Source organism: Tachypleus tridentatus, chromosome 3, assembly GCF_004210375.1.
Source record: "Tachypleus tridentatus isolate NWPU-2018 chromosome 3, ASM421037v1, whole genome shotgun sequence".
NCBI classification, from domain to species: domain Eukaryota; kingdom Metazoa; phylum Arthropoda; class Merostomata; order Xiphosura; family Limulidae; genus Tachypleus; species Tachypleus tridentatus.
In genome coordinates, this window is record NC_134827.1 from 41,533,948 (window position 1) to 41,594,895 (window position 60,948).

The 60,948-nt window shown below is 36.8% G+C and overlaps 1 protein-coding gene and 1 long non-coding RNA gene across 6 annotated transcripts; one reads left to right on the forward strand and one right to left on the reverse strand.

Annotated features, from left to right (window-relative positions):
* Positions 1-12,083: 12,083 nt before the first annotated feature.
* LOC143246746 (prolyl 4-hydroxylase subunit alpha-1-like) lies at positions 12,084-36,653 on the reverse strand. 5 transcript variants are annotated; one of them, XR_013026126.1, is made up of 9 exons: positions 35,424-35,699; positions 34,822-34,889; positions 33,595-33,706; positions 30,135-30,212; positions 29,183-29,236; positions 28,260-28,328; positions 27,957-28,053; positions 13,398-14,362; positions 12,084-13,034 (listed from the first exon to the last, which is right to left on the reverse strand). XR_013026126.1 is itself a non-coding variant. In XM_076493838.1 (9 exons), the coding sequence occupies exons 4-8, from the start codon at positions 33,646-33,648 to the stop codon at positions 27,958-27,960; spliced, it is 351 nt and encodes a 116-aa protein (XP_076349953.1). In that variant the 5' UTR covers positions 33,649-33,706; positions 34,822-34,889; positions 35,424-35,556; positions 36,431-36,653; the 3' UTR covers positions 16,506-17,155; position 27,957. The 5 variants fall into 5 exon arrangements, 3 of the variants coding, with proteins under 3 accessions (XP_076349954.1, XP_076349953.1, XP_076349952.1); XR_013026125.1 differs by having other exon boundaries at positions 13,394-14,362; XM_076493838.1 differs by lacking the exons at positions 12,084-13,034; positions 13,398-14,362 and adding exons at positions 16,506-17,155; positions 36,431-36,653 and having other exon boundaries at positions 35,424-35,556.
* Positions 36,654-44,145: 7,492 nt separating this feature from the next.
* LOC143246054 (uncharacterized) lies at positions 44,146-59,669 on the forward strand. The gene is made up of 3 exons (XR_013025745.1): positions 44,146-44,473; positions 57,847-58,008; positions 59,394-59,669. It is a non-coding gene; the product is annotated as an uncharacterized LOC143246054 (long non-coding RNA).
* Positions 59,670-60,948: the final 1,279 nt, after the last annotated feature.

A 60,948-nucleotide genomic window follows, 5' to 3' on the forward strand; every position in this document is an offset into this window, starting at 1 on the left:
TAATGGACATCATCCCCTCTGGGGAAGTGCTGTTATAGATAAGAGGGGTGGCTCTGGATATCTGGAGCATTGCCGATACTCTAGGTGAAAGATTTTGCTGGGTATCTAACTGTTTGTCCCTTTGACCACAATCATCCCTTTAACTGGTGGTACTTAAACTGGCCCTTCGTCAGTCTGGCAGTAGATCAATTGGACCAGATGATATACACTATGACATGCTGAACCATCTATCTCCTGCTTCTCTTGCTATTCTTCTGGTTGTTTTTAACTAAATCTGCAAGGAGATTGCTTTTCCTGATGCCTGGCTGCAGGCTATTGTCCTACCTTTCTCCAAGCCTGGGAAAGATCCCAAGATTCCTTGAAACTACTGTCCAGTTGCTTTCACGAGCTGTCTCTGTGAGACCTCAGTGAGGATGGTTAATGCTCGTCTTGTTTGGTTTCTCAAATCAAAAACCACCCAGTGCAGTTTCCGACGACAGCACTTCACCATGGACCACCTGATTCGACTTTAAACGTCAATCAGAGAAGTCTTTCTCAATCGATATCTTGTATCAATATTCTTTGACATTGAGAAGGCTTATGACGCAAGGTGGAGGTATGGCATTTTGCGAGACCTCTATATATATTGGTTATGTGGCCAGTTGCACATTTTTATTAAATTTTTTTAATGGACAGGAGATTACAATTTCGTGTTTATTCGACACTTTCCCATTCTTTTCTACAGGAACTTAGAGACCCTTAGGGCCGTGTTTTGAGTGTCACACTTTTCAGTATAAAATTAATGCCATCACTGAACAACTCCCTCTCATTGTTGCAAACAGGCTCTATGTCGACGACTTTCACATCTCATGTCAGTCGTCAAACATGAGATATATTTAGCGACAGCTACAGACTGCCCTCAGTCGTTAACTGAAATGGCTTTAATTTCTTTCTCTCTCTAAAACCGTTTGCATGTACTTTTGCCGCCAACAGGGTATTCATCCTAATCCTGAACTCTGTATCAGTGAAGTTGAGCTGCCTGAGGTCCCTGAGACCAAGTTCTTGGGGCTTATTTTTTACCGAAAGCTAACTTTTATACCACATGTTAAGCAGCTACGGGTCAAATGTACAATAGCACTGAACATTCTACGTGTCCTCTCTACCACCACTTAGGGAGCGGATCGATGTATCACTGGTCTCTGGCTCTGCCAGACCCTCGGCCTTAAAGATGCTGGATCTCATTCATCATCAAGGACTTCGGTTCTGCACTGGGGTGTTTTGCACCTCCTCATTTCAGAGCTTATACATAAAGTCTCATGCACCTTCTTTGCACCTCTGCCGTTTGCAACTGTCTTTACTGTATGCTTCGAAATTTTGTTCCTTATCAAAGCATCCCACCTGGGATTGTGTTTTCTTCCTCGGTGGGCCATACTTTTTTCAGAACAAACGATCTGCCATTGCTCCTTTTGGCCTTTGCATCCGGGCGCAGTTCGATGAATTTGGTCTGTCCTTGGATGACATTGCTGCATCCGTTGGTTAGCCCAACCTATCATGGCTTCTTAGAGTCACCAAATGTGACGTGTCTTTAAATCATCTGAAAAAAGCAGTCACTCCCGATTGGAAATACTGTCTGTTATTTGCTGAACATCGTTCAAACCATTCTTCTATTCCTATTTGTGCAGATGATTTACTTTTTGAACTCCGAACTAGGACTGAAAAGGCTAACTTCGGGTGACTGACTGTGGATCTTGTACTTACCTTTTAGTTTTCGTGGCGGGTTATGATAATTACCATTATGCTACAGAAAGTCCTTTATGACTTCCGTTGCTGTAGTTTCTCTCTTAATGTTGTAGACTAGATGTAAACATTGGTTTTATGCTGTTTATGTTTTTAAGCTCTGTTTTGTTTTACTTTCATTTCCTTTTATGAATTTTACTATTTTCTTTACTTTTACCTTTTTAAGGGTTGATTGGCGCACATAGCCAAGCTGCCTTGTACCATTAAACACTAAATCAACCAACCAATCAATGTTTTATTAGAAAAGGTTTTTTTTTTTTTTTTTTTGAATTTCGTACAAAGCTACTCGAGGGCTATCTGCGCTAGCCGTCCCTAAATTAGCAGTATAAGACTAGAGGGAAGGCAGCTAGTCATAATCACCTACCGCCAACTCTTGGTCTATTCTTAGAATGACCTAATTTTTTTTAAATTGTATGCTAATTTGTAGCTGAGAGACAATTAAAGGGGTTTTGGGCATCTACAGTTTCTTTTTCTTTGGCATTTTGTATTTTACAAATGCTGTCATTTTTGCATTTGTTTAAGTTTTGAAGAGAAAGAAATGTCTTGTTTTAGATTATCAAATATTTTTGGAAGACTAACCTCAAAATCAAGTAAAATTACTCATTATATTTCAGAGCTGGGCCCGGCAACTCACAAGTAGCCTTATGTGATTCAGTAAAGTAATTTGATCTTCACATTTTCTAAGTGAATTACAAATTTTATGTTGAGAAAATCAGTTAAATATGATTCAAAAGGACAATAAAACTATAAGTATAATCAGATATATACTGTTGCACATTTCGAGCTATTTAGAATAAAGAAATGTTTCATGTTACAATCTGAAGTTATTCTAGAAAGAAAAATGTAATTTAAGTATATTTTGATTTTTTTATTTTGGTGGTCACAAGGTCAGTCAAATGGGACTACCTCATATGGAAGAGAAAATAACAGACAAAATAATTATTGAAAATACTTTATTAAAAATTCAATATTTTTTCCAAAATGGCCCCTGATGTCTACTGAAAGTTTTTGATATTTATTAGATAAAATTGAATGGAAACTATAAAGTTCAATGCGGGGTCACGAACATAGTAAACCCTTTCACTATGGGCTTGGTATAACATACACGAGTTCGTCTACATATTTCTAAGCATTAAGAGTTTGTGCTGTATCCTTTTATATAGCATATGTATTTTCACATAGTTTGGTATACTTTTAGTAAAAAAGTGCATATTCTTTAATAAAATATTTTTACTAGAAATGTGTTTGCGAAAATAGAGTCTGTTTCGTTACTATTCTGAATGTAAAGGGATTTCATGTTAGGATTAAGAGAACTACTCTTCATCCTCAAAATATCAGATATTATTTGCATAATCTCTAAAACATTCTAAATACATTTCAAACATTTATTGATGACGAGAGACCCAATTGAAATAAAAATGTATCTCGGAAAGGCTGGTATGGGTATTAACACTTTTATTGAAAATGAAAGAACAACGTTTCGACCTTCCAAGATGATCTTCAGGTCAAATGAAAATTCAAACGAAAGCTTGACGTAAGAAAACGTAACGGAAGAAAACAATGGATAAGGAGCAATTTATAAAACTTTTCGTCAAGCGTGGTTGGTTATTTCGTTTTAAAAAACGCTCTGTGGTTCATAATATTCGAATTGCAGGCAAAAGATCAAGTGAAGACGTAGATGGTGCTGAAATATTTCCCATTTAATTGATAAAAATTATTGAAAAAGTTCGGTGCAAAGATAAGCAGTTTTTCATGTTGATGAAGCTGGGTTATGTTGGCAATAATTGCCTTCTAGAACTTTTCTGTCAGAAAATTAAAAAAAAAACTCAGTCAATTTACAAAACGTCAAAAGATTGTTTGAAACTTTTGTTAATCGGAAGTGCATCTGGCGAGTTTAAATTAAAACTCATGTTTGTGTATCGTGCAGACGTTTCCCGGGCACTTAGCGGTTGTGCAAAGAAGACCCTTCCACTTGTTTGGCGATCAAATAAAAAAGTATGAATTACGAAAACATTATTTGATGACTGGTGAAAAGGCTAATTTTGTCCAACAGCTGAACATAAGTGCAAAGAAAACAAACAACTTGGACTTTAAAGCTTTGTTTTTATTAGGTAATGCACCAAGCCGTCTAACGGGACATTGTGACCTTTACGAAAATCTCAAAATTCACTTTTTCCACTCAATAGAACATGTCCACTGCAACCAACGGATCAAGATGTCATTGCGATGTTTAAAGCTTATTATTTTAAGCAAACTTTTCTCAAGCAAGAAAGGCTACAACTAGAGAAGCTGCACTATTTATGACTGAATTGTGGAAAAATTACAACATCAGAAGTGCTATCGAAAGCATCATCGAAGCGTGGTTCCAAGTTAGCAAGAGTAACACGAGAGCGACGTGGAAGAACGTTTTGTCTGATGGCGCAAGTCATTCCTTCGGCTTTGAGTCCGAAATTAGAGATGTTTCCGAAGACGTCATCAAAATTGGACACACTATTTAATTCGAGTCTTTGGTCGTGGCTAATGTCCGAGAGTGCATTTACGCACATTCTCAAACTCTCGACAATGATACGCTCTTTAATTTAGACCAAGATCGGGCATATCATGAAGAAGAAGAAAGTCCAGAGTGTAACGAAGGTACTAGTGAAGAGCAGGAAGAATAATTTATCTTACTGGAACTTGAAACAATGTTTCGGGCAGTGGAAACTGCTACATACTTAATTATGAATCATGATTCAGACCTGGAGTGCGGTTATAAAATGTCATTCGATGTTACCGAGAATTGAAATAAAGAAAAAAGAAAATGGTGCAACCAAGAAGAGATAGAGTTTCTTTAATCAGTAACATTTTTATTTTTTTCAAAATAAAATATTCTTTTATTTTTTCAAAATTACAAATAATTCAAAAGTTTACAAATTAATATCGCTTTTATTTTACCTCATAACTATTTCTATTTTTCTAACTAATCAGGCTTAATTATTTCTACTATGAAAAAATCCCTTATGATACTCACGTATCGTTATTTTTCTAACTAAAACTATTCCCCGTTCAATGCTGATTCAATCAATGCGGTTGTGTTTCCCACGCATTAACCGCCCTGTACGAGGTATTCCTGTGTATTCCATTCTGTAGTTTTCTACCTATCAAGAATAAGACTAATCACATAACGTGTTAGTTTACCGTTAGAAGCGTATAAATGCAGAGACGAATTGACATCAATAACCTCGTTTCATTCTTCGACAAGTAGCTGAAGTGTTTAGACGTGAGAAGTCATCGCTGCCATGTTGTCTTCATCGATCAGTTCAATCCTAGCGTCTCAGTTGACCCTAGAAAAACCAAAATTCTTCAGCGAGGAGACATGTTACTGCAGCTTTCAACACTCCAGGACCATGCATATGTATGTAAACCATGGAAAGTAGATATTAACGTTCAATGCTCTCCTGCCTGAAGTTCACGTTGCTTGTATTCGATATTTATTAAGAACGTTCATTTGTCTTAACTCCTGCTGGAATTCGACATTCTCTGGAAACAACAACTTTCACGCAACTCCATGCTGCTCACAGAATTCATTCCAAGACCACGGCATTGCCAACTAACTTCGTTAAAGTTGTGACCGAAGACAAACAGGTAGCTGATTTTATACTTAAACACGGATGTATCCTACAGTATTTTCATTTTAGTGCCAAACGCCCCCAACATCGATCAACTAATTTTCAAAATGTCAAGTCTGTCAATCATAGTACTTCTATTATAACATACATAAGGTATAATAATACTTTCTGATGTCTTCATCCAGACACTTTAAAAAAAAAATTTGTCTGCATCATCTTGCAGACATCTTACCATATGGCAGAAAAAAAAAGCATAGTGCTATCTTACTTCATAGCATAGGAAATCGAATAGGTAGCAGCCCCCTCCTCAAATATCTGTGTTTTCAAGAAGTTTTTGAGAAAAAACATATTCAAGAAACATATTAGAGTATTCTCAGTTTTTTGATTATTTGGAAAACAAGATCTGCATTCACAGTGCTTTCTATATGTAGATATCAACTGAATTAAGTAATAGTGAAATAAAATATTGAACTAATACATATTACTTCTCATAATTTTATTTAGAAACAGCACACCATTCTTCAGTACAAACTTCTATGAACATATTAAGTACATGAAAGAAATAAAAGTTACATTCAGGGATGCATGTACCTGTATCATAAAAAATAGAAAATAACATATGCTGGTACACATAGTTATATAATAAAAAAGTAATAGAAAATAACGTCCACTGGTACAGGTAGCTACACAATAAACAATAAATAGAAAATAATACCTACTGGTAGATGTAGCTGTACAACAAATAGAAAATAGCATCCACTGGTAGATGTAGCTGTACAACAAATAGAAAATAACATCTACTGGTAGATGTAGCTGTACAACAAATAGAAAATAGTATCCACTGGTAGATGTAGCTGTACAATAAATAGAAAATAGTATCCACTGGTAGATGTAGCTGTACAACAAATAGAAAATAGCATCCACTGGTAGATGTAGCTGTACAACAAATAGAAAATAACATCCACTGGTAGATGTAGCTGTACAACAAATAGAAAATAAACATCCACTGGTAGATGTAGCTGAAAAAATAGAAAATAGTATCCACTGGTAGATGTAGCTGTATAATAAAAAAACGAAATTGGAAATAATATTTACTGGTACATGTACAAATACAGTAAACATGAAATAATAAAATACATTTCACTGATACATGTGGTTATAAAACAAATAAGGAAAAAAAATAAAATAACATACACTGGTACATAAAAAAGAAATAAAAAAACAACATACACTGGTATATGTAGCTCAATAAGAAATAAAAAACAACATACACTGGTATATGTAGCTCAATAAGAAATAAAAAAACAACATACACTGGTATATGTATGCTCAATAAGAAATAAAAAAAAACAACATACACTGGTATATGTAGCTCAATAAAAATAAAAAACAACATACACTGGTATATGTATGTAGCTCAATAAGAAATAAAAAAAACATACACTGGTATATGTAGCAACATAAAATGAAATACACTAAAAAAATAAGAAATAAAAAAACAACATACACTGGTATATGTAGCTCAATAAGAAATAAAAAACAACATACACTGGTATATGTAGCTCAATAAGAAATAAAAAAAAACATACACTGGTATATGTAGCTCAATAAGAAAAAAAACAACATACACTGGTATATGTAGCTCAAAGAAATAAAAAAACATACACTGGTATATGTAGCTCAATAAAATAATAAAAAACAACATACACTGGTATATGTAGCTCAATAAGAAAAAATACAGAATGTAGCTCAAAAAAATAAAAAAACAACATACACACTGGTATATGTAGCTCAAAGAAATAAAAAAACAACAAATGTAGCAACACACTGGTATATGTAGCTCAATAAGAAATAAAAAACAACATACACTGGTATATGTAGCTCAATAAGAAATAAAAAAACAACATACACTGGTAAATAAAAATAAAAAACAACATACACTGGTATATGTAGCTCAATAAGAAAAAAAAAAAAACAACATACACTGGTATATGTAGCTCAATAAGAAATAAAAACAACATACAGTGGTATATGTAGCTCAATAAGAAATAAAAAATACACAACATACACAACATACACTGGTATATGTGGTAATGTAGCATACAATAAGAAATAAAAAAACAACATACAGTGGTATATGTAGCTCAAAAGAAATAAAAAACAACATACAGTGGTACATGTAGCTCAATAAGAAATAAAAAACAACATACAGTGGTATATGTAGCTCAATAAGAAATAAAAAACAACATACACTGGGTATATGTAGCTCAATAAGAAATAAAAAAACATACATACACTGGTATATGTAGCTCAATAAGAAATAAAAAAAATAACATACACTGGTATATGTAGCTCAATAAGAAATAAAAAACAACATACACTGGTATATGTAGCTCAATAAGAAAACAAAAAATATGTAGCAACAACATACAGTGGTATATGTAGCTCAAAAGAAATAAAAAAACAACATACAGTGGTACATGTAGCTCAATAAGAAATAAAAAACAACATACAGTGGTACATGTAGCTCAAAAGAAATAAAAAACAACATACAGTGGTATATGTAGCTCAATAAGAAATAAAAAACAACATACACTGGTATATGTAGCTCAATAAGAAATAAAAAACAACATACACTGGTATATGTAGCTCAATAAGAAATAAAAAACAACATACACTGGTATATGTAGCTCAATAAGAAATAAAAAACAACATACAGTGGTACATGTAGCTCTGTAAGAAATAAAAAACAACATACAGTGGTACATGTAACTCTAAGAAATAAAAAACAACATACACTTGTACATGTATAGAGAGAAAAGGGGAGAAAAGTTTTAAAATGTAAGTATACTTTCCATCCTTTCATTTATTTTTCTCATGCACATAAAATAGAATTAATTATTGATAAAAATATATATGTAAAACTGCTGGTTTGAACATGCTTTTTTCCTCAACCCAAACCAGCCGTTTTACATATATATTTTTATCTACAAGTGGGTTTTCTCGTCACCATTGATTAATTGTTGATAAATTGAAAAATAATTTGATAATTATTTGTTCGCTTGTTGAAATAATGTAGATTCTACCACACTTACTTGTAAATAGCATGGTTAACAGTTTATTCCTGTTTTCTTTTGAAATACATTTTTACAGAATAAAAGTGAAGTAATCTTACTGTATTATGTTACATGGTTTTGTGTAACCATACAATTCTCATAACAAAAATAAATACTATGAACATCATGCTCTTTCACCTGGAGTGAAGTCCATATATTTTCTGTTTTAAAACTTAGGTCAGAAACTGAATATGAGTGTAATCTCGTTCATTCTTTAATATAATATTTTTGCTTTAAAATAAAATATCTTTTTATTTGTAAGGTTTTAAAACAACAATTTTAAAATGGTCATGTTTTTTTTTCCAGCACATTTGCTGTGAACAATATTATACTTCAAAAAACAAAAAGAGGCCCTGCATGACCAGGTGGTTAAGGCACTAAACTCATAATCCGAAGGTCATGAGTTTGAATCCATGTTACACCAAACATGCTTACCCTTTCAGCCATGGGGGCATTATAATGTGATGGTCAATCCCATTATTCATTGGTGAAAGAGTAGCCCAAGAGTTGGCAGTGGGTGGTAAAGACTAGCTGCCTTCCCTCTAAATTATTGACAACTAGCAGATAGTCCTCATGTAGCTTTGTGCGAAATTCAAAAACAAACCAAAAACTAATTAGATTAATTAGAAATGAAAAGTTTAACCTTCTCAAAGCTGCTGAGAAATAGTTAACAATTTGTAACTTCTGAATTTGAACGATAAAGGTTCTTAGTAGCATTTCAAAAGTTATCAAAGAATGTTTTATGGGCATTATTTCAATTGTGAATGAGAATTCTTTAATATCTTCAATTAATCTCTTGATTGAAGTCAACTGAACAATGAGAGATGTTGTTCAGCAATCTTATTTCTTTTTTTCAGTAAAATCTGGGTCACATCTTAATATAACAGAGATTCTGATGAAATATGATTTTTAGAAAATCGTATGTATGCTCAAAATATAAATACATTGCTGACCAAAATCTTAAGGCCAATGAATATAAAGAGAAAGTATGGAATTTCCATTGTCAGACTCAACCAATTATTTGAGTAGAGATTCAAAAGATGAAAATAAGAAAAGGGAAAATAAAAAAAACCAAACTATTTTAGCATTTTATTGGGAAAATGTGAATACTGTGAAATTAGTCTAAATACTAGCTGGTCAAAAGTTTGAAACAATACCAAAAAGAAGTCCTAAACAGGGTAGGAAACGCCCAACAAGAGGTCTCAGAAGTGAGTTGCATGGCCGTCATTGCGAATAACTTCAAACATTCACTTTGGCATGGTCAGTATAAGTGTTTGCAGAAGGCTGGCTGGAATGTTATTCGAAGTGGTAAAGATGGCTTCATGAAGATCATGCACTGCTTGGAATTGACGTCCATTTCCATAGACTTCCCTTGCCATCCACCCCCAAATGTTATTAATGGATGGTCCAAAAACATCACGTTATTTGCCATGAAAAAGCCCTTTGTCATGCAGGCGTTGTGGATTGCAGTGTTGTCCTCCTGAAAGATCCAGTCATTTCCACACAAGCGAGGGAATCAGTCAATAAGGATGTTCTCTCCAACATACCAATGTAGACACCCCTATATAACCTGAAGTTCCATTGTTCCATGGAAGGAGAAGGCATCCCAGATCATGATGAAACCTCCTCCACTGTGTCGTGTAGGCCTGGCATGGCCTAGCGCGTTAAGGCGTGTGCTTCGTAATCTGAAGGTCGCGGGTTCGCGCCAAACATGCTCGCCCTCCCAGCCGTGGGGGCGTTATTATGTTACGGTCAATCCCACTTTTCGTTGGTAAAAGAGTAGCCCAAGAGTTGGCGGTGGGTGGTGATGACTAGCTGCCTTCCCTCTAGTCTTACACTGCTAAATTAGGGACGGCTAGCACAGATAGCCCTCGAGTAGCTTTGTGCGAAATTCCAAAACAAACAAACAAACGTGTCGTGTAGAAAATGTCTCCGGTGGGATATCCTAATCGTGCCAGTAACGTTAGAAGCCATCTGGACCATCCAGGTTAAGTTTTCTCAACCCGTCGAACCCTCCTGCTCAATGCCGGCGAAAGTTTCTTGAGCCGACCACTTGAAATTCTCGTTCCGTATCCCTCAGGGTCTTTTAAAAAATTTGCAACAGCAGTTTTACTACGCCCAATCTCACCAACGATGGCACGTTGAAAGAGACCTTGCTTTTGCAGCTCGACAACTCTGCCACGTTCAAACTCTTTCAACTTTTTAGCCTTTGTCATATTTTTACCCAATGAAACACAGGAGATGTCAGTGGAAGATGTTGATAACGCTAATGCTTGAACACAAATTACTAAATTTCGTTACATGTTTACTGATTAACACTTCGTTTCATTATAGTCTTAAACTTTTGGCCAGCTAATATTTAGGCTAATTTCAAAAGTTTTTATGTTTATTTTCATCTTTCGAAGCTCTACTCAAATAAGTGGTTGAGTCTAACAACGCAAAATGCATATTTTTCTTTTTGTTCATTGGCCTTAAGATTTTGGCCAGCAGTGTATGTTTTAAATATATTCTGTTGTGTGTAATATAAACCTTAATAATGTATTTACTTTTTAAAATAATGTTTATTTTTTATTGGCCGACAGGGGACACTGCATTTATTACAGTGTTTTTTTATGCCTAAAATGAAAACGTTCCAGCAATTTGCATATTTGCGAAACTGCAACAGAGTAATATACTTGCTAAGTACATAAATAAAATAATAATTTAAAATAGTATTGTTTGAACAGAAAGATTATTTCTTGAACATTATGAATATATTTGTTGGTAGGTACTTTAATTTGTGAACAAGACAATGTCTATTTGGCACTCTTAGTTTTGCTCATTTCAAAGTTTCATCCTTTCTTTTCGGACGATAGCAATTAATTTATTTAATTGGGTGTACACTTGTGTCTTCATAGTTAAAGTCAAAAAAGTCTGTAAGAAAAAATGGAAATCTGTTCTACTTCAGGATGTACAAAAACGCTACACGAAAATAGTCCATTTTACCCTCAAAGAGGATTATCAAGCCAACTAACTCTAGGTGATGGATGCTTACATCTACATATATCCATTTAACGGTTTATCTTTATTGTAAGATATCAAACCCTTTTTATGCTTTAGAAGACCAATGTAAGAATATATGTAGTGCCTTTTTCATTCAGCAACAATGTTATTCTTGATGAAGAGAAACTTGAAATAAAAATGTATCTCAGAATGGCTTCTATGGATGTTAACAGTTTTATTGATAAGGAGAGAACAACGTTTTGACCTTCCTTATTCAAGAATAACAAAATTTGAAGTATCCGTTGACAGACACGTCATAGGGACGAGAGTATAAACGGAAACTGGTACTGGATTGTAGAGGACGTTGTAGGTTATGTAGGTTCCTTTACATTGGCTTAGTTTTAGTTGTTGTGTAAGTAGGCTTCTTGGATTTTGCGTTTGTTTATATTTGTATCCCAACTTGATATCTGGATGTTTTCTATGGTTATTTTGTGTTTATTTGGTTTACAGTGTTCAAAAACGTGTGAAGGAGTTTTGTGTTCTTTGAATCTATTTTCCATTTTTCTGCTTGTTTCTCAAATATAGATGTCGTGGCAGTTATTGCATTGTATTTTATAAATTATGTTGTGTTTGTCAGTGTAGTTTTTACATACTATGGACTTTAGTTTTGTACCTGGTATTTCAATAAATTTAGTGTTTACCGGAATGTTGTGTTTTGTTATAATTTTTTTCTCCAAATGTTGGTTATTTTTCGCTGATGTCGGTAATATATGGTATACAGCATTGTATTAATTATGTATTTTAAAATATAAACAAGCTGTTCACAAATATTCTTGTGTCCCAAACTAAATAATTGAATACAAACCGCTACAGTTTATCTGTTGAACACACTCGTAGTGACAACTCCAAGAACAGTAATTAACGCTCAATTTAGGAAATGTCATTTATTTGAAGAAAGAAGTAATTATGTTTTATATGACGCTAGAAATCTGGTTTTGATACCTGTGGTGGGCAAAACAAAGGTATTGTTGTAGCTTTATGCTTAAGAACAACAAATAAACATAAAATTTACAGAAACTCCTGACTACACGTAAATTCGTTTACACAAATTACTGATCCGAGTCTTCTGAGGACTAAAAATAAAATGTACAATTCAGTGAAGACGAAGCTTTTTGAAAAGTTAAAAAAAACAAAAAAAAACAACAGACATCAAAATCCAGAAGTGATTTAAAGAAAGATCTGTTTTGTTTTACTGTATCCTCAAATTTGGACATTGTTTTTTAAATAATTGAAAATAATGAACAAAAATAACATGGACATATTTAAAATATAAATAATTTTATTCAATGAGATATTGTTTCAATCAGTAATTTTCCCAATAACAAAAAAAACATTAAACGTGATAACGATGAATTCTCTTTGAGGTGGTGACATATGAAGAAGGCTCAGATGGATAAGTAAGAAAACGCTGTTGCAAGTGTAACGTAGCAACAAATCTGTGATGTATGGAGAATGTTTTGTCATCAGTAGGTACAAGTAGTTTACACAGACTCTGAAATATACATATATATATATATATACAGTTTGTAACCTGTTTGTTGTACACGTACTTGATCACTACAGAACTTTATCGAAACATTTTACGTTTATTATGTTAAGTTTGTAACAAAGTTTTCTTACTTACCCATTCAAGCCGTCTTCAAACAATAGCTAGAGATGATTCTTAAACCCTTCAAACTAATTAGATAATTACTATTAAAGACAAGTGATATTGGTTAACAGTCAATTCCAGAAGTATGATAAAGATAGTTTACAATAATTTCCTGTTCGTAGACAACAATATGAGCACGTGATTAAATTATTGCTGATTTTATTTTATTTTATTTTTTTACCGTGGAACGTTATTATCACCTACGTGTTATCTTCCTGTGGCTTCATTCAGCTGCACGCTACATTTCACATGAAGGCGTTATATTTCACGTCCATCGTCACAGTATTATATCTTGGCTGTTGCTAATAAAGGCTAAGAATATATTCTGAAAACCGTATTCTTTAGAAACTTAAATCTGCACAATCAAAACTATTTGGCATAAATAAAGCATTGGGTGCACAATACTTAAATTTGTTTTATTTAGTGTTACATCTTAACTTTCACATCTCACGTTCAACGTGACTGAAAGGATTATCAGACGAAACGTGTTATCCTCAAACCAGACTGTTTCTCAAAGTGTTGGATGAGATTTTAAGTTATTTTTTTTCATTCTGTGAATATTTCAGTGTAAACTGTTCTAATGAAACGACATTCAAGTGATGTATGATTTCAGAGAGATCTGGGGCAGATGGCCTAGTTGCTTTGCGCCATAAAACACCAAATCAACCACAGAGATGTATTAAAGAAATAAAGCCAACGTTTATATAATAAATTTAAATTAGACTGTCCACATTCTCAAAATATTATAAAACTGTTTCAATTAAAAACTTTACTTTATAAAAATAAAATATTTCAGTATAATGAAGTATAAAGATATAGAAATATGTAGAGTGCATAAGGATCTTCTCAGTTTCACAGTACTTTATACAGTAAAATTTTTGGATAAAACAATTTTTATTGTATTTTAAAAGTGAAGATAGCCTAATTAAATGCTGTCTCATTCTTAACACATCATTAATCGTGTTATTTCTTCGATTAATGCCAGTAATAACCAAAGATATCTTTCTATGTCACGACCTTAATATTCTGATTATATCATTGTATTTTCACAGAGACGTTCATTTTGTGCCTCCGGCTAGTACAGCGGTAAGCCCACGGATTTATACCGCCAAAATCAGGGGTTCGATTCCCCGCGGCAGGACCAGTAGAGAGCCCGATTTGGATTTGTTCTAAGAAAAAAAAACACAAAACATTCATTTTGTATTGAATGATATTCATGTAAAGAGTAAGGTATACAAAGAAGATCTCACAGATAAATTATCTCAAACGTATATTTTCATGGCATAAGGCGTTGCATTAGCAACTTTTGACAGATCACCAACAGCTACTTAGCTCGAAAATATATTCATCAATAGTTATGGTAAAATGGTGCCAACTGTGTGCGGTTAATTTCAACATAAAAATGTATCCTGAAGACGGCTGGTATGGATGTGAAAATAAAGAACAACCTTTCGACTTTCTTAGGCTTTTTTGTGAACCTGAAATGTTGTTCTCTACTTTATTCCAATTAAAAGTTTTAATACCCATACCAGCCGTCTTTAGAATACATATTTACTTCAAGTTGATTTCTTGTCGTCACGAATAATTTCAACATAATTTTACGGTTTTACAAAATAGACATTCTCTCGGTTGGAGGAGGTAGGTTTAAAGATTTATAACGCTAAAATATAGTATTCGATTCCAAAACCTGGCACAGCAGGTAACTTAATGTGCATTTCTCTAAAACAATCTGTCAAACAGTCAAAATAAAAAAACTACTGCCAAAATTAGCTACATATTTTCAGTTGTTGAGGACCAAATGACCATTCTCTCTCTCTTGTTTTATTGCGATTTAGGTCTAAAGACCCCGAAGGATCAAGTTCGTTGACCTTATCCTCTACCATTCTGTTTTACAATTGAATATCAATCTTAACAGTAACAACATTGTCGGTAGTGACCTGATTGGCCACTTGTGATTCCCCACGCGCTTCCTCATTGGCCACTTCCATCTTTCGTTTCTTCATCAGCTGCGTTTATGAGCTTCATTATGTTTTCGTTTTCCTCAGACGGTCCAGGTTTGACTTCTGACCCCTGGTTAAGCCAGAGCACAAAGGATCATCCGTGTACAGTTTGCTCCAGCTCACTTCCTATGAACGCTAAATCTCAAATCATTGTGTTAATTTCTTTAAGTAACAGCAGGAAACCAGTCCATTCAGAGCTAAATGGTTTCCGTACGTCATGCATATATAACTACTACACCCAATCACCAAGTTATAAAGTCCTTTCCTTGACAGTTTTGTTGTGGCACCTAATGGCTGCTTTCGTACTTCCTGACATGCATGACCAAGCGTGTTAAGGCGTGCGACTCGTAATCTGAGGGTCGCGGGTTCGCGTCCCCGTCGCGCCAAACATGCTCGCCCTTTCAGCCGTGGGGCCGTTATAATGTTACGGTCAATCCCACTATTAGTTGGTAAAAGAGTAGCCCAAGAGCTGGCGGTGGGTGGTGATGACTAGCTGCCTTCTCTGTAGTCTTACACTGCTAAATTAGGGACGGCTAGCGCAGATAGCCCTCGAGTAGCTTTGTGCGAAATTTAAAAACAAACAAACAAAACCTGACATGCATATTCTTTATCTATAATTTCTTGTGTCAACCACACCTAATAGACTTGTAAACGGTTCTACTGAACAAAGAAGTGAGCTGTATATCACATTTACTACTAAAACTTAAGCATTTTAGGCTCATAAGTAGTGATAAAATTACATTAAAATAAACTGTAGAAGTCCGATTTGTGTAAACGTTTGAAAACCTATCGATTTCTTATGTTTCACTAACTTATAAGGTTTACACGTAACTTTTTGAGTAATTCCAGTATTTGCTACGTTACACAATACGCCAGTGTGATCGGTAAATAAACGTAGCAGAGACTGACATGGGTTGACAAACTTTTCAAGGACTGGTAGTCTGTATCGCCCATCCCGCTAGACTGTGTGAAACTGCACTGTCAGTTATAGTTTGTGTTAAGGTGGAATACACAGTGTTATAGTTTGTATTAAGGTGGAATGCACAGTGTTATAGTTTGTGTTAAGGCACCTGAAGAAGCACAACAAAATTCTTTTTAAGTTTTTTGTTTTTACGATTAATATTTTACAAAAATTGAAAGACATATTACATGGTTTATTTCAACATTACCCTAGTGAACTGTGAGCGCTGTATTATGTTCAGAAAAAATATTAATCAGGTAATTCATAAATGCATTCATTCGGATCACACTCAGATCAAGTCAAAATTTGCAATTTTATATCTTCTATGTATAGATAGAATGTAACTCATTTTAGAACTACAAATTTATTTCCTCATAGTGATTACAAACTTACAACTATTTTCAACATAAATGTGTATACTCACAAACTGTTAAAACACGTTTAATTTCTCTTATGTTTACATAAACCAAGTAGACTGTCGGTGTTAGTGTTCGTACAAAATCAGATATTCAACAAATTTTTATCTTATCAAAATCATATGAAACTTCGTATTCAAAATTCCCGACAAATCAACTGCAAGCGAACAATTGAATTTGTGTCACATATTTTAACTAATTTTTTCTTAATTTACATTTTATTCTGAACAGAGATTTAACTCATTTTCTAGTATTGGCTGTATTTTTATAGTAAAAACACCAAAAATCTTTCTTTTTGAGCTTTCAAGTATATTTTATCTGATAATTAAGTTGTTTATCAAAACGTATGGGAAAATTTAACAACTCAATAAAAAGTATATTTCAGATTAAACCTGTCGAATGTAACATATCAGGTTTTCTTTAATAAAATTGTTGTATAGTAAAACCCTGCTTTTAACTTCCATTGTTCGAAAACGTGGTAAATGTATCGTTGGCGAAATTATAAACCTGCGAAATATTCGTTTCTCTCTAAACTGCACAGTTTCCGGAACATCTGGCTGTTCACCCTGAACCACTTGTTGCTCACTAAAAAATATCAAATAAAACAACTGACTTTTACAGAACAAAGTCTATAAAATTAACGAAACATTAAAAACGGCCTTTAAAAACTAAAACCATTTCTGAGGTGAACAGTATCAACTTCGCTTATAACACTGTTTAAAGTTATGGATTTAACCTTTAGACAAAACATGTTTAAAATGGTGCCGTCGTTGAGAGTCCTAACAACGGGAAGACAGTAAAATGTGGCTTATTTTAACCTGAGTGTTATACAGACAACACATTGGTGCATCAGTCCCAGATAAAAGAAAACGATGAGTTAAAAAATTGTGACAAATGCGTCGTATAGTTAGAACAACTTCCTCTTTCCGATCCTTACAAGGCCCGGCATGGCCAGATAGTTAAAGCACTCGACTCGTAATCCGAGAGCCGTGGGTTCAAATCACCGTCGGACCAAACATTTTCGCCCTTTCAGCCGTGGAGGTATTATAATGTTAAGGCCAATCCCACTATTCATTGGTAATAGAGTCGCCCAAGAGTTGGCGGTGCCTTCTCTCTAGTCTTACACTGCTAAATTAGGAATGGCTTTGCGTGAAATTCAAAACTAAAATAAACCAATCCTTACGGAAGCAAGACGGTCAAAGTCCAATTGAGGGTTTTATTTGTAAAAGCTTGTCTTCACGTTGCTCACTCCAAGTCGACTGCCAACTGGCACGGAGCCGAGCCTTGAATACAGGACCATTGTCCATGTATAGAAAAGGTCCAGCAGCGAAAACCAAGTTGTAGTTTTTACTCAGGACGGATGGTATAGATATTAACAATTTTACTTAGGTCGAACCTTGTTCTCTGCTTTATTAGTAGAAGTATTAAAACCCATACCAGCCGTCCTAAGTTACATTTTTACGTCAAGTTGCTAGTCTCTTAATGACTGATTGACAAAGGTGGTAAAAAATCGTTAAAACGAGAAAGTATGTCATTCTTACTGTTCTCTCTATTTTTCTTCTTCTTTAATTACTTTCGTTTCTCGACTATCTCTTTCATGACCACTTTGACTTAAACAAGAACTACATCACAATTACAGCCACAAAGTTTGTATATAAAAGAAATATCACACCTTCAAACCTCGTTCTTGCAACTGAGTACGATAAACATGGCTTCCAGATATCTTATCACTGAAAATATTAATTATTTTGTAATATGCAACGAACATTCACCAAAATTTGGTCAAAAACGGAAAGAACTCATTTTCAATTAGATAGTTAACTCTAAGAGTTGGATTAATAAACACAAAATGTTCACTGTTCGAAAATTATAACTTAAGTGTAAAACGTGCTCTTTATCGTTTCCTCGATACTATAACGATGTAAACAGTCAGTACTTTCTGTGTTATTAACTCATAATTTTCAGGTTAAACAAAATAAAACATACACACATTTTTTTACACAATTTTGAGACTTTATACGTTTTGTCGCTTTCAATTCTACTACAGGAATTTTCACCAGGCAAAATGAGATTACTGTAAGCCTAATTGAACTACTATTACTGTAGAACTAATTTTAAAGGTCACAGATTGCTATCTAGTTGGTTGCTATTTCTTTATTTTTAATTAAAAATACTATTCTTATTTATTTATTTTGTAATAAATATATTGTTGCTACCTTTTTATTGTTGAATAAATATTATTATTTCTTCATTTTTCACTAAATATATTTTTCTATTTTTCATTGTTCACTAAACCTATATATATATAATAGTACTGTCTGTTGTATGTTCAAGTAACAACTTCACAAGGTGTTGATGGATCTTGAAATTTGGTATGGAGGTTCATTGGATCCATGCAGAGATACATGCAAACTTGTGCTTTCATACTTTGTTTTGTAGTTTTTAATAGCATTTTTTTATAATTACATAAAAGAGAAGCAACTTTTCATTACTCTTCAGGACGGATACAATATCTAGTATGTTAAGATTTCTTTATTGTTCAGTGAATAGATTATTGTTACTTCTTAATCGATATGACTTTTACTACTTACTGTACACTATTTATATTATTTTCACAAAAGTATTATCTAAAAAAAGTATGTATGAATTATATTTTGAAGAGTTCTTTATTTTTGTGAATAACGTAATGGCCAAGATGTCAAGTGAATCAATTCTAAATGGATGGCCAGCATGGCCAGATGGTTATGGAGCCATCCCACCTAACAAATTTGCCCCTTTCAGTAAAGGGAGCTTTATATTGTAACGATCCATCCAACTATTAATTGTTAAAAGAGTAACCCAAGAGTTTGGTGGTGGATGGTGATGATCAGCTGCCTTCCCACTAGTGTTTCACTGCTAAATGAAGGACGGATAGTTCAGATACCTCTCTTTTGAAGCTGTGCACGAAATTCAAAACAGACTCATCTGAGGGGACGTGTATCGTGACTGGTTCAAATTTCCTTCTATTCATGTTACATTTTTATAGTTGAGGATGTGCTTATTTTTCCCAGCATGCTTAGCTACTGTTGATATACCTGTATTTTAAGTTCTGATATTTTTTGTGTGTTTAGACATATGGATATGAAAAGGTTTCTTGGTGTCTCCAGTTTAATATTTTGAGTATTCAAACCTAAAATAATGTACATTTGGCTTGGGTTTGTCTTGACCTGAGAACAGTTTGAAACCTACAATAATGTACATTTGGCTTGGGTTTGTCTCGACTTGAAAACAGTTTGAAACCTAAAATAATGTACATTTGGCTTGGGTTTGTCTTGACCTGAGAACAGTTTGACAGGAAAATGAAGAATGGTAAAGAGGATTGATGTATATTTAATTAGGGTTTTGGTCTTCACTAATAAATTGTACGTATGTTAGATGATCATTGTTGTTTGTAATCTCGGAGAAATATTATTTATTGTGCATTTACTTTTGAAAGACAACAAAAAATATTTTTAACAATGTGTTCGTGGCTCTATTAGTTATTTTATGATGTTCTATTTCTAACTGAAGTGGATTCCTGTACGTGGTAAGGGGACCTCCCAGGGAAGGTTCTGTTCTATCTGGTTACCTTCTCTGGGATCTAAACATCCACCCACGTGTTTGCCGTGCGTGGCGACCCGTGAAGGGGAGGAGAGGATCCTGGTGGTTGAGGGGTCCAACCCTAACACACCACTTTGGCCTCGAATTCCTGTAGACGGGCGGCCTTTGGGTGGCCCCCCTTGGGTCAATCGGCTGGTCCACTTGGGCTAGAGTCAACCAAGTACCAGTGTTGGAAGTTCTCAACGGGTGTTGTGGACATTGTGCCTGATGCTGGTGTTTGGGTATAGTGCTCACGAAACCCTGGCGTTGCTGCATTGTCCTTGCGTGACTTTGTAGTGCGTCCCCTTGTAGGGCTCCATGGTGGGTGGGGTCAGTGGGTATCGAAATTTTTTCCTTTTCCTATGGATCCTCAAAAAATTTAAATAAAATTGTAAAAAAACAGTCAATGGGTAAGCGACCACGTCTTGAATACTCAGAACAGCAATCTTCAACATCAGTAACACACGTACCTCATTTTCTTATATTACATTCTCTTTCGGAAAAACCTTTAGGGCAAATGTCCCCTTTTTTTATTCAAAAGGGACTAGAGGGACTTGCTGGCTCTCCAAAATCAGTAAAGAAACTTCGATCTGGTGACATATTAGTTGAAACATCCACATCCCAACACAGAGAACTCGTGTTGAAATCAAAGGCAATTGGGGATATACCTATTGAGGTTACACCCCATGCTACCTTGAATTCTTCACGAGGAGTTATTGTTGAAAGGGATTTGAAGAACGTTCCCGAGTCAGAGATTCTCGCTGGTCTCTCCACTCAAGGAGTTTCTGCAGTGAGGCGCATCTCCACTCGCAAAGATGGAATTACACTGCCAACAAATACCCTCGTTTTAACATTTACTTCACCACGTGCACCTGCCACCATCAAGGCAGGTTATCTCATTTGCAGGGTTCGGCCATACATACCAAACCCTCTTCGATGTTTCCAATGTCAGAGATTCGGCCACTCAAAGACATCTTGTCGTGGTTTCCTGACATGTGCTCGTTGTGGAGGCAAGGACCACGATGCCTATGACTGTGACATGAACCCACATTGCGTAAACTGCAATGGTTCTCACCCCTCATACTTTCATTCTTGCCCAAAATGGTTGGAGGAAAAAGAGGTGCAGCGTCTGAAAACGACACATAACATTAGTTATCCTGAGGCTCGGAAATTGCTGTCCACAACTCCATCTCGGACATATGCTGCTGCACTTCATTCCACAACTACAGTGGGAGTGCAGACAGATCTCTCTGTGCCTCCAAAAGAATCGTTTTCAAAACAAATGAAAAGCCTTTTGACCTCCGTGGTTAAAAAGGTTGATGAATCAACTACCACACCTATCTCTGTCCCTCCCATACCTTCCAACACACCTCAAGATCCACGTCCTTCAGTTTCAAATACAGGCATTTCGTCTGATATATCTTTTTCTCCCACCACAAGAGACAAAACAATTATTCGTTCGCGTTCTCAGTCACTAGATTCCCCTTCCAATAACAAAAACCTGCCCACCCGACACAGAGCAGGATCCATGGAGGTTGATAGACCTCCTCCGACTAAAGACAGTAAAGAAAAAAGACGTGGTCGTAAACCGAAGGGTTCTCCAGCCACTTCACCTACCCGTTCTTAAAAATGGCCACCTTGATACAATGGAACTGTCGAGGTTTACGTTCTAATCTGGATGATATCAAAACGCTGATTGCTTCCTACCATCCTGTTTGTCTTTCTTTACAAGAAACATTTCTCAAAACTACTGATACTGTCTCCATTCGGCAGTTTTCTCTGTACAGAAATGACAGGTTGTGTGATGGTCGAGTACATGGAGGGGTGGCACTGTTGGTTGATCAACACGTGCCCACCCTGTCTTTGTCACTCAACACACCCTTGGAGGCTGTAGCCATCCGTGTTTCCTTGGGTCATACCATCACTGTTTGTTCTCTGTACCTGTCCCCTGGAAAGACATATGATCAATCAGATCTGGATGCTCTCGTTGAACAATTGCCATCTCCGTTTCTAATCCTAGGGGATTTTAATGGACATCATCCCCTCTGGGGAAGTGCTATTATTGATGGGAGGGGCCGATCTGTAGAGTGTATGCTCTCTGATCACAATCTTTCTCTTTTCAATACTGGTTCTTCCACTTACTTTCATGCACCTAGTCAGTCCTTTACCGCTATTGATCTCTCAGTTTGCTCCCCTTCATTATTCTCCCATTTTTCATGGAGGGTTGACAGTAATCCACTAGGCAGTGATCATTTTCCAATCCTTATAAGAGAGACTGGCCGTGGTCGATGCCACCCTACCCGCGTGCCCCGGTGGAAGCTGGATCAGGCAGACTGGTCCACTTTCACTGCTCTCTCAGAACTTGATCCTGCCATCGTAAATCAGCCATCAATAGACGACGGTGTAGCAGCGGTAACTGACTGTATTACACATGCAGCTGCTCAGTGTATTCCTAAAACCTCGATACGTTTTCCATGATATCCTCGTCCGTGGTGGAATCCTGCTTGCCACTTAGCACGGAAGGCTCAAAAGCGGGCCTGGGATACTTTTTGTAGATATCCCACACTTTCAAACCGGGTTGCTTTCCAACGGGCCCGTGCACATGCTAGGTGGGTAAGACGTCACAGCCAGAAGGAATCTTGGATTAAGTTCACAACCAGTATATCTTCTACCACCAGTTCCAAGATCATATGGGACAGGATTCGAAAGGTTAATGGACACTACAATTCTATCCCCCTCTCGATCTTACTCTCTGATGGTCAGGAGGTGACTGATGTTCGGAACATCGCTAACACTCTAGGTGAAAGCTTTTGCCGGGTATCTAGCACTTCTGCTTGTTCCTCCACCTTCCTGGCCATCAAGACTCGGGCGGAGCGATCACCTCTTTCCTTTCGAACTGACTGTTTCTTTGACTATAATCGTCCCTTTACCCTGGTGGAACTAAAAATGGCCCTTCATCGGTCTGCCAGTACGTCTGTTGGACCTGATGATATTCATTATGACATGCTGCACCATCTATCTCCTGCTTCTCTTGATGTCCTTCTGATTGTTTTCAACCGGATCTGGCAGGAGAATGTTTTTCCTGATGCTTGGCGCCAGGCTATTATTTTACCTTTCTCTAAGCCAGGGAAAGATCCCAAGATTCCTTCAAACTACCGTCCAATTGCTTTGACGAGCTGTCTCTGTAAGACATTAGAAAGGATGGTTAATGCTCGTCTTGTTTGGTTCCTTGAATCAAACAACCTCCTCTCGCCCACCCAGTGTGGGTTCCGTCGACAGCACTCCACCACAGACCACCTAATTCGTCTTGAAACATCTATCAGAGAAGCCTTTCTCAACCGCCAACATCTTGTATCAATATTCTTTGACATAGAGAAGGCTTACGACACAACATGGAAGTATGGCGTTTTGCGAGACCTCCATACATATGGGTTACGTGGCCATTTACCCATGTTTATTAAAAAATTTTTAATGGACAGGAGATTCCAAGTTCGTGTGGGTTCGACACTTTCCCGTTCCTTTGTACAGGAACTTGGAGTCCCTCAAGGCCGTGTATTGAGTGTTACACTCTTCAGTATAAAGATAAATGCCATCACTGAACAACTCCCTCTCACTGTTGCGAATGGGCTGTATGTCGATGACTTTCACATCTCATGTCAGTCGTCAAACATGAGATATATTGAGCGGCAACTACAAACCGCCCTCAATTGTGTACGGAAGTGGACTATGGCGAACGGCTTTAATTTCTCTCTCTCAAAACTGTATGCATGCACTTTTGCCGTCGACGGGGTATTCACCCTGATCCTGAACTTCATATCGGTGGAGTTTTGCTGCCAGTTGTCCCGGAGACTAAGTTCTTGGGGCTTATCTTTGATCGTAAACTGACCTTTATACCACACTTAAAGCAGCTTCGGGTCAAATGCACAAGAGCACTGAACATCCTCCGTGTTCTCTCTTCTACCAGTTGGGGGGCAGATCACTGTTCAATGTTAAAGGTATATCGTGCTCTTATTAGATCGAAACTCGATTATGGATCAATGGTCTATGGCTCTGCCAGACCCTCGGCCTTAAAGATGCTGGACCCCGTTCATCACCAAGGACTTCGACTCTGCACTGGGGCTTTCCGTACCTCTCCAGTTCAAAGTATATACATTGAATCTCATGAACCTTCTCTACACCTTCGCCGTTTGCAACTATCTTTACAATATACTTCGAAACTTCATTCCTTACCAAAGCATCCCACCTGGAAATGTGTTTTCCTTCCTCGGTGGGCAGTACTTTTTCAGAACAGACGATCTGTCATTGCTCCGTTTGGCCTTTGCATCCGGAAGCAATTGGATGAATTGGGTCTGTCCTTGGATAACATTGCATGTTCCACAGGTCGGCCCATCCCACCATGGCTTATTACAGCCCCCAAATGTGACCTTTCTTTCAGTCACCTAAAAAAGGCAGATACTCCAGATTGGAAGTACCGTCTTTTATTCAATGAATATCTTTCAAACAATCATTCAGTTCCTATTTATACAGATGGTTCCAAATCAGGTAATTCAGTGGGCTCTGCTATGGTTTGCTATGGGTCAGTAGTTGCACGCAGAATCCCTTCTACAGCTTCTGTGTTCACTGCTGAACTGTATGCCATATCTCTTGCCCTGGATCATATTGCAGCTGAGCAGTACTCCAACTGCACTATTTATACTGATTCGCTTAGTTCTATACTTGCCTTGGAATCGCTACACGTTAGCTCACATCCTATTCTCGCTGATATTCGTAACCGACTGGCCCGTTTCTCATTAGCAGCTACTTCAATCCAGTTTTTCTGGATACCAGGCCATGTTGGTATTCGCGGGAACGAGCTTGCAGACATGGCAGCTAAATATGTCTGCTTCAGCACCATCACTCCTATGCCTATTCCGTACATGGACTATGGTGTTGTCTTCAAGGCTCGGCTCCGTGCCAGCTGGCAGTCCACTTGGAATGAGCAACGTGACAACAAACTTTTTCAAATCAAACCCAAAATTGGACTTTGGCCATCTAGCTTCCGTAAAGTTTGGAAGGAGGAAGTTGTTCTCACTAGGCTACGCATTGGTCACAGTTTTTTAACTCATCATTTTCTTTTATCTGGAACTGATGCACCAATGTGTAATTTGTGTAACACTCAAATCACTATCAGCCACGTTTTACTTTCTTGCCATCGTTACAATTCTCAACGACGGCAATATTTTAAACATATTTTTTCCCAGGGTCAATCTGTAACATTGGACAGAGTTATTGGTGATGGTGACTCTGTCCACCTTGATAATGTTTTTAATATTTTAATGGCCATTAACCTTTTTAATTGTGGTTCCTTTTTTACAGTTTTAATCTCTGTCATTCAATTTGACATTGGACAATGGCCAGAACATTAAATAACTCGACACCAGGACTGGAAAGGCCAACTTCAGGTGACTAACGCTCCTGTTTGAACAATCCGTTTGAACTACTCGTTAGTCATCCTGGCGAGTTGTTATTATACTTTTACTGCATATCATTTCACACTTTTACTAATTACCGTTTTAGTACTGGCCATATTGACTCATAACCCGGAACCAGGACTGGAAAGACCAACTTCAGGTGACTGACGGTGGTTTTTATACTTACCTGTTAGTCTTCCTGGCGGGTTACGATCATTACCATTCTGCTACAGGTAGTTCTTTACAACTTTGTTGACTGGATGTCAACACTGGGTTTTACGCCATTTTCTGTCTTAATTGCCGTTTTGCTTTTATCTTCAATTACTTCTACAAATTTTACTCCATTTACTTGACTTTATCCTTTTACTGGACATTTGGCTACTCATTATTACGATTTTGCGGAGTGTCTTTTAAAACTTTTACTTTCTTTTACATTTTGATAATAGCTGCTATGACACATAACCCAGAACCAGGACTGGAAAGGCCAACTTCAGGTGATTGACGGTGGTTCTTGAACTTACCTGTTAATCTTCCTGGCGGGTTATGATCATTACCTTTTTGCTAGAGTAAATACCTTACAACTTCTTATACTCTACCTTTTATCTTAACATTGTAGACTAGGTGTCAACATTGGTTTTATACTTTTTTGTTTTACCTTCAGTTCCATTTATGTCTATTACTACATTTATTTATTTATTTTTACATTTTTACCGAATGTCTGGCGCAGATAGCCTCGCTGCTTTGTGCCATAAAATACTAAATCAATCAATCAATCAATTCTAACTGAATTGAATAATTTGACTAGTAATATTAGCTTGCATATCTTTCGTATACACAGGTGTAAATTCTGTTAGAGATTTTTTTCATTACTAGTGACAGCTAACCCTTGTGTAGCTTTGACACGATATATATAATAAATAAACACGTTTTTACCTAATAACAAGACCTAGTTTCAATTTTTTTCAATTATGTTTTAAAATTTCTGTTGTGTTCTACTATGATATTATTGCATTGCATTCTTCTATGAATTTGTTGTGTTCTATCATATTTCTAGTGTTCTACTCTATATTTTTTTCTATAATATTTTACTGAGTGCTAATATACATCTGTTATATTTTACAATGGTTCTGTTGCTGCAGCTAAAAATTGCACACTATTTCTCTGTGACAGTACTGCAGATAAAAATTGCACACTATTTCTCTGTGACAGTACTACAGATAAAAATTGCACACTATTTCTCTGTGACAGTACTACAAATAAAAATTGCACACTATTTCTCTGTGACAGTACTACAAATAAAAATTGCACACTATTTCTCTGTGACAGTACTGCATATAAAAATTGCACATTATTTCTCTGTGACAGTACTACAGATAAAAATTGCACACTATTTCTCTGTGACAGTACCACAGATAAAAATTACACATTATTTCTCTGTGACAGTACTACAGATAAAAATTGCACACTATTTCTCTATGACAGTACTACAGATAACAATTGCACACTATTTCTCTGTGACAGTACTGCATATAAAAATTGCACACTATTTCTCTGTGACAGTACTACAGATAAAATTTGCATACTATTTCTCTGTGATAGTATTACAGTTAGATCTACAGTTTCATGCATATTTTTCATATAATTTTCACATATTTTAATGCATGTCACTCCAGAGTTGTTAAAACCTGTTAGAACTGTTTTATGTATTTGACAACAAATAACTATTCTGTGTTATCATGTTACATGTTTCTACTATTACAGTTGGCAGTGTACAAAGATGTGTTACATATTTGACTAGTACAGTTGACAGTGTACAAAGATCTGTGTTACATATTTGACTAGTACAGATGACAGTGTACAATAATTTGTTTTACACGTTTGTACTATTACAGTTGACAGTGTGCAATGATCTTTGTTACACGTTTTAACTAGTACAATTGGCAGTGTACAATGATCTGTTACATGTTTGTACTTATACGATAGTGTACAATGATCTGTGTTTTGACTAGTACTGTTCACCCTCACTGTAGATGTACACGCTTATAGCTGGAATCAAGTTTTGATTAACGTATTTCCTAATGTACAAGAAATGAAGAAAATTAGAAACGTTTGTCTGAAATCAGAAATTCTAAAATTGTGCTGTCGTTTAGTCGGCCATGTTTTCCATGGTTATTAATTAGGTATACTTTATTCTCTCTTCATAGGTCTCAATAGTTAGACTTGCTAACCATCTGACATGTTTGAGTCATTTCTTTAGTTCAATGTGATCACTATTTTGTTACGAAAACTGACATAAAATTAGGTCAGTTAACACTTACCTCACTTAGATCCGTGCAGCACTGGACACGCCCCGTGACGGGTCATCTCGTCTCCTTCCCCATTTCTTTTTAAATTCCACCAGAACGCAACAGATCCCTGGAAAGAGTATAGGTAGTGTTTCTTAAAAGTTAGTATAGGTAGTGTTTTTTAAAAGTATTTTTGTCTATGAATTTCCCGAACTTTTCAGTTTGGTTACTTCATCATACATCCGATTGTATTTAAACTGTTCATAATATTAAGGTTTTTGTTATGATAATAATACAAGAATGGCATTAATAAACGTAAAATAAATGTAACTATACCTTCTTTGGCCACACCACAGTTCCGGCATAAGTAAAAGCAGTGGCTCCACCAGCCTCGACATCAAATAGCTGAAATTAAAATGTACATCTGTTACTAATAGCGTAATTTATCTGTCCCGGCATGGCCAGGTGGGTTAAGGCGAGTGACTCCTAATGTGAGGGTCTCGGGATCGCATCTCCCTCACTGTGGGAGCGTTATAAATTAACGATCAATCCCACTATTCGTTGATAAAAGAGTAGCCCAAGAGTTGGCGGTGGGTGGTGATGACTCTAGTTTTACACTGCAAAATTAGGAACGGCTAACGCAGATGGCCCTCGAGTAGCTTCGCGCGAAATTCAAAAACAAACTCATCGCACTGTTTTCGTAATGAAAACTAAAAAAATGTATTAGTCTTTCCAGCCCACAAATGGTGATTTTTACAGCAATATTGTTGTTGTTAGGCCTAAAAACTAACGAGATATTTATGAATAGTTCACTGATATGTTTAAAAACGAAATATTAGCTTTCTTAAGAAAAGAAAGTATTTTGTTTGTTAAAAATGGAATAGTTACTTAAAATAATATTTCATAGAACATTTATAAAAATATTTCGTTTGTAAGGTCTACAAAATGAAAAAAAACATAACTGAATAAAGAGTCATTTTAAAATATATTAGACATCGGCTACTTAACGGAAAGAATATGAAGAAATATTCTTCTGTTTTTCCCTCACAAAAATATTTCTATCATACCTGAAAGATGCTTTGACGTTAAGATAAAACAACAACAAAATGTTATTGTTTCTCTAAACTTTAAACAGACATTATATCTTTATAAACAGACAGAAAGACTAGTTGGAATATTTAAATCAAATTAGGCCATGATAGGTTTAGTTCTGTAGTTTGTGTTAAGTAATTAACAAATATTTAAAATTATTAACTTACATAAAACATCCACGTTGCTATCCGATCTCCAGCCCGGTATTCAAATCCTTGAAACTTTGAAGTAAAACAATATATATGTATATATTTCCTTCCATAACCTACATCTTATATTAAAAAGATGCAATTATAAACTACAAATCTAATAACAATGTTTGGATATTTCTCAGCAAATCATGTTTTATACAGAAGTTAATAGCATTGTTTCTAGGTAACAAGCAATACAATAAGTTAGTTTCTAATTGTTTGTTTGACTTCAAGCAAAGTTAATATGGACTATCTGCTGTGTACATTGCGGGAAATCGAACCCTGTATTTTAGCAGTGTAGTTTTGTAGACTTACTAATGCACTTATTTCTGAGAAATGTGTGAACTAATCTGATTTTGAATTTCTACAAATCACTTTTTCATCTCTTATGAATATTTTTCTCGAACATCAACTTATAGCTGCAGAATTACAATCTTTAAAACTTCAAACTTGTCTTGTAAAAATTTCACTCATCTTACTTATATTTGTTTTATTACTTTCCAAAGTTTGATTTTGTTGAGACATGCACGGCTAATGAAAACTCTGACCCAGTACAGTTGCATGGTCATTACTCACCTCCATAAACTAATCTCTTAGGGTCAAACTTGACCTAGTATATGGCGTCTCAGACAGTGCATTATACAGTTTGCGCTCTCTTACTTGCCAAAAACACTGGGTCTTTGAGGCAGAGAGTGTATTATAAGAGTGACAATCAAACACCACTGTTTCAGCAAAGCAGTCTATGAGTTTGCGGTTGGCTGCGTTAACTAGTTTATCACTTCAAAATTAGCCTGAAGTAACTTTACAAGAAATTTAATAAATAAACAATCTCATCACTCAAAACATCTGGGAAACATAAAATTATACCAAGTTTATTACTAGATTTCGAATGAAGAAAAGTCTTATCTCTTAATTAAGATATTCATACCATGAATGCATTCATTCCAGCACTTTGTAGATGGTCCTGATGTGATACGTAGTGACCACCAATCCCATAGTTTGCGACCTAAAAATAACATAGAAAACTCTTTTATACGGGGATGAAACAACATGTCAACAGTTTAATAAAACATGTAACTAAACTAGAAAATTGACCCAAAATGAAATTAAAGCAAGTAAACATGACTGAAACACTGAATTACATAGGAAACTTCCCAGTGCTTACAGAGAAAATAATAAATCACAGTCATGAGTAACAACTAACGAAATTCATGTCAAGGTCATAAAAAGGTAATAAAAGAAATGCTACTTATCACGAGTAACAATTAACAAAACTTGTGTTAAAGTCATACGATTTTAACTATAGAAACGTTACATATCACGGTTTTAAGTGACTGTCAAGTTTTATGGTGCCCCATTCTTTATACTGGCGATTGTTGGCGATACATTTCAACAATAAACAGACGGCGCTCAACCTACTTGTTTTATTGTAATATATTAAAAACAAGCGAATCATATGTACACAAAAGCTGTTAATTATTGAACAACGCATCCTTCTTGCTAACCTATAATATTCTGAATTTCGTTAATTAATCAACTATATATCCTACCTGGTAACTATTATACATCTCGTTAATTAATGAAAATATATTTTACCCGGTAAGTTACACAATTCTGAATCTCCAAAATTAGTGAACAAAATTTACTTGGTTAGCTACAGCAGTATCAGCCTCATTAATACATCAATAATATATTCTACCAGGTAAGTTCCAGTGTTGTGTCTTAACCTCTAGTATTTGGAACGTCGTCAATTCATCAGTGATATATTCTACCAGGTAAACTAATGTTTTCTGAATTTCGTTCATTAATCAGTAATATATTAACCTACATGGTAAGCTATAATATTATGAATTTCGTTAATTAACAAAGGGAATATTATCATATCCAGTAAGTTACAGAGTTGTGAATGTCTTTAATTTATCACTAAAAACATTACCTTACAGGATAAGCTACAAACTTCTGAATAATGTTAATTAATGACGAATATATTATCCAACGAACTTAGGCACACTATTCGAAACCTCCATAAATAAACAAAAAAATACCATTCACTGTAAGTTATGGTTTCCATTAAATCATCAACAATATTCCCTACAATCAGTGATGTCGAGAAACCCACTTGTTGAGAAATTTATATGCAAAAAACGGCTTGTTTGGGTTGAGAAAATATTTTACATAGAAGAGCGAACAACGTTTCGACCTTCTTCGGTCATCGTCAGGTTCACAAAGAAAGAGGTAACTGACCGGAAGCTGACCACATGTTTGAAAGGGGTTGTGTAACTGTGTGTCGAAATGTAGAGGGCGGCATTAGATGTTTGAATATATAATATATATTAATTAAATATTTTAATATTTTATATTTTAATATATTTTAATTTTATATTCCTTAATTAAATATTTTCTCAACCCAAACGAGCCGTTTTGCATATAAATATTCCCTACAGCCCAACATGGCCAGGCAGTTAGGGAGCTCGAACCGCAATCTGAGGGTTGTGGGTTTGAATCTTTGTCATACCAAGCATTCTTATCCTTTTATCCATGGGAGCATTATAATGTAATGGCCAATCCCACTTTTCTTTGATAAAAGTAGCCTAAGATGTGGCGGTGGGCGATGATGACTAGCTACCTTCCCTCGAGTTTTACACTGCTAAATTAGGAATGACAAGCGCAGATAGCTCTAATGTAGCTTTGCGCAAAACTCAGAAAACAAACAAATATTTCCAAGCTACAGTATTCTGAATCTCGACAATTACCGTGTTTCTCCGAAAATAAGACAGGGCTTATATTAATTTTCACTCCAAAATATGACACTAGGGCTTATTTTCGGGGGATGTCTTATTTTGATATATTAAAAAAATGAAGTTACAAAGTAAAAATTATAAGACGTCTAAATAAATAGAAATTACGAAAACATTCAGAAACTCAATTTGATCAATACTTAAACAAACTAATTAACTAACTATTAAACTAATTAATAAATTAATTTTTTTTTATTTCTTTCCTCTTCCTGCCACTCTTAACTAGGGCTTATTTTAAGGGTAGGGCTTATATTAAAACTATCCCCAAAAATCACACTAGGTCTTATTTTATGGGTAGGTCTTATTATCGGAGAAACACGGTAATCAAAAAGTATCCAGTAATTTTATTCCCAGTGTGCCCCTCAAAAAGAAAGGTACACCTTTCGAAAGCGTTCGGGTTATAAGATTTTGATTATTTTTTTACCTGGTAAGCTACAGCATTTTGGACCTCCTTAATTAATTAATAATATATTATCCTATACTGATATTCTGAATGTCGTGAATTCATCAGTAAATACTAAATAGGGTGAGCTACAGTATTCTAAATATCATGAATTGTAAACAGTATATTACCCTATTTACCAGCTATATTATTATGAATGTCATTAATTAATCAACAGGCTAGCCCATCTAATAAGAAAAAGTATTCTGAATTTAATTGATTAATCAAAAAATATATGGCATCAGGTAACCTATACTATGCTGAATTGTCATTTAATGGACAATATATCCTACCAGGTAAGGTACAATATTCTAAACCTCGATAAATAAACAAAAGTATATCATACCCGATAAGCTATGATTTTTTTTAAATCTGGTTAATTCATCAACCATATAGATTATCCTACCTGGTAAACTACAATATTTGTAAACTCGTTCATTAATCAACAATATATCCTACCTGGTAAACTACAATATTTTTAATCTCGTTCATTAATCAACAGTGTATCCTACCTGGTAAACTACAGTATTTTTAAGCTCGTTCATTAATCAACAACATATCCTACCTGGTAAACTATAGTATTTTTAATTTCATTTATTAATCAATAGTGTATCCTACCTGATAAACTACAATATTTTTAAACTCGTTCATTAATCACCAATATATTCTCCCTGGTAAACAACAGTAATTTTAATCTCATTCATTAATGAAAAGTGTACCATACTTAGTAAACTATAGTATTTTTAATCTCATTCATTAATCAACAATATATCCTACCTGGAAAACTACAATAATTTTAATTTCGTTTATTAATCAACAGTGTATTCTACCTGGTAAACTACAGTATTTTTAAACTTGTTCATTAATCAACAATATATCCTACCTGGTTAGCTACAGTATTTTTAATCTCATTCATTAATCAACAATATATCCTACCTGGTAAACTACAGTATTTTAAATTTCGTTCATTAATCAACAGTGTATCCTACCTGGTAAACTACAATATTTTTAATTTCGTTCATTATTCAATAGTGTATCCCACCTGGTAAACTACAGTATTTTTAATCTTGTTCATTAATCAACAGTGTATCCTATCTGGTCATGTACAGTATTCTGAATCTCATTTATTAATCAACGATATATTCCACCTGGTAAGCTTCAGCTTCTTCCTTACTGTACTTTGTAGCCAACCCTGTAATCATTGCAACTCAATGGTCCAATTTTACAATAATTGGATCATTTTCTTTCGTCAACCAAGAGCTAGAAGGTACAGAAAAATATTCTTGTGAAACAAATATAGTAAATTTATTTCATCACCAAAAGAAACTTCCCTCTAATTATCTGATTAATTACTTGGTCTTTATAATATCTCTGTTCATCTACTTTACTATTAATATGTTTTGCTGAGAAATACTGTGGCAACAAATCTAGTAAACATTTATGATTTTCTTTACCATCCAAGCGACCAAACTGTCTCACAAGACGTAACTTTTAGATATGTACATGTTAGAACAACAGTAGGTCTTTTAAAGTATTACTTTACAACACAAAACACAGAGAGAAGTTCCTTACAATACATTATATTATCCATCACACAACAACAACAAGGATAGTCTATCACAGTACAACAACAGTGGATTAGTCTATCACAGTACAACAACAGTAGAGTAGTTTATTACAGTACAACAACAGTGGAGTAGTTTATCACACAATAACAAGAGTAGTCTATCACAGTACAACAACAGTAGATCAGTCTATCACACAATAACAAGAGTAGTCTATTACAGTACAACAACAGTGGAGTAGTCTATCACACAATAACAAGAGTAGTATATCACAGTACAACAACAGTGTATTAGTCTATCACACAATAACAAGAGTAGTCTATCACAGTACAACAACAGTAGATTAGTCTATCACAGTACAACAACAGTAGAGTAGTCTATCACAGTACAATGACAGTGTAGTAGTCTATCACAGTACAACAACAGTGGAGTAGTCTATCACACAACAACAAGAGTAGTCTTTCACAGTACAACAACAGTGGAGTAGTCTATCACACAACAACAAGAGTAGTTTATCACAGTACAACAACAATGGAGTAGTATATCACAGTACAATGACAGTAGAGTTTTCTCTCATTATACAGCAACAATAAAAAAGTTAATCTTAAAACAACAACAACAGATAATCCCCTCCCAGTACAACAACAATGGATTAGTCCTTCATTATACAAAATAAAGAAGTCCATCTCTTCAAATTGTTACACTAATACATAGACAATTCAATCAATAACCATTAAACGAGGTGATAAACCTCTAGTTGTTAAATATTCATCCACTGTCGACATACTCACTTGTATCTTGAATACACACCTTGCACTTGTTCACATAAGAGAAGCTTCAAATTCACCACTGATACCATAGTGAGAAGACCTATGAAGCTATAAGGAACGAATGATAATGTTCAGATTACAATATTACACAAGGAGGAAAGACTGGTAGTATTGAAATTACAAAACTACAATGGCTGGAATGACTGATAGTGTACACATCTTAGGTTTACTATTGAAGGAAAGATTGATGGTGCACAGATCTCAGGTTTACTATTGAAGGAAAGATTGATTGTTTACAGATCTCAGGTTTACTACTGAAAAAAAGATTTATATTGCACAAACCTTGGGTTTACTATTGAAGGAAAGATTGATTGTTCACAAATCTTAGGTTCACTATTGAAGGAAATATTGATTGTGTACAGATCTTAAGTTTAATATTGAAGGAGATTTATAATGTACAGACATACGTTTTTTTTTTTATTACAGTGTTCAATCGTCAAGTATACAGTGTAAGAAATGTTATCGCTAAAGTATATTTGCCCATTCTTTCTAAATGAATTGTGACATTTTGTATAACTACTTTTGCGAAGAATATTGATTATTAATCCTTAAGTTCATATGCTAAAATGTTTAAATTCTTACTGTAACTTGACTAATATTCTTTAGTCTTTGAATTTCTTGGTCACTTATGACATCGTGGAGTTGAACAATATAAGGTTTGTGGCTCTTTTCCTCTAACTTAATTGGTTGTATTAGCAGATACGGATGATGACCACTGAAATAAACACTTGAGATCCTTATCCCATTTTAAAGGCTGTGACAAAAACATCATATATTACAATAAAAAATACTGTATTTTAATTTTATTGTGAGTAAATTAATTATTTTATAGTATGAACACTATTAATACTAAAAAATTCACATTTACATTAGGTATGAGTTAATATGTACCAGTTTTAAACAGAGTAGATGGATGTAATTAAAGGCAGTAGATACTTAAAGGTAAATAAAGATATCCAGATGTCAATAAAGTAGGAAACATTGAATGCAGTAGACACATGTATATAAATAAAGTAAGAAACAGTAGACATTTAAATTTGAATAAAATGAGAAACATTGATCACGTGTATTGAAAAAAAGAGAGTAGAAAAATATGCATAAATAAAATTAAAACAGTAGACAAATGTAAATGAATAAGTAGACAAGTGCATTTCAATGAAGTAAGAAACATTAAAAAGTATATGTAAACAAAGAATACACACATGTATACGAATAAAGTAAGAAACAGTAGAGACCTACATGTGAATGAAGTAAGAGACATTGAACACGTATATATGAATGAAGTAAGATACATTAAACAAATTCTTGTAAAGAGAGAAGTATAAATCAATAAGGTAAGAAACACGAGACAACTACATGTATGAATAAATAAAGACATCTACATGGGAATAATGTAAGACACTTGTGAATGAAGTCATTGACAATGAACACTAATCCATGCTAATTTTTCTTACATTAAGGCTACTTATGTAACTTACAGTAAAAAACATGCTCATATTTGGTATAATAAAACAGCATATTTACGATGCTCCTTTAAAGCTGGTTCCTGTTTCTAATATACAGATTTACTTAAAACATATATCTATTACCCTGAGTTGTTCTCCACGACACAGTCTGTTGAATTGTTCCTTTTCTATTACAGGATCAAGATTGTCAACAAAAGACACTGGCTTGAAATTCATTTCATAAGACATATAGTTTCTATCACTAAAGGAAACAGAAACAGTCTTCCAAGTTGTTTCTATAATAAATCAGAAAATGTTTAGCAAGGGATAACAGAAAGTTTTGGATATTTCTGGTAGCTACACCAACAACTAAACAGCTACAGTTAATCCATTACTGATAGTTACACCAACATCTAAACAGCTACAGTTAATCCATTACTGATAGTTATACCAACATCTAAACAGCTACAGTTAATCCATTACTGATAGTTACACCAGCAACTAAACAGCTACAGTTAATCCATTACTGAAAGTTACATTAGCATAGTCCCCTCGGTGTGAATTCCTGTACGTGGTGAGAGGACCTCCCAGGGAAGGTTTTCTTCTTTCAGTTTACCTCCTCTGAAATCTAAACATTGAAGGAGGAGAGGATCTTGGTGGTTGATGGGACTAACCCTAACACACCATTTTGGCTATGAATTCCTGTAAACTGGTTAGGGTCAACCAAGTACCAGTGTTGGATGCTCTCAACAGGTGTTATGGACATTATATCTGATGCTGGTGTTTGGACATAGTGCTCGCGAAACCCTGGAGTTGCTGTAGTGTTATTGTTTAGCATTGTAGTGCATCCAATGGTGGGTGGGGGGTCAGTGAGTACTGAAAAATTCTTTTCTTATTATGGTTCCTGCAAATAAAAACTTAAATAAAATAGTGGAAAAGCAGTCCATTGGAAAATGACCATGTTTTGAAGATTTTATAGCAATCTTCAACACTTGTAACAGCTGTACCTCATTTTCTTATACTACATTCTCTTTCAGACAAACATTTAGGGCAAATGTGTTCCTTTTTTATTCAGAAGAGACTAAAGAGACTTGCTGGCTCTCCGAAATCATTCAAAAAACTTTGCTCTGGTGACATGTTGGTGGAAACATCCACATCTAAACTCCTCTTACATTCAAAGGCGATTGGGGATATATCTATTGAAGTTATGCCCCATGCTACTTTGAATTCACCATGAGGAGTTATTGTTGAGAGGGGTTTGAAGAACATCCCTTAGTCGGAGATTCTCGCTGGTTTCTCCACCCAAGGAGTTTCTGCAGTGAAGCATATCTCTACTCTTAAAGATGGAATTATGATGCCGACCAATGTCCTTATTTTAACATTTACATCACTGCGTCCACCTGCCACCATCAAGGCAGATTATTTTAAACTGCAAAATACGGCCATACATTCCAAACCATCTCAAATGTTTCCAGTGACAGCAGCTCGGTCACTCGAAGACATCATGTTGTGGTTCCTTGATGTGTGCTTGTAATGGCCAGAACTATGATGCCTATGAGTGTGAAACGGACCCTCATTTCGTCAGTTGCAATGGCTCTCACCCATCCTACTTTTGTTCTTGCCCTAAATGGTTGGAAGAAAAGAGGTGCAGCGTTTGAAGACGATTCAAAACATTACTTACCCTGAGACTCGAAAGTTGCTGTCCACCATTTCATCTCAGATGTATGCTGCTGCACTTCGTTCCACTACTACAGTTGGAGTGCAGTCTGATCTCTCTGTGCCTCCAAAAGAATCATTCTCAAACCAGATGATCTCCATGGTTAAAAAGTTCATGAACAAATGTCAACACCCATCTCTGTTCGTAACATTCATTCCAGCAAACCCCAAGATCCACTTCCTTTGGTTCTAGGCACAGATATTTCCTCGGGTACATATCCTTCTCCCGCACCAAGATGCAAAACGATTATTCGTTCATGTCCTCAATGGTTGAAATCCTCTTCCAGCAACAAAGACCTGCCCAATCGACCCAGGGCAGGATCCATGGAGATCGACAGACCCCCCCTTGAATAAATAAAATAAAGAAAAAAGACATAGTCGAAAACAGAAGGGCTCTTCACCCAATTCTTCTACACATAAATAAAACTATCCATCTTGACACAATGAAACTGTCGAAGTTTACGTTCTAATCTGGATGACATCAAACCACTGACTGCTTCCTACCATTCTGTTTGTCTTTCCTTATAGGAAACATTTCTGAAAACAGCTGATACAGTCACCTTTCGGCAGTTTTCTTTGTACAGAAATGAGAGGCTGTGTGATGGACGAGTGTATGGAGGGGTGGCACTGTTGGTTGATCAGCATGTGCCCACTCTGTCTTCCATTTGACACACCCTTGAGGCCGTAACCATCCATGTTTCCTCGGGTCGTACCACCACTGTTTGTTCTCTCTATCTGTTGCCTGGAGAGATCTGTGATCAAGTAAACCTTGAAGCTCTCATTGAACAGTTGCCATCTCCCTTTTTCATATTGGGGGAACTTAATTGGACATCATCCCCTCTGTGAAAGTGCTGATATTAAAAGGAGGTGTTGTTCTGTAGAGTGTATGCTCTCTGATCACAACCTTTTTCTTTTTAAATACTAGTTCTTCTACTTATTATCATGCACCTAGTCAGTCCTTTACTGCTATTGATCTCTCAATTTGCTTCCCTTCATTATTCTCCCATTTTTCATGGAGTGTTGACAGTAATCCACAAGACAGTGATCATTCTCCTATAGTTTTGAGAGAGACTGACTATGGCAACTGGCCCTCTTTCACTGCTGTTGCACAACTTGATCCTGCCATCGTCTGTAAGCCGTCAATAGACGACTGTGTGGCAGAAGTAACCGACTGTATTATATAGGCAGCTGTTCAAGGTATTCCTAAAACCTTGACACGTTTCTCACGATATTCTCGTCCGTGGTAGAATTCTGCCTGCCATATGGCACAGAAGGCTAAAATATGGGCCTGGGATACTTTCCGTAGATATCCCACACTCTCAAGCTACATCGCTTTCCAGCAGCTACGTGCCCATGCTCGGTGGGTAAGATGTCAAAGCTAGAAGAAATCTTGGATTATATTCACAACCAACATATCTTCTACCACCAGTTCCAAAGTCATATTAGATAAGATTCAAAAGGTCAGTGGGCAGTATAATTCTGTCCCCTCTCTATCTTGCTCTCTGATGGCCAGGAAGTAGCTGATACCAGGAGCATCACCAATACTCTAGTTGAAAGCTTTTGCCAGGTATCTAGCACTTCTGCTTCATCTTCACCTTCTTAGCCATTAAAACGTAGGCAGAGCGATTACATCTTTCCTTTTGAAGTGATTGTCTCTACGCCTATAATCGCTACTTTACACTGGTGGAACTCAAACTGGCCCTTCATCGGTCTGACAGAACATCGGTCGGACCTAACGATGTTCACTACGAGATGTTGTGTCGTCTATCTTCTGCTTCTCTTGCAATTTTTATTGTTTTTAACTGGATCTGGTAGGAAAATGGTTTTCTTGATGCCTGAAGCTGGGCAATTGTCCTACCTTTCTTTAAGCCTGGGAAGGATCCCAAGATTCCTTCAAACTACCATTCAATTGCTTTTATGAGCTGTCTCTGTAAGACCTTAGGAAGAAGGTTAATGTTCGTCTTGTTTTAGTCCTCGAATCAAACAACCTCCTCTCGCCCACCCAATGTAGGTTCCGACGACAACGCTCCACAATGGACCACCTGATTCGACTTAAAACGTCAATCAAAGAAGCCTTTATCCAACTACAACATCTTGTATCTGTATTCTTTGTTCTTGATAAGGCTTATGATACTACATATAGGTATGGCATTTTACGAGACCTTCATTTATACGGGTTTCATGATCGTTTGCCAATTTTTATTATTATTTTTTAATTGACATGCGATTCCAAGTTCATGTTGGTTCGACACTTTCCCATTCTTTTCTACAGGAGCTTGGAGTATCTCGGGGCTGTGTTTTGAGTGTACTACTTTTCAAAATAAAGATAAATGCCATCACTGAACATTTCCATGTTATTGTTCAAACTGGCTCTATGTCAACGACTTTCACAACTCAGTCATCAAACATGAGGTATAGTGAGCAGCAGCTACAGACTGCCCTGAATTGTTCACTGAAGTGGACCACAGCAAATGGTTTTAACTTCTTTCTCTCTAAAACCGTTAGAGGAAAACACAACCCCAGTTGGGATGCTTTTTCAGAACAGACGACCTTCCATTGTTTCTTGGCCTTCGTATCCAGGCGCAGTTGGATGAATTGGGTCTGTCCTTGGTTGACATTGCTGTATCCACTGGTCAGCCAACCTACCATGGCTATTTAAAATCCCCCAATTTGACCTTTCTTTAAGTCATCTAAGATAAGCGGATACTCCAGATTGGAATTACTGTCTGTTGTTTGCTGAACATCTTTCGAACTATCTTCCATTCCTATTTATACAGATGGTTCGAAATCAGGTGACTCTGTGGGATCTGCCATGGTTTGGTGTGGTTCGATGGTTGTGCACAGAAACCCCTCTACAATTTCTGTGTTCAATGCAGAATTATACTCCATTTGTCTTGCCCTGGATCACATAGAAGCTAAGCAGTACCACAGCTAAGTCTGTTTGTTCTGGCACTATCACTGCTGTGCCTGTTCCATACATGGACTATGGTCCTATATTCAAGGCTCGGTTCCGTGCCATTTGGTAGTCGACTTGGATTAAGCAACGTGAAAACAAGTGGTTTCCAAATAAAACCCTATATTGGACTTTGGCCGTCTTGCTTCCATAAAAATCGGAAAGAGGAAGTTGTTCTAGCTAGATTACGCATTGGTCACAGTTTTTTAACTCATTGTTTTCTTTTATCTGAAGCTGATGCACCAGTTTGTGTAACACTTAGGTCACAATAAGTCACATTTTACTTTCTTGCCATCGTTACGACTCTCAATGACGGCACTGTTTTAAACATGTTTTGTCCCAAGGTTTATCCACAACCTTTAGACAGTGTTATTGGCGATAGTGACACTGTCCACCTTCATTAGTTTTTAAAGGCCATTAATCTTTTTAATTCTGTTTTAAGTTTTGTAAATTAGAGCTTTTTTAATGTGATTCCATTTTAAGAATTAAAGTACATCTAGTTTGAAATGAAATTAGAAAATTGCCATAACATCAAATAACTTGAAACCAGGACTGGAAAAGCCAACTTCAGGTGTCTAAACGCTGCTGTTTGAACTACCCGTTAGTCATCCTGGCGAGTTATAATAATTACAATTATGCTACAGAAAGTCCTTTACAATTTGTATTACTGTAGTTTTTCTCTTACCAAACAAACTAATCTACCTTAGCATACTAAACAACTACAGTTACTCCACTGTTCATAGTTGCTCCAAAACAACTACAGTTAATCCATTACTCACAGTTACACGAGCATCTGAACAGCTACAGTTAACACCATTAACATCACTAACTGTCTTTTCCATTAGTAAGTTGTAAAAAAAAACTCCCACCTTCATCATATGTTTCTAGTGGCACTTTGTCATGCTGAAAATCAACATAAATAAGGAATTTAAGTTGATAATATCTTTATGAAAAACAACAGTTTGTGTTGTTTGAACCGAACATGTATATAAGATAAACTACATTCTTAATTATAATAAGGTTCGTTTTATAAAAGATTGGTATTGATGGATAAAGTACAAAACTAAAGATTGGTTTTGACGGATAAAGTACAAAACTAAATATTGGTATTGACAGATAAAGTAATAAACTAAAGATTGGTATTGGCAAATAAAGTACAAAACTAAGGATTGGTATTGACGGATAAAGTACAAAACTAAAGATTGGTATTGATGAATAAAGTACAAAACTAAAGATTGGTTTTGACGGATAAAGTACAAAACTAAAGATTGGTATTGATGGATAATTCAAAACCAACAAACAATTATTTCCCTAAAATTTGAAAATGTAGTTGTTTAAACTGTCATAACGTTTGACATTCCGAGTCAACAACTAGAACATTGTGAAATTTTATAAAGCTGGTGTAACTGTTTAAGCAGAAAACTAAATCTAATTATAAAGTCAGGAGAAGTGGAACGAGACGTGAACAGTTATTATAATCATCGTGAATAAAAATGTTTCAAGGTATGACCAGACATTCTATGATAATCCTGGCTTACTCTACTTCATAAATAATTGCAATGTGTAATCTTATTTCAACAACAGCAAGGAGTTTTCCTTATCACGTTTTACAGAGTTTGCTATAAGGAAACAACTACAGGATATGAACAGAACGTTGAACAGAGAGGTCAAAGAAACGTTACGATAATTTCAACAACCAAAAACCATGAAAATGCGGTTTCATTTCTTGAAATTTAGAATATGAGTAACAGTGTGATAAAAAATCTGTTGATAACCAACCACTTGGTAAAGTTTGTGTAGCCATACGAGACGTCTTCATAGCGTGAAAAGTAATTTTGTACTTTTTTACTTTAGATATCAGGTGAATTTCTAAATCTAGAATATGAAAATTACCTATAATTCTAAGACTTGTGGAGAAACTTGTTTGTTTATACCTGTCTGTGTTGTAACTAACACATGTTAATAACAGAACAATTAAATACAACATATGTCAGTAACAGGATATTTAAATACACGTTGATAACAGCGTATTTAAACACCATAAACGGTAATAACAGAACAGTTACACACAACAGACATTTTTGACAGGATAATTAAACACAACACATATTATAAACAAGATAGCTAAAAACAACACACGTTATCAAAAGGATAGTTAAATAGAACATTTTACTAACATGACACTTAAATACAGCGCATATGCTTAAAATAATATTTAAATACACTAACTGTAGGGGCCTGGCATGGCCAAGCGCGTAAGGCGTGCGACTCGTAATCCCAGGGTCGCGGGTTCGCGCCCGCGTCGCGCTAAACATGCTCGCCCTCCCAGCCGTGGGGGTGTATAATGTTACGGTCAATCCCACTATTCGTTGTTAAAAGAGTAGCCCAAGAGTTGGCGGTGGGTGGTGATGACTAGTTGCCTTCCCTCTAGTCTTACACTGCTAAATTAAGGACGGCTAGCACAGATAGCCCTCGAGTAGCTTTGTGCGAAATTCCAAAACAAACAAACAAAACACTAACTGTATTAACACAACATTAAATACAACACATAGTATTAATAATATAGCTGCTTAAAACACACATCATCAACCCAATAGTTGTTAATAGAAAAGTTAAACACAATATACGGTATTATAAACAAAGTTAGTTACAACATAAATTAATATCTAAATGCATGTAAAGAGTTGAAGGGTTAACACTACATGAAAATCTTTATTAAACTGCGGTAAAATTAATGGAAAAACTAAACAGACCATAAACACTAGTATAGAGAATACCTAGTATAGAGAACTAACGGCATAGTAATAACAAGTAGAAACAAATAAGTTAACAGTTGTCTATAGTATAGACAAGTAAGGACATAGTGATAACAAGTAGAAACACCTGAATTAATAGTTATCTGGGGCAAGTTTTGATGGTAATATAAACATTGAAGGTAATTATCATAGGTAAAAATGATAAGTTGTTCGTGTATAATATATAACTTACGTACTGATGGCGATACTGAGGAATAGTTGGATTTCCTCAGGACTGACTGTTCTGTTTCCTTCTTCGTTCGCTTTGGTTAGAGCAGTCTCAAACCAGTCGATTGCATAATCATAGAGATCTTGATTAAAGGAATTCCTAAGAATAGGCAGTCTCTCGCTGCATGTTGAAAACAGAGTATTTGTTAATAAGTCATCATGGTTAATATAGTATTTTAACAATTTAAAGCTTTTGTTCAACATTTTAGGATTAAGATATTTTTATTTACTGTATTTTACCCTGTAATAGACGAAATATTCTTAACAGTGATGGTACGCAATACTTGAAAGAATACATTTTAATCGTTAGAAATAGAATCGTGTTATATCTAAAACTGACGACGTGTGGTGAACGTTGTGTGTAACGTATGGATAGAACTAAAAGTAACACTTGACGACGTGTGATGAACCTTCTGTGTGTCTGGTGAGTAACGTATGGATAGAACTAAAAGTAACACTTGACGACGTGTGGATAATCCGTTAACATATTCATAGGTTAGTGACAGTAAATAGCCAAGTATATCCTTTTTACACGGTTACAGGTTAGTGATGATAAATAGCCTAGTATATCGTCTTGACACTGTTATAGGTTAGTGATGATAAATAGCCAAGTATATCGTCTTGACACTGTTATAGGTTAGTGATGATAAATAGCCAAGTATATCGTCTTGACACTGTTATAGGTTAGTGATGATAAATAGCCTAGTATATCGTCTTGACACTGTTATAGGTTAGTGATGATAAATAGCCTAGTATATCGTCTTGACACGGTTATAGGTTAGTGATGATAAATAGCCTAGTATATCGTCTTGACACGGTTATAGGTTGATGATAAAAAATTAATGCTGTAATATTTTCATGGTGATTGGGTCACGAAGTGATATATTTTGATCACATAATGATATGCACGTGAACCAATATATTCATAAGATATCACAATATTATATCTGTTATATATATTTATAATTATGTTGTTATTTTGATGATATTTGCTTGAAGTGGAATATATCTGTTCATAACCTGATGTATTTATTCTTATTGTGGTAGAAACATGAACCGATGTATTTATTCTTATTGTGGTAGGAACATGAACTGATGTATTTATTCTTATTGTGGTAGGAACATGAACTGATGTATTTATTCTTATTGTGGTAGGAACATGAACCTATGTATTTATTCTTATTGTGGTAGAAACATGAACCGATGTATATCTTATTCTTATTGTGGTAGGAACATGAACTGATGTATTTATTCTTATTGTGGTAGGAACATGAACCGATGATGTATGAACTGATGTATTTATTCTTATTGTGGTAGGAACATGAACTGATGTATTTATTCTTATTGTGGTAGGAACATGAACCTATGTATTTATTCTTATTGTGGTAGGAACATGAACTGATGTATTTATTCTTATTGTGATAGGAACATGAACCGATGTATTTATTCTTATTGTGGTAGAAACATGAACCGATGTACTTATTCTTATTGTGGTAGGAACATGAACTGATATATCTATTCTTATTGTGGTAGGAACATGAACCGATGTATTTATTCTTATTGTGGTAGGAACATGAACCTATAAATTTATTCTTATTGTGGTAGGAACATGAACCGATGTATTTTTTCTTATTGTGGTAGGAACATGAACTGATATATTTATTATTATTGTGGTAGAAACATGAACCGATATATTGTGTTATTTTAATTAATTGTTCTAGTAACACCAGTACAGTGACTAGTGTGTGTGTGTGTGATTTCTGATAGGAAAGCCACATCAGGCTGTCTGCTGTGTCAAACAAGAACTACAGTGACTAGTGTAAATGACAAGACCACTACATTTACTATATTAAGCTGTATATCCTCTTATCATTGTGATAGGTACATAAACTGTTATAGTTGTTCATGTTTCGAATTTACTGTTTCGTTCGGTTTCGTATTAATTGATTTATGGTCGTCAAAAGCATGCCCTATGAAGAACTTTTATTTTTCATTATTGTACCTAATTTCAACTCAATGTAACATAACTAATAAATTGCTAATTTTAACATTTTAGTTACTTTTATCAAAATGAATAAGAAATATGTATGAAACATACAATATCTACACTTTCTTTTCATTTTGTTTTGGTCTGTTGGTTGTCGATAAAAATTAAGCCTACTTCTCTATAATGATGGCACTTTATACTGTCATTTTTACTAACTTAATTTAAATAATGTATCTAAAAATACTTAATAATAGTAGAATAAACCAGACAAATGTTCTACAGCTATTATATTTTGAATGACTTCCTACCTAAGATAAGGAGAGCTTAAACTAATTCCCTTAGATAATCGATCTGGACACTACGTGATAAACTTTCAGACTGTAGAAGCAGGTGACAATTCATTGAATTGAAAACAATGTATTTATTGTTGTATTATACATCATTTCATGCAGTAAAACTTTGCCTTTATATTAGTTGTAAATGAAATAATATTTTAGAAACATTAACATTCTGTGGAATGAAACTTTATATTGGTTGTAAATCATATAAGATATCAGAGACATTTATTGATATTGCATGGAGTAAATCATTGCTTTCCTGTTATTTATAAATGATATGAGATATTAGAGATATTTGTTGACAATTTGTGACAGGAAGGAGTGACAAATGGGGCAGATTTTCTAGTTTATAACTATGTAATCCAGAATGATAGAAATCAAAATTAAACATTACCTTCCCAATATTGGTGTTATAACGAGTAATTTACGTTATACTACATACAAGTACTTCAGAAAGGGGTGGTAAGTTAGAGTAGAAGACCTGGAGAACAAATGCCAAGATTCTAATATCAAGAAATATTTATAATTTACTTAATTAAGCCTTTCTTATAAAACTAAGAACTTTAAAATTACATGGTACTAAATTTTGATTTATTAGCTAGTTTAATACGAGTTTTATTTGTATAAAGTAATAAAATGTACTTTAATTGAAATTTCAATATAACGCTTTAAAAGGGCGTGAAATATACACTTTGACCTTTCCCATAGAGAGAAGTTTGTTGTTTCTGTTGAGTAACTGTAGTGACTCAAGGTATAGCATTAATATCACCACATTGACTAAACAATAACATGAATATTGTTCCAGTGACTCGAACAGAAATATTAATAATATCACATTGGCTCTTCAGAAGAAAAACTAAAGAATTTAAAACATAAATTGGCCCGGAATAAAGCACTCGATTCCTAATCCTAATCACACCAAATATACTCATCCTTTCAGCCATGGGGACGTTATAATGGTATGATCAATCCCACTATTCAATCATAAAAGAGAAGCCCAAGAGTTCGCGGTGGATAGTGATGACTAACTGTTTTCCATCTAGTCTCACATTGCTAAATTAAGGACGGCTAACGTAGATAGCCCTCGTGTAGCTTTGCGTAAGATTCAAAACCAAAACAAAAATTAATTATGAAAATGGCACAACTAAAATATGTTTACATTACAACATTAAATAATCGAAATAGTAACGTCATTACAGTGACTAATCCAAACAATAACATCATTACATTGACTAGTCAAAACGATACCATCATTACAGTACCTAATCCAAACAATACCATCATTACAGTGACTAGTCAAAACTATAACATCATTACAGTGACTAGTCAAAACGATAACCTCATTACAGTAACTAATCCCAACGATAACATCATTACAGTAACTAATCCAAATGATAACATCATCACAGTAACTAATCCAAATGATAATACTCTATGTGAAATCCTGTACCTGGTGAGAGAACCTCCCAGAGAACTTTCTGCTCTTTACCCCACTTCTTACATTTGTTCCTGAGGTCATTTCCCCCATTACTTACCCACGTTGCTAGTGACATTTCCCCAGGCCTGGCATGGCCTAGCGCGTTAAGGCGTGCGCTTCGTAATCTGAGGGTCGCGGGTTCGCGCCCGAGTCGCGCCAAACATGCTCGCCCTTCCAGCCGTGGGGGCGTTATAATGTGACGGTCAATCCCACTATTCATTGGTAAAAGAGTAGCCCAAGAGTTGGCGGTGGGTGGTGATGACTAGCTGCCTTCCCCTCTAGTCTTACACTGCTAAATTAGGGACGGCTAGCACAGATAGCCCTCGAGTAGCTTTGTGCGAAATTCAAAACCAAAAGACATTTCCCCAACTGCTTACCACCCGTTGTTAGTGACATTTCGGTGATTGCTTACCCCCGTTGCTAGGGGCATTCTTCCCACTGCTTACCCCCGTTGCTAAGGGCATTTCCGACACTGCTTACCCCCCATTGCAAGGGACATTTACCCTACTTCTTAGCCCCGTTGCTAGGGCCATTTCGCCCATTGCTTACCCACGTTGCGAGTGACACTTCCCCCACTTCTTACCCCCGTTGCTAGGGAAATTTCGGACACTGCATACCTTCGTTGCTAAAGACATTTCCCCACTGCTTAACAACGTTTCTAGGAACATTTCGGACACTGCTTACCCCGTTGCTAGGGACATTTCCAACACTGCTTACCCCTGATGCTAGAAACATTCTTCCCACTTCTTAACCCGTTGCAAGGGACATTTCCCCCACTGCTTAACCCTGTTGCTAGGGTCATTTCCCCTACTGTTTACCTCCGTTGCTAAGGACATTTCCCCCACTGCTTACCCCCGTTGCTAGGTACATTTCCCCCAGTGCTTTCCACTGTTGCTAGGGACATTTCCCCCACTGTTTACCCCTTGTTGCTAGGGGCATTTCCTCCACTTTTTACTACCGTTGCTGGGGAAATTTCCCGCACTGATTACCCCGTTGCTAAGGAGATTTCCCCTATTGCTTACCCCTGTTGCTAAGGACATTTCTCTACTGCTAACCTCACGTTGCTAGGGACATTTCACCTATTTCTTACCCTGTTATGAGGGTTATTTCCACCCATCTTTATCCCCGTTGCTAAAGACATTAACCCACTGCTTAACACCGTTGTTAGGGACATTAATGACACTGCTTACCCCTGTTGCTAGGTGCACTTCTGACACTGCTTATCCCCATTGCTAGAGACATTTCCCCCACTGCCTACCCCCGTTGCTAGGGAAATTTCGGACACTGCTTACCCTCGTTGCTAGTGATATTTCTGACACTGCTTACCACCCGTTGCTAGGGTCATTTCCCCCACTTCATTTCCCGGTTGCAAGGGACAATTCACCCAGTGCTTACCCCCGTTGCTAGGAACATTTCCCCCACTGTTTACAATCCGTTGTTAGGGACACTTTTCCCACTGCTTACCACCCGTGGTTAGGAACATTTCCCCTACTACTTACCCCCCGTTTCAAGGGACATTTCTCCCACTGCTTACCCTCGTTGCTAAGGGCATTTCCTCCACTTCTTACCCCCGTTGCTAGGGAAATTTCGGACACTGCATACCTCCGTTGCTAGAAACATTTCCGACACTGCTTACCCTCCGTTCCTCGGGACATTTCCCCTACTCTTTACCCCGTTGCTAAGGACATTTCCCCACAGCTTAACACCGTTTCTAGGGACATTTCGGACACTGCTTACACCCGTTGCTAGGGACATTTCCGACACTGCTTACCCCGCATTGCTAGAAACATTTCCCCCACTTCTTTTCCCCGTTGCTAGGGACATTCGTCCCACTGCTTACACCTGTTGCTAAAACATTCTTCCCGTTGCTAGGGATGTTTCCGACACTGTTTACTTCCGTTGCTAGGGACATTTCTCCCACTGCTTATCCCAGTTGGTAGAAACATTTACCTTACTGTTTACATCCGTAGGTCGGGACATTTCCCTCACTGAATACATCCCGTTGCTAAGGACATTTTCCCCACTGGTTACCTCAGTTGCCAAGGACATTAAACTCACTGCTTAACCCCGTTGTTAGGGACATTTTTGACACTGCTTAGACCCCATTTCTAGGGACATTTCATTCACTGTTTACCCCCGTTGCTAACAATATTTCTGACACTTTTTACACCCGTTGCTAGGGACAATTCCAACACTGCCTACCCCCGTTGCTAGGGACATTTCCGACACTGCTTACCCCATTGCTTGGAACATTTCCGACACTGCACACTCACGTTGCTAGGAACCTTTCCCACACTTTTTACCCCCGTTGTTCGGGACATTTCCTTCACTGTTTATCCCCGGTTCTAGGGACATTTCCCCCACTGCTTACCCAACGTTGCTAAAGGCATTTCAGCCAATGCTTACCCCTGTTGCTAGGATCATTTCCACCGCTGTTTACCTTCGTTGCTAGGGACAATCCCCGTCACTGCCGAACCCTGCTTTGCTAGCTAGCATTTCGAACACTCCTTACCCTGTGTTGCTAGGGACATTTCCGACTCTGTTTACCCCTTACTCCCGTTGCTAGGGACATTCTTCCCACTGCTTACTCCAGTTGCTAGAGACATTTCACCCACTGTTACCTAGTTGCTAGGGACATTTCCCGCACTGCATAACCTTGTTGCTAGGGACATTTCCCTTTTACTGCTTTCGCCCTCTGGTTTTCCCAACCCACGTTGCTAGAGACACTTTGCACCCAATGCTTACCCTTGTTGCTAGGCGATCAATTCCCCCGACACTGCTTACCTCCCTGTTGCTAGGACATTTCCCCACTTTTTACACCCTAGTTGCTACGTTTTTAAGGACATTAACCCGACTGCTTTACACCCCCGTCTGAATTCCCGTTGCTAGGGACATTTCCCCGTTGCTAGGGATATTTCTCCTGCTTATCCCCGTTGTTTGCGACATTTCCCCACTGTTTACCCCCCGTTGCTTGGGGCATTTTACCCCTTACTTTTTTTATTTGCTTTTCCTTCACTGCTACCACCCGTTGCTAGGGAACATTTGCTACTAACACCCGTTGCAAGTGTTATTTCCGACACTGCTTACCCCCGTTGCTAGGGACATTTACTTTACTGTTTACCTTTGTTGCTAGGGACATTTCCCCACTGCATACCACCCGTCGCTACAACCCCCACTGTTGCTATTTATCCCGCGTTGCTACAGTTCCCCACACACCTTACCTAGGGACATTTCCCAAGGACATTAAACCGTTACTAGAGTCATTTCTGACCTGCTTAACGTTGCTAGGAACATTTCGGACACTGCTTACCCCCGTTGCTAGGAACATTTCCACCACTCTTTGTCACCGTTGCTAGGGACATTTCGGACACTTACCCTAGTTGCTAGGGACATTTCGGACCTTTGCTTACTTCCATTGCTAGGGACATTTCACAAGTGCTTACCCCCATTGCTAGGGACATTTACCCCTACTTCTTTCACCATTCCTAGGGATTTTCCCCTGCTTACCACCGTTGCGAGGGACATTTCCCCACTTCTTACCCACGTTTCTAGGGACATTTTACCTACTGCTTTCACACAGTTGCTAGGGACATTTCCCCACTGTTTAACCGACGTTTTAGGGACATTTCCCACAATGCTTACCTTCTTTTGCGCACATATTCCCCACTGTTTACCCCGTTGCTAGGCACATTCCCCGACTGAATATACCCCTTGCTAGGACATTTTACCCACTGCTTACATCCGTTGCTAGGACATTTCCCAAAACGTACCGCCGTTGCTCGGGACATTTCCGGCACTGCTTACCACGTTGATAGGGACATATCTGACACTGCTTACCCCCGTTGCTAGAGACATTTCCTCAGTGCTTACCCCAGGTCTAGGGACATTTCCCCCACTGTTTACCCCGTTGCTACGGGACATTTCCCCACTGATTACACCCGTTGCTACGGACATTTCTCCCTTATCCCCGTTGTTACGACATCTACCCCACTGTTTACCCCGTCATCTACCCACTGTTGCTTGGGGCATTTCCTACTGCTTACTTTTTATTTGCTAGGGACATTTCCTTCACTGCATACCACCCGTCGCTGGTAACATTCCCCCACTGCTTAATACCCGTTGATAAGGACATTTCCCCCACTATTTATCCCGCGTTGCTACGGATATTTCCCTTTAAATACACACCTTTGCTAGGGACATTTCCCCAGTGCTTAACACCGTTACTAGAGAAGTTTCTGACACAGCTTATCCAAGTTGCTAGGCACATTTCGGACACTGCTTACCTCCGTTGCTAGGGACATTACCAGCACTGCTTACCCCCGTTGCTAGGAACATTTCCCCCACTGTTTACCCACCGTTGCTAGGGACATTTTCCAATGCTTAATCCCCGTTGCTACGGACATTTCCTTCTTTTTACCCCATTGCTTGGAACATTTCCCCTCTGTTTACCCACCGTCTGCTTTCCCCCGTTGATGAGGATATTTCTCCCTCTGCTTACCTCACGTTCCTATGGACATTTCACCCAAAGCTTACACCTGTTACTAGGGACATTTACCCCACTGCTTACCCCGTTGCCCGGGACATTTCCCGACCGTTTTCTTCCGTTGCTAAGGTCATTTCCCCACTGCTAAACATCGATGCTGGTGACATTTCTGCTACTGTTTTCCCCACGTTGCTCGAAACACTTACCCCACTACTTACCCCATTGCTAGGGACATTTCCCCACTGCTTACAATTCGTTGCGAGGGACATTTCCCCCACTGTTTATCCCCCATTGCTACAGATATTTCCCACTGAATACACACAATTGCTATGGAAATTTTCCCTACTCTTTAGGTCTGTTGCTAAGGACATTAACCCCTGCTTACCCTTATTGCTAGGGACATTTCCGATACTGTGTTCTTTCCGTTGCTAGAAGCATTTCAGACACTGCCTAATCCTTGTTCCTAGAAACATTTTTCCCACTTCTTACAACCGTTTCCATAGACATTTCCCCTTTTGCTTACTCCTGTTGCTAGGAACATTTCCCCCACCACTTACCAACGTTTCTAGGGACATTTTCCATACTGCTTTACCCCCGTTGCTAGGGACATTTCCCCACTGTTTACCTCACGTTTTTAGGGACATTTACCCCAATAATTACCCCCTGTTGTGCATGATATTTCCCCACTTTTTCCCCCCTTGCTAGACACTTTCCCCGACTGAATATACCCCGTTGCTGGGGACATTTTCCCCACTGCTTACCCCCGTTGCTAAGGACATTTCGCACACTGCTTACCCCGTTGCTAGGGACATTTCAGACACTGCTTACCCACGATTGCTAGGGACATTTCCTCCTGAATACACATCATTGCTAGGGACATTTCCCCAGTGCTTATCCCGGTTGCTAGGGACATTTCCACCACTGCTTATCACCCGTTGCTTGGGACATTTACCCCACTGTTTATCCACGTTGTTAAGGATATTTCCACTACTTTTTACCTACATTGCTAGGGACATTTACCTTACTGTATACCTCCAATGCTAGGGACATTTACCCCACTGCTTACCCAGTTGCTAGAAAAACTTTTCCACTTCTTACCCCCTTTGTAGGGACATTTACCTTACTGTTTACATCTGTTCCTAAGGACATTTCTCCTACTGTTTACCCCAGTTGCCAAGGGCTTTAAACCCACTGCTTACCCCCAATCCTATAGACATTTTGGTAGGGACATTTTCGACAATTTTTCCTTCTGTTGCTAGGAACATTTCCCCCACTGTTTACACTACTGCTTACCACCGTCTTTAGGGACATTTAGAACACTGCTTACCCCCGTTGCTAGCGCCATTTTGGACACTGCTTACACCCGTTCTTAGGATATTTCCCCAACTGTTACCACCCATTGCTAGGGACATTTCCCTCACTGTTTACCTTATTGCTCTGAACATTTTTCCCTCTGCTTTCCCTCCGTTGCTAAGGAGATTTCTCCCACTGCTTACCCCCCCCATTGCCCGGAAAATTTCCCCAACGTTTTCTCCAGTTAATAAGGACATTTCCCCACTGCTTAACACTGATGCTAAGAACATTTCGGACACTGCTTTCCCCCGTTGCTACGGACATTTCCGACACTGCTTACCCCCTGTTGCTAGGGACATTTCCCCCACTGCCTACCCCTGTTTCTTGGGGCATTTCGGACACTGCTTTCTCCCATTGTTAGGGGCATTTCCGATACTGCTTATTCGCGTTGCTAGGGAGATTTTCCCCACGGTCTACCCCCGTTGCTAGGGACATTCTTTCCACTGCTTACTTCCGTTTCTAGGGACATTTCACTCACTGCTTACCCCCGTTTCTAGGGACATATCTACTAATGCTTACCCCCGTTGTGAAAGACATTTACCCCACTTCTTTTTCCCGTTGCTAGGGACATTTTTACCACTGCTTATCCCGTTGCTAGGGACATTTCATTCACTGCTTACCACCTGTTGCGAGTTAAATTTCCCCCACTGTTTATCCCCTGTTGCTACAGACATTTCCCACTTAATACACACCGTTGCTAGAGAAATTTTCCCCACTGCTTACCACCGTTCCTAAGGACATTTTCCCCACGGCTTACCCCCGTTGGAAGGGTCATTTCCCCCACTGCTTACCACCTATTGCTTGGGACATTCCCTACTGTTTATCCCCATTGCTAGTGACATTTTTCCCACTTCTTGCACCCGATCCTATGGACATTTCCTCTTCTGCTTACACCTGTTGGTGAGGACATTTCCCCCACTGCTAACCACTCGTTGCTAGGGACATTTCCCCATTGCTTACCCCTGTTGTTAGGGACATTTCCTCCACTGCTTAACCCCGTTACTAGGGACATAACCCCTTCTGCTTACCCAGCGATGCTAGGGACATTTCCCCCACTGCTAACCATCCGTTTCTAGAAACACTTTCCTATTGCTTACCCCGGTTGCTAGAGTCATTTCCCCCACTTCTTACCCCCCTTTGTCAGGGTCATTTCCCCGACTGCTTACTCCCCGTTACTAGGGACATTTTCCCCACTTATTTCTCCGTTCCTAGAAATTTTTGCCACCTGCTTACTCCCGTTGCTAGGGACATTTCTCCCATTGTTTACTCCACGATTTTAGGGACATTTCCACAATGCTTAATTATCGTTGCGCATGATATTTCCACAATGTTTACCCCTGTTGCTAGGCACATTCCCCGACTTAATACACCCCGTTGCTAGGGACATTTTTCCCCCCTGCTTATCCCCGTTGCTAAGGACATTTCCCAAGTGCTTACCCCCGTTGCTAGGGACATTTCCGACACTGCTTACACCCATTGCTAGGTACCTTTCCCTTACTGCTTTCCCCCCGTTGTTAGGGACGTTTCCCTCACTGCTTACCCCACGTTGCTAGGAACATTTCACCCAATGCTTACCCCTGTTACTAGGTTAATTTTCCTACTGCTTACCCCTGTTACTAGGTTAATTTTCCTACTGCTTACCCCCGTTGCTAAGGACATTTCCCCACTGCTTAACAACATTGCTAGGGACATTTCACCCAAAGCTTACCCCAGTTGCTAAGGACATTACCCAAGTGCTTAACCCCGTTGCTCGGGACATTTCCGCCACTGCTTTCCCCCGTTGCTACGACATTTCCCCCACTGTTAACCCCCGTTACTAAAGACAGTTACTTACTTCTTAACACCGTTGCTAGGGACATTTCGGACATTGCTTACCCACGTTGCTAGGAACCATTCCTCTACTATTTACCCTGTTGCTAGGTACATTCCCCCACTGCTTACCTCTCGTTGTTTGGGACATTTCACATAATGCTTCCCCTGTTGCTAAGGTCATTTCTCCCACTGCTTACCCCCCCGTTGCTCGGGACATTTCCACCACTTTTTATCCCCGTTGCTAAGGGCATTTCCCCACTGCTTAACACCGATGCTAGTGACATTTCCGACACTGCTTACCCACGATTGCTAGAGACATTTCCCCCACTGCTTACACTCCCCTTGCGAGAGACTTTTCCCATACTGCTTACTTCCCGTTGCTTGAGACATTTCCCCTTTGCTTAACCCCGTTGCTAGGGACATTTCACTCACTTCTAACACCCGTTGGTAGGGACCATTTTCCCTCTGCTTACCCCTCGTAGCTAGGGACATTTACCCCACTGCTTACACTCCCATTGCTAGGGACTTTTCCCATACTGCTTAACCCCAGTTGCTACAAACATTTCCCCTTTGCTTAATCCCGTTGCTAGGAACATTTCGGACACTGCTTAGCATGGGAGTAAACTTGAAAGACATATTCCCAATGGACTTCGATTTCATGAGGAGTGTGGTATCTTGTGTTTAAGATATTTCAACTGAGATCTCCTCGTATTGTAACTTTTTGACAAACTCAGAAGAGCTAATCAGCCCCTTTGGTTACTCCTGAATGAAAAAGGGAGGCATTTGTCCTGATGATTGATCGTTTTCTAATGAATTTCATTTTATTTTGATGTTCATTATTTTTATTATCCATAAGGAATACAGAATGATTCATTATCCATTGACCCTACCCTCCATGGAGTCCAACAAGAGGATGCGTTACGCTATCCAACTAGGTCAGTGTAGCTATGCCATAGTTTTGTGAGTGTTATACCCAAACACTAGCATCAGACATACTGCCCATAATACCCGTTGAGAACGTTCAACACCAGTACTCAGTTTACCTCTGCCCAACAGGATCACATGACTGACTTTAAAGGAAAGCATCACAAGTTCACCCAGCTACAGGAATTTACGGTCAAGTGGTGTGTTTCAGTGCCTACGACGCCTCTCGACCAATATAATCCTCTTCTTCCTACAAGGTCCCCTCATCATGTAAAGTTAACCACATCGAGAGGTAACCATTTGGACTTGTTTTAAAACAAGAGTACCAATACACACACAATATATTATAATGGTTTTATCTTAAACCTGAATAACCATAAACTTCTATATTTATTTATAACTTTACAACATGTCTGAATTATTAGAAAGAATTATATTATGTTCATATTCCAAATCCACCAAGTAGTAAGTGGATGTGGATTATGTTGTTCCATATGAAATATTTGAAGTGGTTTTATAGCCTGTTGTTCCTAACGGAATGTTTCTGCTAAGTAGACGTAGGTGCTATTGCCCCAAATGGAATAATTTTGGTAAATGGAATGTAGATGCTGTTGCCCCAAATGAAATATTTCTGGTAAGTGAAATGTAGATGTTGTTGCCGCAAATGCACTATTTGTGGTAAGTGGATGTAGATACTGATACTATATGATGTTATAGCTTGTGCCCGGTAACATACGCTCATTGGCAAGTCAAAATAAATTATAGATCTTTACATTTTGTACTTTGACTCGGTGGCACAGCGGTACCTCTGCGGACTCACAACGTCAGAAACCAGGTTTCAACACCCGTAGTGAACAGAACACAGACAGCTTATTGACCTTTGGTCTTCACTTCAAACAAATAAACTCTTTAATAAAATAATTTGAAACACAACATTTATTTATTTTTATTGTGTGAATTGAAAACTGAATTAAACCTGAGATTCTAAGTGAGTATTGTGTTTTGTGTATGAATATATTATGTAGACTCATCATTCATTACTGCGTGGATAGGTACGTGTAATAAATTGTCGTGAGATATGAATTTCTTTTGTTAATTAGAAATTACAACTTTACTTGTCAATTTGTATAGACCTGTTGTTACTCAGAAACTACTTGTCAATATGTAAAATTAATACATTATTCACACAGTTATTTTTATTTCGGGTTCAAGTTGAACCGGAAAATGTTTTTAGAATTAACATTTTGCCTCAAGTTTTACATTTGTTAGAACCACTAAAATATTGTTAGAAATTATAAACCACCTATATAATATATACATAGTGTGTAATTTATATATAATATTTATACTTAAAAGGAAACAGTAGTTGGTAATCATATCAATTTGACGTTTTGTTACGATTTTCTAAAAAAGAAAAAAACGAAACGTGTTTGTGGTTAATATTCCGTTATTGTTTTATTTTTTTAATCATGTTTTTTTCATAACTGTAACCAGAATGTCAAAGTTTTCTACCGTGAAGCTTTACCTAAGGACACTTTCAATTTCCACATTTCCATTCTTCTACTGCACGGAACAGCGTTTTCTTCGAAAACCTGGCTGTACCTGGGCACAACACAAGTGCTTTGCTGCAATGGGCTAACGGACTGTGGTAATGGTGTATGTACATGGTGGACTTTCTGTTCATTATTAACTTAACTTCACAACATTTAGAGGTAGGCGTCAGTTCATTACTAACTTAACATTACAACATTTAGAGGTAGGCGTCAGTTCATTACTAACTTAACATTACAACATTTAGAGGTAGGCATCAGTTCATGACTACCTTAACATTACAACATTTAGAGGTAGGCGTCAGTTCATTACTAACTTAACACTACAACATTTAGAGGTAGGCGTCATTTCATTACTAACTTAACATTACAAGATTTAGAGGTAGGAGTCAGTTCATTACTAACTTAATATTACAACATTTAGAGGTAGGCGTCAGTTCATTACTAACTTAACATTACAACATTTAGAGGTAGGCTTTAGTTCATTAGTCACAATGCTCCCCAATGACACAGCGGTACACCTGCAGACTTATAAAGCTAGAATCCGGGTTTTGATACTCGTGGCACAAATAGTCCATTGTGTTTCTTTGTGCTTAACTTCAAAACAAACAACACTAACTTAACATTACAATATTTTGATTTTGACTCCATCCAGTTCATTGCTAACTTAACATTACAATATTTTGATATAGACTCCATCCAGTTCATTGCTAACTTAACATTACAATATTTTGATATAGACTCCAGTTCATTGCTAACTTAACATTACAATATTTTGAAATAGACTCCAATTCATTGCTAACTTAACATTACAATATTTTGATACAGACTCCAGTTCATTGCTAATTTAACATTACAATATTTAGATATAGGTGTCAGTTCATCACTGAATGAAGAGATAGGTAGTCAAGACCTTTATCACAAATTAAATTCTTTGTTGTTGTTTTTTTTAAATTTCACACAAAGCTACACGAGGGCTATCTGCGCTAGCCGTCCGTAATTTAGCAGTGTAAGACTAGAGGAAATGTAGATAGTTAATATCACCCACCGCCAACTCTTGGTCTACTCCTTTACCAGTAAATATTGGATTTACGGCTGAATTGGCGAGCATGTTAGATGTGACGAGGATTTAAACTCGCGACCCTCAAATGCGAGTCAAGCGCCTCAATCACCTGGCCATTTTTGACCCTGACCAGTTGTGAATAGAGTTTCAAACACAGTTGTGTATCTCTTGTGTAGTGAAATATGCTATCATGTTAAGTATGTAATTAATTAGCATGTTTTATTCTTAAGAATTGAAAGTTTTTTAAACGATCATGTTTAATAATCTATCAATTGTGTAAATCTACAATTGTATTTCTTATTTTCGGCATAAATGTGTTATGAAAAAGTTTAATCCTGGTGACCTCTAACCTGCAGTCTACGCGGCGCGATCTTTGTTTGTATATATATTATTTACTGTACATTTATGTTTGAATATTTTTGTAACAGGTTTCGGTAACAGTGAGAGGGCACGAATCTCTGACCGCGGCGAGTTCATTAACGACGTAGTTAAAGCCTTGAACTTGATAAGTCCTGTGGTGGTCAGTTCTAGTATGAGTGGAGCTTTTGCTCTTCCGTACCTGTTAAAACATTCAACGGACATGGGTGGATGTGTTCCAGTTGCACCCGGGGCTACAAGCATTCTTGAAAGACAACCTTGTGGTAATGGTCAATCAAAAATGTCCCTTGACAGTGTATGTGAAAGCCTAAAGGATCACTTTTCACTTCCCCCCTCATGACTTAAGTTGTTTTAAAGCAATTTAAATGTCAACATCAAACAAAACATATAACTGATAAAGTGTGCGGGGTAGAAACCTTTTCAAACGTAAGATACCTGGTAAGCACATTTCACTTCGTTTTAGAAACATTTTATCAACGTACTTTTGATCTTGAAATTTTCAATAAAATATAATTACCTAAATTAACTCACAATTACTGAACTTTTACTCGCGATTTAGATATAACTGAATATGTTTTCTTGTTTATATGCATTTCATCATTTATCAAGTCTTTTGTTGAATTGAGGTAAGTACATGAAGTAAACTTAGACTATTTATTCTCCTAAAATAATTATAAACCTAAATAAATACACCTACAAGTCATTTTATTTTGCTAAAGTAGTCAAGTTCAAGTTATGGTTATGTGACGATTTTAAAAGAAATGTTGTACCAGTTATACACTAGTAAACTGTATTTCAGGTATTTCACGACTATTTAAAAACACACAAACAATCACAACAGATACATTAATCAAGATTAGATTTTCGATATTTTAAATAAGTCGAGAAATTTTGGGTAAATTTCTAATTAGTTTTCTTGCGAGGTGCACTTTCAACTTTCTTAACATTTTAAAATGAAAACGTTATTTCTTATTCTACGTTGAAATTGATCAAATTTCATGTTTCACTTTTATCTGTTGGTTTATATATTAAGTTATGTTAAGAAACAAAGAGCAGCAGTTTCATCGATACATTCAATCCTTCAAAATTAGGTTTATACGTTTGATATTCAGTCATATAATATATTTATTATTAAAAACACATTATAGGTAACGTGGTATTTTACAGTAATTTAAATTGTGTTTGTAAAGTTCTTTGGAAATTTCATCAGTTAAATTATTAAGAAAGATAAATAATTTATTTATTTACTGAATTTATCTTATTTTTTAAACATATTTGAAAAGGCTGAATATTTCAGTTTTGTCAGTTGTGATAAAGTAAAGCTATTCATCTATGTATTTTAATATCTTTTGTATGATATTGTGTACAAAGCTACACAGTGAGCTATTCATCGCTAGTATCAAAACCCGAATTTTTTCTTTTTAAGTTGTGAGTCTTCCAGCTAAGCCATGAGAGGAAGGTATCTTATTATTTAATATATTTTATAGCGAGTTATAAATAAATATAATAAACTTTTAGATCTGTCTTAAAAATGTTACTATTTCTTCTTTATGTCTATCTATTTACCCACTCGATTCCATCAAGGAACATAGGGCTGCAATCTCT

Bases quoted from the DNA above. Each gene is read 5' to 3' on its own strand.
- LOC143246746 (XM_076493839.1), bottom strand. From the start codon at position 33,648: ATGATTACAGGGTTGGCTACAAAGTACAGTAAGGAAGAAGCTGAAGCT. The intron at 30,213-33,594 runs GTGGAATATATC...TGTTATTTTTAG, and splicing joins AAGAAGCTGAAGCTTACCAG to GTCGCAAACTATGGGATTGG. The intron at 28,329-29,182 runs GTAAGTTAATAA...TTTTAATTTCAG, and splicing joins TAGCAACGTGGATGTTTTAT to CTATTTGATGTCGAGGCTGG.